The following is a 72,089-nucleotide window of genomic DNA, read 5'->3' on the forward strand; positions in this document are numbered from 1 at the left end:
CTCAATAAAAGATCCTGGCAGCATCTACTATAAAGCAGAAATATCTCTGTGGATATATTGTATGCTCCCAAGCACTTACTACAGGGCTTTGCACATAGTAAGCGCTCAGTAAATATGGTTGAATCTTACTGATAACATGAGATTGCGACAGAGGAACAACAAAGACTTGAGATATCACAGTAGAGCCAAATTTTGGTTGGATTATAGTATTGTAAACTGTAAAGAGAAAAAGGAGCCACTACTAGTATAGAAGAATGGTATATTTGGGGAGTGACGGTATTTGGGGAGAAAACATGGTCTTTGAAGACATGTTTGAAGATGCTAACCTACTCACTGTATGTCAATCTCATCTATTGCCACTGAACTCTCACTAGCCATTGCCTGTATCTGGCAATGCTCTCCCTCTTCATACCTGACAGATAGATGACCTCTCTCCCCACCTTCAAAGCCTTATTAAAAGCACATCTCCTCCAAGAGGTCTTTCCAGACTACGCCCTCATTTCTACTTCTCCAACTCCTCTCTGTGTCACTCGCACTTGGATTTACATCTTTTATTCACCCCCTCCCTCAGTCTTCCCAAAACTTATTACAGTGCTGTGCAAACAGTAAGTGCTTAATAAATACCATTGGTAGATCAAGTGATTGATTAATTAGAAGACAACTCTCCTGACTCCAAAGCCTTTCTACAGGCCATATTGATTCTCCCTGTTTGTCATTACCTATCACCATTGGATAAAAGCAGGGATGTAATTAGGCCCAGGCCTGTTCAATTTAGTCTCTTTAGCCATGATTGAAGATAATAATAATAATAATGTTGGTATTTGTTAAGCGCTTACTATGTGCCTAGCATTGTTCTAAGCGCTGGGGTAGATACAGGGTAATCAGGTCCCTTGCAGGGATCACAGTCTTAATCCCCATTTTCCAGATGAGGTAACTGAGGCACAGAGAAGTTAAGTGACTCGCCCAAAGTCACACAGCTGACAAGCTGCAGAGCCAGGATTAGAACCCATGACCTCTGACTCCTAGGCCCATGCTCTTTCCACTGAGCCACAATGCTTGAAGATGCATCAAGAAATTTGGTTGTAGGTTTTAGAATGTTTCTGTCTCTCTGCAACCAAGCAAGGGATCGATCAATCATATTCATTGAGTGCTGACTGTGTGCAGAGCACTGTACCAAGCACTTGGGAGAGTACAGTATAACAGAGTTGGTAGACATCATTCAAAATCCTAGATACAATCATTCAGTGATTGCTCTATATAGATGAACCATGCCCCCAAGCCCCCTAAGATTGTAAATCATTTCGCAAGATCAGCCAGAGATATGGACTGACAATATGATATGTCTAAAGAAAACTGAGGTATGTATGTATTTGTGACAGAGAGATCATATGCACAATGAAATATATATACTGACAACATATAAACAACAAATTTTGTTTACCAAGGCAGCATATTAAACAAGCACCACTATGAAGCAGTGTCTCTGTGGGCAGAGAATCTCTCTGCTGACTGTTGTATTCTCCCAAGCTCTTAGTACAGTGCTCTGCACAAAGTAAGTGCTCAATATATACCATTAATTGATTGATGTGGATCTTAATTTTTATAAGTATAAGCATTCTAGAACCTTATGCCAATTCATTGTAAGATCCAACTTCCCCAAATCCAGAAATTTTCAAAAAAATACTATAAGATGATAAATCAAACTCTGTGTGTGTATACATAAGAAGACTCTGGAGGAAAAATAAGAAAATAATGGTGCCAGGCTAATTCCATTTGTTTTCATGTTTACATGTTGAACTCTTAAATTTAAAGTTGCCTTAATCTGAGGCTGTCTCATTGGTGAACAACACTCTAGGTGGCATCTTTTCTAAATATGAAGGATTCTTTATGTAATAATGAATGTATCTTTATTTAATCTGAGGCTAAGGCAGTATTTATTTTAAAAACAGAGTGACCAAGGAGGAGAGGAAAACATCTCAAAAAAAGCCCCTGATGATCTCCCAAATTGTTGTAGGAATTCTAGTGAAACGATTCAGAAATATGTGCAATGAATCACTGGTGCTTCAACCTGGTCCTTTCCCTGCCTAAAGCACTTGCCGTTTCTAAACTCCACCACCACCTTCAAGACAGCCACACGACTTTATAATTTGCCAGTTTGTTAATTCTCTTAGAGGAGTAACAGCATGGTCTAGTGGGTAGGGCAAGGGCCAAGAGTCAGTGGGACCTGAGTTCTAAGCTTGGCTTTGCCACTTGTCTGCTGTGTGGCCTTGGGCAAATCACTTAATATCTCTGTGCCTCAGTTACCTCATCTGTAAAATGGGGATTATGACCCTGAGCCCTGTGTAACATTGGGACTGTGTCCAACCTGATTGGTTCATATCTACCCCAGCACTGAACACAGTGCCTGGCACGAAGTAAGCATTTATACAAGTTCTATTTTAAAAAAAAAATAAAAGTAACCCACAGTAATAAAGATTTTTCTAAACATCATTTGTAATGAATACCATTTCATCTTTTAAGCTTCATTAAAAGATAAAGCCTAGATAAACACTTTGTATTGGGGCTGTTTATTGTATTGTACTTTCTAAGTGTTTAGTAGAGTGCTCTGCACACAGTAAGTGCTCAATAAATATGACTGAATGCATGATTTTTTTTCTCTCCAAAACCCCTCCAAAGTGTTTAGGCCCAAACAAAGAGATGTACAGCAAAATTATTGCTAGGCACTCGGAAGAAATATTTTTAGCTGAATTACTTGAAGGCAATCCATAAGTTACTTCAGTCAACATCTTCACCATCAGTAACAGAATTTATTGAGCACTGAACAATGTTCTTGGAGAACATTAATAGAAGTAAATGTCACAGCCTCTCTCTTTGAGGAGCTTACAATCTACAGTGTGTGGATTGGATTAAAAGCGCATAGTATGACATATCCAGTCGTGATTTTGCTTGACTAATATCCCACAGTGATTATTTCACAAATTCTCATAAATAGAATAATATCAAAATGGATTCAGTTATTTGTGAAATCTTGGATGTTTTAAATATCAATCTGTGTTGAGTACTTCTGAAGGACATTACAGCAGGCCCTTATTTAGGAATAAAAATGTTCTGGAACTAAACACTGGAACACTGAGTAATTGCAGTTTGTTTTATATAATTCCCTTTAAAGGGACAGTGAATCTCGGTTCTCATCTTTGTTTGAAGGGCTGTTTACAATGTTGACTGAAGTGCTTTTTCATGAAGGAGGATTTATATTAATTTTGAATACACTGCAATTAAGTCCTCTTTTTATTCATTAAATCAAATATTCTTCTTTTCATGATAGAAATCTTTTTCTTTGGGGGAAATTACACGGGTGAATCTAGAAAGATGTAGCAACTGCTGGACTACATATTTTTCCAGACAGCTAAAAATCTCCCAGGATGATCACCAAAGAAAGAGCTTCCATGATCCTCACATGACCCCTTGATGCCAACAGCTGGGCTGAATTCCAGTTTTCCTTGAGGAAAAAAAAGCACACACACACAAAAAAGCATAGGAACAAAATGAACCCAGCCTACCTTTCTTTCTGAACTGGAATAAAGGGTAAATTTATGCTTTGGGACAATGAGACTTTAACTGGAAAATCACAAACTTACCAAAGGTATCTTCTTATCTTTATTTTAAAATAGAAAGGACTGAAAGCAGAGAAACAGCATGGTCTAGTGGAAAGAATATGGGCCTGGGAGTCATAGGTCCTGGATTCTAATCCTAGTTCTTCCCTTTGCCAGCTATACAATTTTAGGCAAGTCACCCAACTTCTCTGTAGCTCAGTTTCTTCATTTGTTAAAAGGAGATTCAATACCTGTTCTTCCTCCTCCTTCATACTGTGAACCCCACATAGAACAGTATCTGTATCAGACCTGATTGTTTTGCATTTTCCCCAGTGCCTAGTACAGTGCCTAGCACACAGTAAACACTTGACAAATGCCAGTTTGTGTAATTGTTTTACGATTAAGCTAACAGTTATGCACTATGTCTCGAGTTTTCCAAATGGTTTCATTTTTTACTTGAATTGCATAAAATAGAGGTTTTTTGGAAGAATTATATCCCATATTCATCCATTCATTCATTTATTCATTCAATCATATTTATTAAGCACTTACTGTGTTCAGAGCACTGTACTAAGTGCTTGGAAAAGAACAATTCAACAATAAACAGTGACAATCTCTGCTCTCAAGATCACAGTCTAAAGGAGGAGGGGAAACAGTCACCAATATAAATAAATAAAATTACAGATACATGCATAAGTGCTGTGGGGCTGGAGGGATCCAGTCAGGGCAGCAGAAGGGAGTGTGAGATGAGGAAAAGTGGGGCTTAGTCTGGGAAGGCCTCTGGGAGAAGATGTGCCTTTAATAAGGCTTTGAAAGGGGGAAGAGTAATTGTCAGATTTGAGGAAAGTCATTTCAGGCTAGAGGCAGAACATGGGGCAGATGTTGGCAGTGAGACAGGTGAGATCAAGGCACAGTGAGAAGGTTAGTGCCAGAGGAGCAAAGTGTGCAGGCTAGGTTGTAGAAGGAGAGAAGCAAGCGGATATAGGAGGGGGCAAGGTGATGGAGAGCTTTGAAGCCAATGGTGAGGAGTTTTTGTTTAATAAGGAGGTGGATAGGCAACCACTGGAAATTTTTGAGTAGGGGGTGACATGTCCTGAACATTTCTGTAGAATGCAAATGCACAGAGAGTATAAAATTTTGTGTGAATGTAGAATACAATGATTATACTGAAGCATGATCCATGTGTAGTTCCTATTTACTTTGCAGAGGGAAATGTATGAGGCTGAAATGCTTGGAAAAGACGAAGCCCCGTTTGGAATCTTCATTCTAAATTCTCACTATTTTCTCAGCCTTTCCGATTATCCTCAACAAACTCTTACAATATCCCTGTCATTAGTAACCTTAAACCTTAAAGGATCAGAAATAGAATACTCAGCTTTTCACTTCGGATCAGCGATTGAAGTCAGATATGAGTGATTCAGTGCCTTTCTGGCAGCTGTTAGGAGGCCCAGAAAGGAGAGACAAAAGAACAGGTGCCCACAGGTGCTGCCCAGTGCCCCAATCTCCATGGCCAAGGCCTCCCAGGGAGAAAGCAAGTCAACATCGGTTTGATGGATTCTGTCATACGGTGAGTGCTGTGAGGCCCATTCCAGATGATGGAAGAGGAGGGTGAGTTTCCAGCTCTTTTTATTTGGGAAGAGATGAAAGTGGTTTTTGAGCTCATGCAGAGGAGTTGAGCATGTGTCCCTGCTCATTCCCCTAATCAACCCTTGACTTGCACAGAATGGGTATTTCAGCCTGTGGTGCTGTCAGCTCTAGGTTCCCCCCGTTTACTCCACCTTCAGAGCACCAGAGTCCCAAGGCCACCTAGTGAAGCACAGGCATAGCTTGAGCCTCAGCTGGTGAGTGGAAGACTGTGAAATACCACATGCTTTTCAGAAAGCTGAGAATAAGCTGCTCAGATAGGGCTGAGAGGAAGGTCTCCTATTTTCTGCACATTCACTTTGTCTTTAAAATGCATCTCCAGTCTATACTACACTCTGCTGCCTATCTTCTTAAAACAGCAATTGACATACATCTTTCGTCTCTTCAAAAGCCTTTGATGATTGTCCATGTCCCTTTGTACAAAGCAGGAACGCCTGATCATCATGTTCCAGGCTCTTCTCCAGGTTTCTTTATATATTTATTTTCTTCTTCCACTCTGTCGTATCTCACACTCTTCAATCCTATAAATCTTCACCTTTTTTAAGTACTCCTCTTTGACAATCCCACCCCCGACTGCTTGCTTTTACAATTTGCTCTACCTGGAATTCCCTACTTTTTCAAAACTACCATTCCACAGCTCTCTTCACCATGACAATTCTTCTGAAAATCCATGTAGCATAGGAAGCTTATCCTAATGGATTTCTGTCACTTCCAAGTACCTTAGCCAAGAACCATTCTTCGTTTATATTTGCACCCACACTCAGCACATCTATATATTTTGACCACCTTTAATGATATGTATATGCTCCAGTCTTCAGAACTTTTTATATAGTGCTATTTAGGTTGTTGTTATAACCTGTTTTCCCTAACAATGATAACAATAATGACATTTATTACATTCTGGGATACCCATTAATCAGGTTGGACACAGTCCCTGTCCCAAAAGGGGCTTACAATCTAAGAAGGGGTGAGAACATGTATTTAATCCCCATTTTACAGTTGAAGAAACTGAGGCACAGAGAAGGTAAATAACTTGCCCAAGGTCACACAGCAAGAAGTTGGCAGAGTCGGAATTGAAACCCACATCCTCTATGTCCCAGGCCTTTGCTTTTAATAATAATAATAATGTTGGTATTTGTTAAGCGCTTACTATGTGCCGAGCACTGTCCTAAGCGCTGGGGTAGACACAGGGGAATCGGGATGTCCCACGTGGGGCTCACAGTCTTAATCCCCATTTTACAGATGAGGTAGCTGAGGCCCAGAGAAGTGAAGTGACTTGCCCACAGTCACACAGCTGACAAGTGGCAGAGCTGGGATTCGAACTCATGACCTCTGACTCCAAAGCCCGTGCTCTTTCCACCGAGCCACGCTGCTTTTACCTCAGAGCCTCAGCAAATGTCTGAAAGCTAGTCCACAAATGAACAGAGAACTATAACACCTGAAAGAGCTTACCAGTTTCATTAGGTGTGCTGATTACTCTTTCTTTTGGACACTTCCACTTCTTCTGTCTCCACTTATTTAATCAGAAGTTCCATTTAAATATGATACCTATGTCAAAAACTCCAGTTCTCCTCTAAAATATGAGGTACACTATAGCAAAATCCTAGATCAGAAGAAACTTATGGTACTTGCTAAATGTTTTCTGTGTGCTATAGTACTCACATGTTGTGTAACTATACACATGCAAACAAACTGCTTCTTGGAACACAGCAACATAGTGTCTTCAAACAGGCTTCCAAAGTTCTTCTATTCCCTAATGACATTCTAGCCAAAACACATTATGGCAAAGCTGAGTGTAGGAGGATTAGTGAAAAATATGTATTTGGAAAGTAGAACATATATCATTTGATGTTTTTTTCTGTCCTCCATGCACAAATAACTTCCTAGAATTAGGATTCATTCTAACTGCAAGTGTGCCATTTGTTATCCTTTCAATATGTGCCAAACACTCTCCTAAGCACTGAGGTAGGTACAAACTAATCAGATCAGACACAGTCCCTGTTGCATGGGGGTGCTCCCAGTCTTAGTAGGAGGTTAAAATAAAATCAATCAGTTTGGGTTGTCATTTCAAAAGTGGACCAATTGGCCAAGAATAGATAAAAGCTTTTGAAACTGACTAAATATTGTTTACATTTGCCAGAATCCTACACACACACACACTGGTGACAAGTTGCTACGTAGTGAGTAACAGTTTGGATTTGCAGGGCTAAATGGTGCTTTCAATCCCAAACAAGCCTACTCCTAGGATGAAATGTGTGATATTGAGTGAATCTGAGCCATTTTCGTCTCAGCTCAGATCACAAAACCCCATTGCCCTTATAAATCACAAACATTTCTTTGGTTTAATCTAAAATGGAAAGCATATCGAGATGGGTGGTACAAAGAGCATAACTTCATTGGTTCTGGTGAAGAGAGAACATATTTCTGGTACTTGAAGATCTGTCATTGTTCCATTGAGTTCTAATTCATCAAAGCCCTAGTTATGTGATGACCCCGTTATTCTGCCAACAGTTAAATGGTGTATACTGCATCTCAAGTTGCATTAGCCTGTTTGAGATAGTTCTATAGTTTGACAGAAATATCTCTTGTAGAGAGTTGCCAAAATAAAAATTCCTTGCTGGAAACTTTTTTCCAGAGGGTGTGCAATTTCCCAGAGGAGCAAACTGAGTATTTGCAGCATATGTTCTTAGGATGGGGAAAAAATAATTAATACGCTTCTGTGTATTTTAAAATGCACAACTTAGAGGGTGGTTGAATGTGGAATCCAGTCTATTTCCTCACAATCTTTCTGACTCCAAATGATCAAACTAAATCCTAATAAGTCTGTCCCATTAATTAATCACATATTTAACAATGCACATGGTTTTGGTTTGCCTGAATTAGTGAAAAAAACTGTCAGTGAAAAATGGCTTTCCATTTCATTGAAATAATTCTCAGTCCCAAGAGAATTTTAGCTACAAAGAAATATTCTAAAAACTGCAACAAAGAATACATATAATTGAAAAGTAAGTTGCTAAAAGTTATACAGGAACTCTGTGTGAGGTGAATTTCACTCACTGCAAAACACATCCAAGTCTTGATTAAAAAAAAAAAAGATCTCAAGACTCTATGAACTTGCACTTGACAAATCCATTTGTGCTGAGCTGGCGTACCTGAAAACATTTCCTTCATCCTCTCATTCAGTCCACATCGCCCTACTTCTCAGGAATCTCCAGTAGTTGCCCATCCACTTCCATGTCAAAGAGAAACTCTTTACTAATGGCCTTAGAGCACTCAATCAATTTGCTCCCTCCTACTTTACCCCTCTGATTTCCTACTACAGTCCATCCCACACACCTTATTCTTCTGATACCAGCTTTCTCAGTGTGACTTAATCTTATCTCTCTCACCACTGACCCCTTTCCCTCATCCTTCCTCTGACATGAAACTCCCTTCCTCTACAAATAGGATAAACTACCACTCTCCCCACCTTCAAGGCCTCGTTAAAAATCACATCTTCAATTATTAAGCCCTATTAAGCCCTCTCTGCCCCTACTTCCTCTCCTTTCTTTGTTGCCTATGCATTGATATCTTGCTTGGATCCCACAGTTCAATCTTTTTCCTCCTTTGTTCTCTTATCCTATCTGATCCTACAAACTTGTAATTGGACTACCATCCCTAATAGAAAAACATCTGAAACACTCTAGGAAACTGTTGGGGCAAAAGCACAAAGTAAACAGTCAATAAATACCACTGATTATTGAGTCAAAGTATGTTATTTATGTGTCCTAATGTGTCTAATCTGATCATTATATACCTATCCCAGCACTTAGTGTTTGGAGTATAGTAAGTGCAAAACCAATACCACAATTATTATGTATGTGTATAATCCTTAGTTCTATTTTTAAAGGGTTACTGGAAGTACAACAGTCCATCAATACAAATAAAGTAGTGTTTTTAATTAAAGTAGGGGGGAGTACTATTGTCCTAACATCTGGTACTGGGTTGAGGGAGGGAAATTATTTCTTTATTCCAGAGCCCAAGTGGAGAGGAAAGCAGTCTCCGGGAATTGATCTCCACATTCATCTTTCTTTCCCATCCACAATTTCTGAGAAGGAGAAGAGAATGTACATGTTTCCAGTAAGGAAACATACACCCATTCCTGCCCTTACAAAATGATTTCTTATCTTTTTGTTACTTGTTAAATGCTTACTATCTGCCATGCAATGTACTAAGCAGTGGGATAGATATAAGAAAATCGAGTTGGACATAGTCGCTGTCCCACATGGGGCTCACAGTCTAAGAAGGAGGGAGTAAAATTTAATCCCCACTTTACAGATTAGGATAGCGAGGCACAGAAAAGTTAAAAGACCACCCCAAGGTCACACAGCATAGAAGAGATGGAGTCAGGATTAGAACACAGGCCTTCTAACTCTTAGGCCTGTATACTTTCCACTTGACCGCACTGCTTCCATGTGTACAGCAGTTGGAGCATGGAGGGGAGGAGGGTGGAGGTGAAATGATTTCATCCTCTATTTAAAACAACTGTAAGACTTTATACCTACCACACCCAATCACAGGAATGATACTTTCTTGGAGTGAATTCATATGAGGTAGCATTTCCAAGTGAGGTAATCAAAAAAAAAAAAATCAGCATTTCACAGTCACCAAAATTTGACTTAGGATTTTAACTTAAACTATATTTGATGAATGTTTAGATTCATGTTCCAACCACATTAAGAGTTGGGAAAAAAATTTGTCAGCTTTCTTGAGGAGCTTGGTGCAAAAGTGCATCAAATGACTGTTGTCATGGACTTGCAAATCAAATAATCTAATTTTGCTGCCATATTCAATTTTTTGGGATTGGTAGAAGCTAACAAGGTAAGCAGGAATTTTCTTTAATGATATAGAATGTCTTAGGCTTAAACCATAATCCTAGAAAATCAGGATGCATCAGTTAAACATTTCTCTTGCCTTATGCCAGCAATTGTCAATGGTAAATTTAATAATGATGATAATAACTGTGGTGTTAAAGAGTTTACTATTTACCAAGCACTGTTCTAAGTACTAGGGTAGATGCAAAATATTCAGGTGATACATACTTCCTATCACACAGCGGTGAAGGAGAACATTTATTTATCCATCAATCAATGGTATTTATTGAACAGTTACTGTGTGTAGAGCACTGTATGTAGTTCTTGGGAGATTACACAACTGAGTTGGTGGAAATGTTTCGTGTCAGAAAGGAGCTATTTAATTCCCATTTTACAGATGAGGAATTAGAGGCACAGAGAAGTCAGTTGACTTGCTCAAGGTTTTCCAGCAGGAAAATGACAGGATTAGAACCCAGATACCCTGACCCCCAGGCCTGTGCATTTTCCACTAAGATCAGGTTGCTCATAGTCTTCACTTCAATTAACAGCAGCAACATTTATTCAATATCTACTAGAGAGTACTGTTCAAGGTACTTTGGAGCATGGCAGAGCGGCAAAACATACGATCTCTACCTTTAATGAGTTGACATTCTGAGACAAACACAGATTTGTAAAGTAACATACATGAAAGAGTTAAGATCCTATCTGCACATTGAGTGCTTACTGTGTTCAGAGCACTGTACCAAGTACTTGGAAGAGTACAGTAAAGCAATATAACAGAAGCATTCCCTGCCCACAACACGCTTACAGTTGAAAGGATGATCTTATAGTCTAAATGTCATTAATTAAAGAGATAGTCACATACTTTTTAAGGTAGCTGATGGAATAACCTGAAATCAACTGGGAAATGTTTTCTAGAGAAGGTGGCTTTTTTAGGAGTGTCTTCAAGGATGGGAGACATGAGGTTCAACAGATTTCAGTGGGAAGGGAATGCGTGTGAGTGACTGTGGATTTGCTAAAAAGAAGCTCACCAACACTATATGCCTTTTGGGGTTTAATTTGCACCTGATGAACTTCCCTTAGCCTGCTAAGAAAAGATAGTTTTGTCAACTTTGAGGTGAAACTACACCCACAGGCTTTGAGTCTAGAATGGGAGACATTTATTAAATAAATCCCTATTTACTTTTGTGAATACCAGGATAATTTGGTGTACATGAAAACTTTTTACACAGACTAACATCTCTTAGCCTCTTAAATAAAAGGCCATTTGATAAAATGGTTTGGCATAAAGTTGTGTTCTCATGCTCTTAAGTACTACAGACTTGGGGACCCTTTGGAAAGCCCTGAGTATTGTATATGGGATGCCTTAAAATGAAGCGTTAATAAATTTGGCTTTCCCAGGTTTCCATTTCTAGCATACTACATGAAGGTCGCCATGGTAATTAATACAAACAACACTACCAGAGTTTCACATAAGCTTGCAATCTGTTGAAGTGGAAGGGCTTTCCCAACATTATTCTGCTGCTCCTTTGTTGCATCCTCAAACAGGTTTGAAAAGAAGTGAAATCAAACAAATATGGTCCCAAATGAACAGCTTCTCGACAGAAGTGGTGAACATGAATCAAATAAATTGACTCCAGCACTAATTTCAACTTTATTACATCATCAACTATCACCTGAGGTAAACTTCTAAAGGAAAGACCATCTACGAATGGACATCTCCTACTGTAATGCATTTTAATGTCTGGCTCCACTGGTAGACTGTAAATTATTGAGGACAGAGATCATATCTACTTACTCTACTGAGCACTTCTAAGTACTTAGCATGGTGCTCCATTCACATTAGACGTTCAACAAATACTACTGATTGAGTGATTGAATCCCAGAGACTGGATCTATTGATAGCATCAAAAGCTTTAACCAAGTGATTTTAGATGTTGTAAGCATTTTTTCCTTCATTCAATATTATGTTCCTTGGCATGCTAAGAAACAGACAGTAGATGCAAATAGCATGTTGGCATGCTTTATTTGTTCGTTCACCACTGCCCACTTTGTTCAGTTGGGTTCTGCTACCTACTTGGTTTTCTCTGGCTCAGTTTCTTCAAGTGTCTCACCTTCCTGGAAAACAGGGTGAGCTAGTGGTACAAACATGCCCCTGGGAATTAGAGGACCTAGGTTCTAATCCTGACTGCCACTGGCTTGCTGTGTGACCTTGGGCAAGTCACTTCACTCTCTGTGCTTCACTTTCCTCAACTGTAAAATGGGGATTCAATACCTGTTCTCCTTCCTACTTAGACTGTGAGCCTCATGTGGGACAGGGACTGTGTCCAAACTGATTAAATAGTTTCTATTAAGACCAGTGCTCGACACATAGTAAGTCCTTAACAAATACCATAGTCATCATCCCCAATTTCTCGACCAGCTGAACAGTAGGGAAAATAAGGTGTAGGCAGAAAACCTTTTCCAACCAGTCCAAACCAGGGAAGGCAAGGAGGACTGTACTGATAGAGAGTTCCTTCCTTCTGTGATGGAATGGTCTGGACTGGTGACCTGGGTCTGGCTGGATCAGGAATGACCCAGATACAGTCTCGAGGTTCACAGGTTACTACTAGCCAATGTTAGTGGTATATCAAAGTGGGGGTCAATCAAGCTAATTATCAGGATGTTGTTGAAGCCTCCTGCCAAGGATGACAGGCGAGCCTCAGTCTTCAGACTCAAAAGCCCAGTTAATTAGAAATTGATATGGTGATTGGGGTGTCCATGGCACCCCTCTTTCTCCCTGCCAGTTGAGTTCCTGATGAGGCACTGAGGGCGATGAGGCAAACAACAGAGTGCACCCTGGGATGTTTACATGCGAGATCAATTTGTAGCTAAAGTGACTGCAGAGGAATGCCAGAGCCGTGCTGTAACACATAACCCAGCAGACTGGTGCCTTGGCAGCCAGTATCATCTTCATTTCCCTCAGAACTATATGTACACAGGCTCTCAATATCATGGTTCTTTTGGGACAACATACCCACTTCTAATATGCTGCAATAAATCTCATCTGCAGGCCATAGGGCTGTCGTGTCACTGGGAGATTCTGATGGATCATAGACTTGGGGTGTCCAACCGCCAGATCGGGTGAATCAATCCTGTGATAAATTCCCAAAGTCTCCCTGGACACTGTGATCTGCTCCTTCACTTTTCCTCTTGAAGCAAGGAATAACAGGAGGAAATCAGGAGGAAATCTAGAAATCTTGGTGCAGTAGATCAAACCCTGAAGATTCCTCAGTGCTTCCGACAATGTCAGCAGGATTTGTAACCTAATCTTCAGATCTTGAGGTTCTCAGCATTCAATGAATACGGGAGAGAGTTTAAGACTGAATACTCCTAAATCATATATATTTATAGAACTTGTAAATGCAGTGACTTGGCACACTAGAGGAGTGAATGCTGTAGAGCAGGAGGATGTTTGGGGGGAGGGAAAAACCAAAGATTAAAGGGAGAGAAGGAAACAAAGGCTGCATTCTGCCTTTACAAATCAGTTAAGCTAGGCGAGAAACTATTAATGAATAACAACCATTGAATTGTTCCCACAAATGCAAATAACAGAGAAACTAGTCTATAGTTTGCTTTCATGAAAAGGGTACTCATTTGCTCCGCCTAGAACCACCTCTGAAGACTAGGGAAACAGGGAAACCCTTGGGTAGCCAATCTGTACACATCACAGAGAGCTATTTTAGGAAGCAGGAAGAAATGAGGAAGGGAAAGCTGATCATGATGAGATAGCGTGGCCTAGTGGGAAAAGCCCGGGAGTGAGAGTCAGGAGAATGTGGTTCTAATCCCTGCTCCACCACTTGTCAGCTGTGTGATCTTGGACAAGTCACTTATCTTCTCTGTGTTTCCATATCCTCACCTTTAAAATGTGGTTTCAATACTTACTGTCTCTCCTACTTAAAGTGTAAACCCCATGTAAGACGGGGACTATGTCTGACCTAATTATCTTGTTTCTACTCCAGTGCTTGGCACATAGTAAGTGCTTAACAAATATCGAAAGTATTATTATTTGGCAGAGAAATGTATCAAAGGAAGCCTACATTTGAGATCTAGATTACTCAAATAAGTGTGTTGGACTAGAAGCCTGAGAATGGTGAGTTCAAATCTTTATAGGGTTTGAGAGTTTTGAGAGTACCAACATCATTGTATTGTACCTTCCCAACCACTAGTACAGTGCTATTCACAGAGAAAACATTCAATAATTCCCAATGATTGATTTATCAAGCAAGCCAATCACTGTGTTTGGTATAATAACTGGGTAGACTTCTAGTAACTAATTGGAATAATTGATACATAGATCCAACACATCATTAAAAAATCACATAAAAACATAAGCATTTAGTCATAACACAGCAATTAATATTGTTCAGCCTTAACCTATATCAGCGTGAGGTGAAATTAAAACAGGATCATTAAGAGTCTACCTAATTCTGGGGACCCTTCATACATTGACTAAATTTCCCAATTAGTCATTTAATTGGTGTTCATAAATATTCTCTAATTCCTATTGCTTAATTGACCTTTTAATGTTTTTCTCATATCTAAACTCTGGACCTTATCTGTAGTAGATTCTTCTTTTTCCAGAGAGCTCCCTTCAGGAGCTATAGAAACATTAACTTTGATAATTCAGTGGCTGAGCTTATGGTGCAAGGTTAGATTTTGGAAAATGTATTTTCAGAAGAAAATTCAGTTTTTGTTCTGACTTGACATGGCTCCCACCCAAGCTAACAGAATTAAGAATTTTTCCATATGGACAAATTGGACAGAATGGTACATTAGTTGCAGACTATATGTCTGTCTGTCTCTCCCATTAAATAGTAACCTTTCCAATGGTAGGGATGGTGTCTTTAACGTTTTAAAAAACTCTCAAGTGCCTAATTTAAACCAAATAACCCTATAGACCAAATAAATGAAGGAAGGAAGGAAGGATGAACAAAGTTTTCACTGAATTTTGACTTCAGTACATTTACCAGTTAGGCAGATTACACTTCAGATTTTTCCATCCTCCCTTCACTTCACAGTCTCCTTTATCCTATTGAAAGTGTGGAACATCTCAGGACAACCTCAGGAGAGCAGGCAGACAGATGATGGTGGAGGAGCTCTTACAGGTTTCCCCCCAATTTGAGAGAGACCAGATCTATTATGAAGTTAATCCATTCTGCTTCTTTCCAGTAGCAAATATAGAGTTACAACAAGAGTTATTACACATAAAATCCAAAAGGCTCTCCTGTTCTCTGCTGGGCCCTGCCAAGGAGAGCAAAAAGAAATCTAAATTTTGAATTCCTAGTCAAAATAAATACAAGTGACACCCTCAACCAACATTTGTCAGTCAGGCACATCCAAGACCAATTAGGAACTACATCCAAGTTTATAGACTCGTAGAGAAAAGAATAAGATCTTTTAAAAAAAGCACAGGTGGGACCTCACACACCCAGAATTCGGCCTTCTTTCCTTCCTGATAAGGATTTATTTTCCATCAACTTGAAAATGAGCCTTATACACTGTTAAGAAGCTGTTGTGTGCAATTGATATTTCTTATGGTACTTGTTAAACACTTATATGTCAGATAACACTTGTTTTCCCTGACCAGATTCCACAGAAGGATATCTTTCATTTTCATTTCTCCAATTCAACAATTCTGGGTTTACTTCAAAAGTGGGGATTTATGTTCTGTCACTGAAGCTTTCTCAGAATTTTTCTGTCCCATTCCAATCACCTCAGAATCTTGCTGCTGTTTCTGAGAATGAATGTACTGAGCAACCTTCCTTACAACTAATCTAATTTAATTCAGGGTCAGTTTTCCCTTGAACCCATTCCTAAACTTCAAAAGCAGCTAGATCTCTCTGTCAGTGTCATCTCATTTCACCTCGATCCTCAAGGCCTCACATATGGAGCTATACTGCACTGTTTATACCCCTTATGAGCTCAAGCCAACAGGATGTTTGTCACAGCAAGCCTTTACTTTCTGCTAGGTTCGTGATAGCTTGGTTTGTGCACTGACTCTGAATGTGTCTATTATCCTCCACTCATAATAGCCAGCCCAAAGAAGCTGTTAAAGTTCAAACTCTCATGCCCGAAGGAAATTTAAACTTTTGCGAGCTTGGGATCAGTGGAAATAGAGAAAATGAAACAGTTTTTAATGAGATCACATGCAATCGTTTTATATTGACAGTGAATTTTCAGGGTTGCAAAAACGAGACATGAATAGGACGGGACTCTGAGCGAAGAATATCAAAGAGAGGGTAATACGGAACAAGACTGTATTTAGTCTGATCTGACTGCACTGTATCAATCCCTGTGCTTAGTAAAGTGTCTCCTCTGTAAAATGGGGTTTAAGAGTGTGAGCCTCATGTGGGACAGGGACTGTGTCCAACTTGATTAACTTGTATCTACCCCAGCTTTTAAAACAGTGCTTGGCACACAGTAAACACTTAACAAGTATTAGTATTTTTGTTCCTCTTTGTTCCAAGCCATTGCAAGGGATTATCCAGTTTTGTGTTCTTGTCCAAAGCCAGATTGAAATTTCCTGTCTCCATAAGTGACATATCAACTGGAAGTTTCAAGTTCTGTTTTAGGGCCACCTACTTCTTTCTCAAAAGAAACCCTTATGTTCCCATACATTCTCTTTAATTTTAAACGCCCTCTATTTTAATGACCCCATACCATAGCCAATTCACAGGCATTTTATTGGGAACAGGAACGAAGAAAAAGCTTGCTGCTTCAACTCTGGACCTGTAATACAAAATAGGAAATATCAGACTGAACAGAAGACAGAGCTCTTACTATCCACATATATGATCAGGCTTCAGACTTCTCTGAGAACCATGGCTTTTGATATGGCAATTTCACTGTGAGGTGATCTCCATGACATTAAGCTTGAACTTCATTAATAATGATGCTGATGAAAATAATGATAATAATGATAAATAGCAATAACTGTGGTATTGGTTAAGCCTTAATTGAATATGTGCTGGTGTAGGTAAAAGATAATCACATAATTCACAATCAGCATCAAAGCATTGTGGTCTAGTGGAAAGAGCATGGGCCTGGGAATCAGAAGGAGCTGGGTTGTAATCCTGACTGTCACTTGTCTGCTATGTGATCTTAGGCAAGTCACTTTGCTTCTCCGTGCCTCAGTTCAATATTCTGTAAAATGGGGATTAAGACTGTGAGGTAGTCAGGGTTAGAGGGTTCTTGATGATGTGGAGGAGAGCCTGTGTGGGATCCCAGGGAGGTACCGGGGTAGTCAGGTAGAGAAGAACACTACAGGCCCTGGGAGCAGTGCCTGGGGAGCCAGCAATAGTCTGGTGGAGAGTCACGCAAATCAAAGGTCCAGCTGGATTTAGGTCTATGTTACTGGTGGTGCATAAATAACATGATGGGAGCAGGGAGATGCAACACGGGTTGGCAGGCACTGGGAGTCATTTGGTGGAGAGAAAAGCAATGGAAGAAACGTCCTAAATGAACTTTGTTTCAGATGAAAATTATATAGATTCGTGCTACTGGAAAATACTCTCTTCACCTTACTCCATTTTTCCCCTGATTTTATTTTTATGTAGCTTCTCCAGACAGATTCACAGACGACCATAGACAAAGCCTTTACACTTAGATATTTTAAAAAATGCTCCCCATCTATCTTTATTAGTTGGGTTGTAAGGATGGAATGGGAGATGGCATTCCCTGAAAAGCGTTTTATATTTCCTCCTTTAAAAGCAAGGGATGCGTATAATTTCTCCTTACTGGTTTGAGTGGGGAACCTATGGGTATTGAACCTGTGCTTTAAGGTAGATCAGAGCCGTTCATTTGTAGTGCGGCACAAAGCAGAGATCAAGTACAGTCGTTCTAGTATAACATAACCCATGAAACTAAGCTAAGTGAACCTGATATACCCTGAGCTCTCTTCTCTCGCATTAGCATGTGGGTCATCAATCTCCAATTCAAATTCAAGCCCAGCAGTAGAATTCCCCCCTTCCCTATGCATCACACCCAACAAATGCCTTAGACTTTGTTTGCACATCAAGTACAACATACAATCACTCGGAAGCTGTTGAAAGGACTGAAATAATGTGTTTCATTGGGCTTTAATTACAGATCAAATCTAAATTAGCATTATTCCACCCTGAGCAGCTTGAAAGAATACATAACCTTTACCGCAAGTGGATCCTTGTTTATTCAACAGAGAGATGGTTTGGTAATTACCCACCTGGTTTCCTAATTGTCTCCCCAGGGTCTGTTAACCCAGGCTTACTTTATCTGTTTGTTTAGTCAGTGTATTGTCTACTCACATTTTTTCCATCAGTTGTAGATATACTTCTACTCTTAATAGTAGTGTAGATATATGATTTACATCCTCATTAAATTGCAAGCTGCTTGAGAGTGGAGACCTTGTTTTCTATTTTTATCATAAGCTCCTCAAGCATAGTACAGTGCTCAGTACCCAGTAAATACTCAAGAAATACATATGATGGTGACAGTTACTATTAATGACATCAACCTGAGGAACCAATCAATCATTCAACCACATTTATGAAGATTAACTTTGTGCAGATCACTATAGTAAGTGCTTGGGAGAGTGCAATATAAGGCTATTACAGAGTTGGTAGACACAATCCCTGTCCAGGAACTCCATTGAAATAAAATAAGGTATGAGAGTTCTGTGATCAATCTGTAATTCTGATTAGAAATACTTAGACAATCTCATGATTATGTTGAATAATCAGTAATGATTGTAGTATTTGTTAAACACTTACTATGTGCCAAGCATCCTTCTAAGCGCTAGGTTAAATACAAGGTTATCAATCCAAGTTATCAAGTCCCTGTCACACCTCACACAAGTGGCTTACAGTTTAGGTAAGAGGGAGTAGAATTTAATTCCCATTTTACGGATGAGGAAACTGAGGCAAGAGAAACTAAGTGATCTGCCCAAGGTCAAAAGCAGAGCAGGTACTAGAACCCAGGTCCTCTGACTACCAGGCTCCTGCTTCTGTGTGTCTTCCAGTTTAGGATATAAAATCAACTACTTCAATATATGTATGGCTCCCCTGCCCATTGGCTTCTCATAGTTCCCAGCACTGTTGCTCTGGACTGAGGTGGATAATAATTATGGTACTTGTTAAGCACTTACTATGTGCCATGCACTATTCTAAGCACTGGGGTAGATACAAGTTAATCAGATTGGACATAGTCCCTGTCAAACAATGGGCTCACACTCTTAATCCCTTTTTTTTTTTAAGATGAGGTAACTGAGGCACAGCAAAGTGACTTCCCCAAGGTCACACAGCATACAAGTGGTGGAGCAGGAATTAGAATCCATGACGTCCTGACTACCAGGCCCGTGCTCTATCCACTACACAATGCTGCTTCTCATAGATCATGGGCCTGGGAGTCAGAAAGCCTTGGGTTATAATCCTGGCTCTGCCACTTGCCTGCTGTGTGACCTTGGGGAAGTCACTTCTCTGTGGGATTAAGACTGTGAGCCTCACGTGGGACAACATGATTACCCTGTATCTACCTCAGTGCTTAGAACAGTGCTCTGCACATGGTAAGCGCTTAACAAATTCCAACATTATTATTATGAAGTAACAGAAGCAAAGGGAGGTGAAGTGATTTGCCAAAGGTCATATGGCTGACAAGTGGTAGAGTCAGGATTAGAACCCTGGGCCTTCTGACTTCCAGCCCATTCTTTATCCCTTAGACCAGGTTACTTCTTCCTTGCATTTGATATAGTTCTCTGCATGCAGTAAGCGCTCAAAAATATGATTGATTGATTTCATTCCAGGACCTCCGTATGAACCAAACTGTGGTGAAATCTGCCTACCTTCTAGTTCACCTTACACAATTTAGCAGCAATTATTTTTTTCCAACTAGATTGCAGAGTTTCAGGGTTTGCTTTTAGCACAGAGAACTGACACATAAAGGAGTGGGCATTTTCTAGCTTCACCTTTTGAGAAATTGTTTTCTTAGCCCTTGAAGCGTGTCAGTGGAAATGACCGGGCACTGTTTCCTCCCGCTGATATACAGTGGACACCTGACCTGGGTTCCTGGGAATGATGAGTGCAACCCTATCTCATGGGAAAGGGGGAATACAACTATCGCAGATGACTTATCTTCCATGCTTGTCTGAGTCAGGGCATCCCTAGAACAGAAAGGCCAGTGAATGGAGCAGCAAGGCGGAGATCCATTTCCAGAGATAAAGTTACGGGAAAACAACCCTCTAAAGGAGATAGCACTGAGCTGTCTCCTATTGTTTACTGGAAAATATAAAACACTAGCCCGAAGGACTCCGGGGCCTTGCAATAGATCCCTTGACAAACAAAGACATCTATGCTTTTCCCAGGTGCCCTAAGTTCTATATGCAATAACATGAGGATTAGAAAAGGAAACTTGCTTTGAATGTACTGGACTTCATTAGAAGACTGCACAGAACTAGCATTTGTGGAATGATGGTGCCATAGAGTGTGAAACCACATTAAATCACTCCATCAATGATATTTATTGAGTGCATACTGTGTGCAGAATACTGTGCTAAGTGTTCAAGTGAGTACAATGAAACAGAATTGGTAGACATGTTCCCTGCCCAAAGATATATGGAGCATGTAGAAAAAAGTGTCAATTTTGCCTGCAATAAACAGAAGCATTAACAATAAACGCTAAGTGCTTTCCTAGGTCATCATTACTAGTCTCCTGATCTGGGGGACTTGGACTTTTGTGCTTAGCAGGGCTCTGTACAACTCAAGAAAATAGCGTCCTTCATTGGAATGGAGTTAGGCTAGCCATTGACAGCATCCCAAAACACCAAACAGCAAGTCGTTTGAGTTGCTGCATGTGCTCTGTGTGCTGAGTATTTTTCTGGAGGGAACCTGAATTTTTCACTTGCTCTAGACACTTTATGTTCACCTTCCAGGTCCCCGTAACCATGAGCACAATTTATGAGTCACAAACCCAGGGGCAGGACCTGAGGTGGAGGGAGATTGGGATTCTTAAAACAATAATAATAATAAAAACAAACAAGCAGGCATCCAGGACCATATCCATACCAGAAAGTCAACAGACCGGCTGAAAGCCAACCTTCCATAATCATAATGATGGTCCTATTTGTTAAGCACTTACTATGTACCAAGCACTGTACTCAGAACTGGGGTAGATACAAGGTAATCTGGTAGGACACCGCCTTTGTCCCACACAGGGCTCACGGTCTAAGTGGAAGTTGCATGGCCTAGTGGATAGAGCACAGGACTGGTAGTCAGAGGGACCTGGGTTCTATTTCCAGCTCTGCCACTTGTGTGTTGTGTAACCTTGTGTAAGTCACTTCACTTCCCGGTGTCTCAGCTGGAGATTAATTTTTATTATTATTAATTATTATTATCATTATTATATTTAAGTGCTTACTATGTGCCAGGCACTGTACTAAGTTCTGCGGTGGATATAAACAAATTAGGTTGGACACAGTCCCTGTCCCATGTGGGACTCATTGTTTCAAACCCAGCACCACGTGGGACCCAGACTGTGTCTAACCTAATTAACTCTTATCAACCCAGGGTTTAGAACAGTGCCTGGCGTATAGTAAGCAATCAACAAATACCACTGAAAAAAATGGGAGGAAGAAGAACAAGTATTGAATACCCATTTTACAGATGAGAAAAAGTAGGACAATTGTTAAATGATTTGCCCAGGGTCTCACAACAGAATGATGGAGTCAGGATTAGAACCCAGGTCTTTGGACTCCTAGATTTGTGCTCTTCCACCAAGACCAGTATAAAACCAGACATATGTCCAACCTAAAAGGAGCCCTGTTTCTCTGTTCACAGAGAAAAACAATTCATGGAATTCTTAAAAAGAGGAGTCTTTTCCATTATTTAAAAATAAGAACATGAAAACATTTGATTCCTCTCCAGGTGAAATTCACATTGTAACTCACTCTAAGAAAAGTCTCTTCACTCAGTCTTTGGACAGGGGAAATCTGTGAATTCAAACAGATTTACATCTAGACCAACTTTTCTTTTTGCAAATGCTAATGTGTAGCTTGCTGATAGCATCCAAAAGAGACTTAGCCTTGGTTACTAATGTCTCAAGTTTCATTAATCTGGGACTTAATTTTAGTCCTTTGGGTACAAAAAATACCCATTTGGTTTAAAGCAGCTTGTTAATTCTGTGGAAGATGCAGCCCCAATTATAATCAAAGGCAGCAAGGCAATCAGCTTTTCTGGAAGAAAAAAGTGAAATCATCTCTCTTTAAATAAAATAGAGCAATGTCAAAGCTAATTAAATCATAAAACATGGCAGGGCATGAATGATTATACAATAATTTACATCCAGTTCTGTAATTCAGCCCAAGGTTGGGCCAAGTTAATGATCTGAAGGAATAACTCAGTTTAAAATGAATATACTGCCCCCCAACTCCCCACCAAATATTGATATAAATGATAAAATATTATCATACCCCCACCCTTTTAAATTGTCATTCTATTTCAAATAAATGGGGTAAGAAAACAATAAACCCTGACCTTGGACAAGTCACTTCACTTTTGCATAGCTCAATTATCCTGTCTGTAAAATGGGGATTAAGACTGAGTCCCATGTGAGACAGGGACTGTGTCCAACCTGATTATCTTGTATCTACCCCAGTGCTTAGAACAGTGTTTGACACATAGGAAATACTTAAATAAGATCATCATTTCATTTTCAACAAACTATTTTGAGGCAAGGAAGTATCAGAAGCAGGAGTTTCAATTAAAAGTCCTCATTTCTTCCCATTTTTTTTTTTGGAATATGACTAACATTTTTCACAAAAACAGAATGCCCAAATCTGGAAAGACATTATGGAATACATTTTGATGACTGTGTATAGCATTTCAAAGATAGACTAAAATGTAGTTCTCTGCACTTAACCATTTTCTGATCCCTAATAACAGGCTAACACACACACACACACACACACACACACTATACGAGAACATGTTATGAAGTTGTCTTCAACTTCTAGCCTGCAAATATTTCCTAGCTTAACTATTATCACAGTAACTACCAGTTGTGTATGGTTGTACCTTCAAATATATCCCATAAACCTAGGTGCACTGGAAGGAAGAAGACTCAGAGGGAAGTTTGAAGTTTGCAAAATCATTAAGCATGTGAATAAGGTGGAAAACAAAATTGTACTATTTTTAGTGCAAAGGTGATGCAGAAGGGAGAGGGAGTAGGGAGAGGGAGTAGGGGAAATCAGGTCTAGTTGGGGATAGACTTTTGGTGGAGATGTGCTTTTAATAAGGTTTTGAAGGTTGTGAGAGAGTGATGGTTTTCAGGTATGAAGGGGGAGTAAATTCCAGTCCAGCGTTAGGACTTGAATGAGTGGTCGGGGTGAGATAAACAAGGTTGAGTTACAATTAGTAGGTTAGCTTTAGAGGACCAAAGTGAGGGTTTTGGACTGTAGTGAGGAATTAGCAAGTTTTCCAGCCTAACTTTTGTACAGATTGAATAATTCCGCTCTTGAGGGTAGACTCTAGCGTCTTCTCCACATTTTGTGACCTCAATAGCTTCTTAGGAACATGAGGAAGATTTCTACCCATGTTCTAGCTGTATCTAGTGTATCCCCATTAAACTGCCCATTACTCACCCAGAAAGATGCTGGGTGATAATAATAATAATGATAATAATATTTGTGATATTTGTTAAGTGCTTACTATGTGCCATGGAACTGTCCTAAATGTTGAAGTGGATACAAGCAAATCAGGTTGGACACAGTCTCTGTCCACTTGGGGCTGACAGTCTCAATCCCCATTTTGCAGATGAGGTAACTGAGGACCAGAGAAGCGAAGGGACTTGCCCAAGGTCACACACCAGATAAGTAGTGAAGTCAGGATTAGAACCCACGACCTTCTGACTTCCAGGCCAATGATCTATTCACTAGGCCATACTCTGAGAGTTTTAAGGGTTACTGTGGACAAATTACCCATCAGCCTAGCTGCAGTGGTGAAACTTTTTCCTAACTTTCTGGATAAAAACGTGCAATGGATTTATGACCTGACCTTAGACATCTAGAGAACTGATATGAGACTGATGTGGTGGCTTTAGTACCTGCACCTTCAAAATCAACTTTCCAAATTATTCTGGTCCCTCCGCTCTGATTCCAGTTAGAACTCAGATTTACAAAAGAAACAGAAAATGGAGGAGTGGGGTACCGAGCTAAAACAGCTTCTAAGAGCAAATTTTAGGTACATCCTTAGTGTCTGAAGCAATACACCCGTCACCAGTTGCCATGTTGTCTTAATTAAAAATCAAAGAAAATGGAAATATTTTTTGACATGCTCTATCTTTAAAGCAATGCCATGAAGAAAAGACATACATGTTCTTAAATCTGCATTTGGCAAAAGTAAATTGTTAATAGAGTTAGTTCCCTAACATAATGGACAAGGCTTTTGACTAAGTAACAACAAGAATTCAGTGTCAGTTACCAATACCTCCTTTATATTAGCAGCATATGTTCAGACCTACCTAATTAAAAAGGTAACATTTCCAGATCCCACAGATGTGACTTCAATAACCATAACCCTCCTAATCTATCAATCTCAAAAGAAAATGCAGATCAGTAAAAAGTGAAATTGCAGAATTTAAATACTATGAACAAACGTCAAAGTAACTTGCCAGGCTAATGACTTTTTGAATTGTTGTTCAAAGGATGCATTTACAGTAATAATGATAATAATAATAATGTTGGTATTTGTTAAGCACTTACTATATGCAGAGCACTGTTCTAAGCGCTGGGGTAGATACAGGGTAATCAGGTTGTCCCACGTGAGGCTCACAATTAATCCCCATTTTACAGATGAGGTAACTGAGTCACAGAGAAGTTAAGTGACTTGCCCACAGTCACACAGCTGACAAGTGGCAGAGCCGGTAGTCAAACCCATGACCTCTGACTCCAAAGCCCAGGCTCTTTCCACTAAGCCAAGAATAGTGACAGTATGCATATGAAAAGCATAATAAATTGTAGGAAAATTTTTTATGCATTGTCTATTTTGAACACCTTCATAAATCTACAAATTACTAGAAAAAAGGATGACTTCAATCCTTTATCAGCAATGTTTGTAACAAAAATAGAAGGCCCTTCACTATTGGATACCATTTTTTCCTGGTATTTGTTAAGTGCGGACTATATGTCAACAACTTTTCCAAGTGCTGGGGTAGATACAAGTTAATTAGGTTGGACACAGTTCCTGATCTACATGGGATTAGCAGTCCCATGTATATATACATTTTCCATTAATGGTATTTGTTAAGCATTTGCTATGTTCCAGGCTCTGTACTAAATTTTGGGGTAGATACAATGTAATCAGTTTGGACACAATCCATATTCCACATGGTCTCACAGTCTTAATCCCGGTTTTACAGATGAGGTAACTGAGGCACAGAGAAGTGAAGTGGCTGTCCCAGTGTCATACAGCACACAAGTGGTAGAGCCCAGATTAAAACACAGGTCCTTTGATTCCCGGGCCTTTGTTCATTCCACTAGGCCACTCCGGTTCTTTTGTTCTCTTCTGCTTCTTCATTTCATTCAATCATATTTACAGAGTGCTTATTGTGTGCAATGCACAGTCCCAAAAGTTTGGGAGAGTACAGTATATCAGTAGACTCATTCCCTGTTCACACCAAGTTTACGGTCTAGAGGGGGAGACATTAATATCCATAAATAAATTACAGATATAATAAATTACAGATATTCACAAGAGCTGTTTTTTTCTGACTCTTTCAGCTGTTTACTTACGATTCTCTTTACCCGTAATAGTGGAGTCAGGGAATATCCTCAGATCGCTAAGCGGAGGGTTCTATAACCCTTCTCAGATCATTTTTGACTTGGAGGTGTCAACACAGATTCCCCCTGCTGAGAGTTTTATCAATCTCCATCCTCCTGGAATTGAGTCTCAATGTATAATAGAATCCTGGTCCAGTTCCAGGAACGACTCAATGTAGGGGGTATGGGAGGAGAACATAGGCTCCCTGGTACTTTGAAATCAAAGTAGGGATGCCCCTCTGTCTCTGCCATTTTCTTCACAATTCAGAGCAATGAAACCTCAGGGAAGGAGCCAATTTTTTCTCACTGCTCTAGGGTAGTTCAGAGTTATGAAAGAGATCAGGTTTCCCAGAGTCTTTAGAGGAAAAAGCTTAGGTTCCCAGTGTAGCAGAGTTCATGACCCTAATCCAAAAATCCAGTATCCTCCCTAGTTTCTAGGAGGCCCCTTCCTATTCATGGATTATCAAGAACATAAAAGGTTCACTGACTCCCATTGTCAGCAACCCATGCTCCCTTGTGATTCGAAGTTAATGGACTTTTAACAGGGTTTTGCCCTATATGTACAGCTCAGCTGCCTGATACAGCTGGTCCAATATAAATTCCTCAAAATAATTCATGCAAGTACACCTTAGTTCTCCGAAAACACGAGGGTTGCTTTTTGGCAAAATCCAACATTAATGAAAACATGCTTATAAAGCTCACCTGTGTTTGATGCTGCACACATGAACCCTAGACAGGCTTTACAAATCTGAAGAAGCATTTCCTAGCCAAAATGCTTAGTGAAAACACACATTATGGCAAAAGTGAACATATTTCAGTAAATACTGTGAGGAGATGTAAGCACTCCAGAGTGTGTTGGCTATATTGCAGATATCTCCATAAGTCAGCATTGGGATGGAAAACATTTCAGGAGGATGTAGGTGTGGTAGGAAATGATTAAATAAGACACATATTTTCCTTCTGACTCACATTAGCCAAAAGGAGACACCCTGTTGCTCAAAGTAAATAGATTCTTTCCCTCCTAGTGTAGCCAACAACACTATGACTGTGGTTCTCACTTGGAAAATGTTTTAAACCGAAACCAAATTCCAAGCAAATTGCTAGCTACAATGGCAGAGTGAGGTACTATGACTAAGCAGGTCTACATTGTGAGGAAGAAAAAGATGAGCTAAACCAGCCAGGTAATAGAAACCGGGGGGCATGGCCCTCTCTCCCAATTGGTCCTTTTAGATAAATCATTTTCGGGAAGCCCAGCTGGAAATTCTTCCACTACCTATCAGACTTTCTTTTGAGAAGGAACCTCGGGGAGGGATTTGTTGTGGGGATTCTCATAGTGGCTCCAGGACAATCACCCAGAATACGCACCTGCAGGATTGCACTCTCCTCAGCAGAATTTGTCCCTGCGGTAAATAAGAAAACAAAAGAAAGCAGCATGGCCTGCTGGAATGAGCACAGGCCCGGAAGTTAGAGGATCTGGGTTCTAAATCTTTACCATTTTCCTGCTGTGTTACCTTGGGGAAGTCACTTAATTTCTGTGCCTCAGTTTCCTCATCTGTAAAATGGGAATTAAATCCTACTTCCTCCTACTTAGACTGTGAGCCTTATGTGGGACAGGGACTGTGTCCAACCTGACATGGGTTCGAATCCCGGCTCTGCCACTTGTCAGCTGTGTGACTGTGGGCAAGTCACTTAACTTCTCTGTGCCTCAGTTACCTCATCTGTAAAATGGGGACTGTGAGCCTCACGTGGGTCAACCTGATTACCCTGTATCTACCCCAGTGTTTAGAACAGTGCTTTGCACATAGTAAGCGCTTAACAAATACCAACATTATTATTAATATTATCTACCCTATCAGCACAGTGCTTGGCACATAGTAAGTGCTAAACAAGTACCGTAATTATTATTGTTACAATAGATTTGCTATACATGTTCCTGTTTTTAGTTCTTCCAACTACTAGCTTCAAGTCTCAATGTCATTGACTCTTCCATTCATTTCCTAATAATTTCCTATAAGTTATACTTATAGTGGCATTTGTTAAGCACTTACACTGACTCTAGCATGGTAGTAGATGTGATACAATCAGATCTCAATACCTATACCATATGGAGCTACCAATCTATAGTTTCTCCTCATTTTACAGATGAGGAAACTAAAGCATAGAGAAATTGTGACTTACCCAAGGTCACACTACTGGCAAGTACTGGGACTGGGATCAGAAATTGCCTTTCCAGCTCCTTCCACTAGGCCACACTGCTTCGGTCTTTACAGAACATGGCTGTCACAGAGTTTTCTAGTGCATATGTTGCACAATTAGCTCTTTCATGTCAGGAGCACTGACTAAGAGATATTATCATTTATAATCTTGTGAAGTTTGAAATTTTTATTGTGTCAATACATTTTTGGAAATGCCTATTATTTAATTTACTTGACACATTTTAATTAAAATATGGTCAAGAACTTCCCTATTAATATATAATTCAGTACCCATGGCACTCTCTGTACTTTTGCTCTGCCCTAAAATCCACAAGGAGAGTGTGGACATTATAAAAAGTATTCCATGAATGAGAAAAATAGAACAACTACATTAAAACAAAGAGTAAACGTGGTAGAATACTTGACACTTTCTGTTCATCACCTCCATCAGAAAGCTGTTGCCTAATAATCATATCTGTAGTTGAAAATGGGATTAGGACCAGAAAAAGAAATGACTCCCATTTTACATTTTAATTATTCCTAATGAAATAAATAATTCTCTATTGATTCCTGGCCCTATTTATTTCCAGGTTAACTTTACTAGGAAGGTTTATAAAAGACCTTAGAGTCCCAAGGCTTGGGAGAAGAGGGATAGATATTATTGAGGGCCTCCCCATTATTGAGGCCCTATTCATTAAATAGTATTTATCAAGTGCTTACTGTGTGCAGAGCACTGTATCAAGTGCTTGAAAAGTACAATACAACAATAAACAGACACATTCTCTGCACATAGTGACCTTACATTTATGCTTGCTTTGTGTATTCTTAGACAAGTATGCCTCTACCACCATACTAACACCATTTCAGTGTGGAACCAAAACCAAAAGGGAGTTAATTCATGAAGGAAATAAGGGCTCTCCCCCCCCCCAAAAAAAAAATTAGGAAGCTAAAATTTATAGGAATGACCCAGTATGTCTTGTAAAGGCTTTTCAATTTTGTGTTCTTTACTTCTATTTCCTTAGCCTTCTCCTACCTATTAGAAGACCCTTTGTCCTTTTACCTACTGCTTTTAGAAATGGTCATGGAGATAAAAATAAAGGAATCAGTCAGTGGAATTTAATGTAGTATAGTGTAATTTCATGGTAAATGCAAGAGTATAATAATGGTATTTACTGAGCTCTTACTGTGTGCAGAACACTGTACTAAGTTCTTGGAAGAGTTAAGTGCAACAGAGTTTATAGACATGTTCCCTGTCCAGAAGGAGCTTAGAATTTAGAGGGAGCTTAAGACACATGCTTCCTGGCCTTCAAGAGTTCACAATCCAGTGGGGGAGACAAATAGACAAGAATGAATTACCAAGAATGTGAGGAAGAGAAACACCATGGATTTAGCAGGAAGTGTTGCACATAAATGAAGATGAAATACCTAATTATATATTGAATGTATAAGTAATATAATAAAAATGGTATAAATTAAATGCTTACTATATGCCAAGCACTAGGGTAAATAGAGTACAATTAGATCAGATTCAATCTTTGTCCTGCATCAGGTTCACAGTCTAAGAGAAGGAGAGAGCAAATCTTGTATTCCCATTTTATATAGGAAACTGAGGCACAGAGCAGTTAAGTGATTGTCCAAGATCACCCAGCAGGGAAGTGGCAGCACAGGGATTAGAACCCAGGTCTTCTGACTACCAAGCCCATGCTCTTTCCTCGAGACAAGTTTTATTTTTTGCATAATGCATTCATTCCCACAGCCCTCAGACATTACCTATTTCATTTTTGTCCTCAAAACAACCCCATGAAGTAGGGAGAAAGACTAGAATTACTATCTTCATTTTGTGCATGAGAAAACTGAGGTACAGAGAGGTTACGTGATTTGTCCAAGATCATACAACAGCCTGGTGACAGAGCATGGACCTGAACATGGATCCTCCAGTTTCTGGACTGGTATTTTTCCATTGCATTATACAGTAATTAATAACCTATTGGGAAATGAAGGGATTCAGAGTCAGCATTTCTAAATTCTATGTCCAGCTCTTCCCCTGGCCGGCTGTGTGACCTTGTTCATGTCACTTAACCTTACTATATCTCATAGAGATGTTGAGAGGATAAAATGAGGTAATTAATGTGAAAGTGGCTTGCAAAGATTAAAGCTCCCTACAAAGATCAAGCTATTATGATTATTAAAATTGATTGATAAGAGCCAAAGGAGGATGTTTGGTTGATAAAAATATAAATCTAAAGTTCCTATATTGGATTAATTTTCTCAAATTAGACAAGGGCTTGTTTTCTTCTTTCTTTTCCTGAATTGCCCAAAGGCAGATATTGAAACCAGATTTAAATACATATAGTTTAGGATGACTAAGAAGTGTGGCTTTCTCAGAAATCTGCCCATCTAAATCAAACCTGGCTTCTAATCCTGACTCCACCTCTTGCCTGCTCTGTGACCATGGACAAGTCACTTTAACTTCTCTGTGCCTCAGTCACCTCATCTATAAAATGGAGATTAAGACTGTGAGGTCTATTTGGGAGAGGGACTATGTCCAGCCTGATTAACTTGTATCTAACCCAGTGGTTAATATAGAGTCTGGTGTATAGTAAATGCTTAACAAATAGTATTTAAAAACAAACAAACAACAACAACAAGAAAACCTGAAAACACAGAGAGATAAAAACTCATTGACTCTTGCTAATGTAATTATTATAACAAGAAACAAAACTTCCAACATCCCCTTACACTCAGTTTACATTTGGGGCAGTTTGCTTTATTTCTGACCTATTCTATAGATGCCAAATTATAATCAAGAACAAGCATGCATGCTTTTACTGGCTTGGTATACCTTGTAATACATTCTCATTCTATAATAAAACAAAATTTTCTGAATCAGCACAGATGATTACATTCAATGATTATTTGTACTTTCCTATTTTAAACCTGCATTAAATGCTATAGTTTGTGAGTCATGCCTAAATCATTTGAGTCTCACCAGCTGAAGTCTGGCTCTGTCCCTTTTCACAGTGGAATCACAAGAATTGATGGGACAAAAGCATTTTCTGAAAAAATTATTCAAAATCTAGTCTCCTTCTTTAAGTTTCAGTCAGCATATTTCCCTCTGTCATTGTTGCCTCACCTGTAAAATGGGGATTAAGATTGTAAACTCTATGAGGGACATGGACTGCATCTAACCTGATTAACTTGTATCTGCCCCAGGGCTTAGTACAGTGCCTAACAAATACTTAAATACAATAAACAAAATATAATTAAACAGCAAAAAAATACCATAAGCAATCCTGCACCAACATACCTGAGCCAACATCCCCTAAGTACTTGAATACTTACCCCAACCCCTACCCCCTAAACAAGTTCTTATACTTTGATACTTCCTCACCTATAATTTATTTTATTGTCTGTCCAGGCCTGTCAGTCAAAGGACGTGGGTTCTAACCCCAGCTCCTCCCGTTGTCTGCTGACTGACCTTGAATAAATGACTTGACTTTATTTCAGATTCTTCCTCTGTAAAGTGGGAATTCAATACCTGTCAATCTTATTTATTGATCCCTTATGGTGTGCAGAGCACTGTACTAATCGCTTGGGAGAGTACACTACAACAAAAGCAGAAACATTCCCTGCTCACAATGAGCTGAGGACAGTAAATCAAATTTGGCACGTTTTGGAGAGGGTTTATACAATCCATTCTAGGAGTTTGGACAGGAATTTTGAGAGGGGGTTGGGGGGCTGTGAGCCCTATGTGGAACAGGGACTGTGTCTAAACTGATTATCTTGTATCTACTACATTGCTTAGTATAGTGCTTGGCCCATAGCAAGCATTAAATTAAATATCACAATTATTAAATATCACTGATTGATTGATTGATTGATTGATGGGGGAGAACACTGGCAGAGTCCAAGGCAGGGGAGTGAGCTAATGGGTTGGAGAAGGACAGTCCAGAATGAAGTTTTGAGATACATTTAGCTTGAGAGAAGCAAAGTGTGTGAAGCATCCTCGCTGACTGATCTGGAGGATAGCAGGGAAGAAATCAGAAACATAAGACAGAGTTAGCTGGTGAAACATGCATAAATGGCTGCTGCCGGTATATATGACATAGATGGGATACACAAGCTCAGAGAAATGTCTCCATAGGGGATTCCACATTGAGTGGGAGAAAGTCCATTCCCTCTCAACGCACAACTGTGCTTCTCAGTCCCCTAAAGCCAGACCTGTGAGGTTAGCCATCTTTAAGTCATCTATTACTCTACTGTGTCATCAGGGCCTTTGGTATTCCTTAGGTTTTTGATCAGGTACCGCCCTTTTTATTTTTATATATTTCTCAGTCCCAATTGAATGAGATTTTTTTGTAGCAAAATTACCTGCTGAAGGAGAGAAGTTTAAGCCTGAGCAGAGATAACAAGGATAATTGTGGTATTTGTTAAGTACTATATGTTGAGGTAGATACAGTGACAATCAGATTAGATGCAGTCCCTATTCTGCATAGGTTTCATAGTCCAAGTAGGAAGGACAACAGGCCTTTAATCCCTATTTTATATCTGAGAAAACTGAGGCAACAGAGAAATTAATGGACTTGCCCAAGGTCACACAGCAGATAAGTGGTGGAGCTGGAATTAGAACCCAGGTCTTCTGCTCCTTAGGCCAAGGCTTTTTTCTCAGAGCCACATGGCTTCTCTGGAAAGTATGAAATCAGGAGGGGAAGGAGGAGAGGTGAAGAAGTGTGTGTAGGACCCAGGTGTTTCCAGCATGGTCTTGATACTTAGAGGAAGAACCCAGAAGAGCTAGCTGTCCATCCAAACCCTAGGAAATGTGTCTGGAACATCCTCACGTCATTCACTTCCTATGCTGGACCTCCAGGTCAGCACGGACTAGGTTCCCCAAACATTAATCATAATGAATTTGGGGATTAGGGATTCTGCTGAGCCTCAAGAGGGACAGAATGCAACGAGCCCCTTGTGGAGAAGCAATCCTTGCTGACTGATTCCTGTCTGTCCCAGCGGCTCAGCACTGGCCGGGTTTGCCTCAGTGAGAATGAGATCTGGCTCAGAGGAGGCCACACGCCTTCAACAGACAGCAATCTATCTCAGTGAGTGGAGCTGGCCTGGACTCTGTTTGAGACACATGGAAGAATGTCCCACACACATACAAGAAGAAGATAAACTCTACTTTGGGGATTTCTCTGCTCTAAGAAGTAGCGTATTACTGGCCAAGGGAAACAAATAAACAAAACATCCCTTTTTTGTGATTTTTTTTATGATGCAACTAGAAAACATGCTAATTTTCAATTCCCCCTATAGTAATTGTAGCAGCTGTATACCTGGTCATCTTTTTACAGCCCCTCATATCTATAAATTTTCTTGGAAAGACTTCTAGACTGCAATGTGGAGGCTAATTGTACATACAAATGCCTAATTCTGACTCATTTTCTTTATTCAACTGCTCTGGGGGTAAGAGTAGAATTAACCTTTGGCCTTCCAGATGTCAAAATAACCAGAACTACTATTTTAATAATTCTAAATAATTTCCATAATGATGTGCATAACAAAATATATACTGGAGATGAAAGAGCTAAGTGGCCAGCATCAGCTTTGACTGAATAGATTTCCTTAGTACAGATTCCTAATGTCATTTTGAATGTTTCTTAACTAACACTGAAATCGAAGACCCATCACTATAAATTATGCTCGTACTGCATGTTTTGGTTGAGGTTAACCTAACCTGGAGCAGGAATTGATGTTCTCTCCTCTTCCTTTCTTGTCTGTGATTCCTCAAAGTTCCCGAAGCACCCCCACCTTTTAGAAACTTTGGAGATTTCAGGTAGGGTATTCAAAAGAATACATAATGTCTATTTTTCCTGAATATCACACTGTTCACTAAAGCAAAAGAAAAGACATCCCTTCCTGGAAGTCCAGTGAATTTGAGCTTTTTTATGATACTTGCTAAAAGCTTACTATGTCTCAAACATTGTTCTGAGCACTGGGTAGATAAAAGTTAATCAGGCCAAATTTAGTCCCTGACCTTCATGTGCCTCACAATCTAAGTAGGAGGGAGAACAAACAGTAAATTTCTATTTTGCAGTTGTGGAAACTGAGACACAGATACATTAGTGATTTGCCAAAGTTCATACAGCAGGCAAATGGCAGATCTGGGATTAGAACCCAGGTCCTCTGGCTCCCGGGCCTAAGCTTTATCCATTAGGCACCGCTGCATCCCAAACTTTGCAGAAAATGCAAAGTTTCTTTTCTGAAGCAAATGAGTTTGGGGAGAAAGATTGGTAAGCCTTTTTGGATCCCAGTTCATTCTTCTGAAACAACATTTTGATGAGTTGAGGACAAGTGAATCAGAAACATGTGGATTCAATTTTTCCTCCAAATACACAGGGGGTTCTTGCATATGGGGTCAAACACTTGGAGGAACGCTTGACAGATTCTTTGAAAAGTGTTTTGGACTTCAGCTCCGGCTGGGTCCGCCCATTCCTTTAGGAGACCAGCTGGTGTGATACGTCATTGAAGGAAAGAGAAAAAAAGGTCAGCACAGCTGTGTCTGCATGATTGTAATGTCAGAGGCTGGGCTTCTATCGACGAGGTCATCTGTGGTACAGTGCAAATGTCTTCCATGTTTATCAGTAAAGGGATTTGAACCCCAGTAGCAAGGATATAAACATTTATAGGAAAGAGGAGCATTTGCGGAATGTGGCTTAACCATTTTGAGTGGGCATGTTTGAAATAATACAAGGAAGTTTTCCATCTCCATGGCAATCATGCTTTTATGCCTCTTGGGCCTGGAATAAGAACTCAACCTCCCACCATGAAATGAATTGGCAGTGAGGGTGAGAAAAGAAAAATCTTCCCATATTAGTGATGGATTGAATATCAGAAGTCTGTAGGCTTCTTTGAACTTAGGAAGATGGAAGATCCAGAAGCCCCTAGTTTAGAATGAGGATTTTCAATCAACCTACCACCATGAAAGTCATTGCAAGGGCCCAGGAAGGGAGCAAGGCTGCCAAATTGGATATCTTTCTTTGCCCTCTAAATCTGCCCAGTCAAGTCTCGTTCTGAATTCATTGGTTGATTTAGTCAGAAATAACCTCATCTTAATACCTTGTCTGTCAAGAAGCAATTAATTCCCTGAGAGTTGTTTCAGGGCCATTGGAGAGGGTGTTAGGAGAAACATCTAAATCTGCTGCAATAGGAAAGTCTGTTACAGTGATGATATTGTTTTTGTGCATGTTGACTGTTATTTTGATATAGAATCCACCCATCATCATTCAAAAGAACCAAAGTCCATATGCATTACTCTTATTTGGTCATGCCAATGGCCCACCTAGCCAACTAGTTTGTTTCCAAATGTGGTGTTGGACTTTCTTGTTATTTACCCAGGAATACAGGGATTAGGTGGAATGACTCTAAATGGTTAGGTTTAGGCTTTGAGAATCCTCTTTAAATCATGTGATATGCAACCAGTTACAAAAATACCCTCTCCCCAGCCCCTACACTTTAACCCAGTGACAACGCTGCTAAAAGCCCTAGACTCTACTGAATTTGGAATAGAACTCTGGTCTTTGGTGGCCAGCTCAGGGATTTTTGTGAAAGAGTCACACCTCTCCTGCATGTATGATCGACAGGCATTTTCCAGTTACTTCAAAGATTCCCTTCTACTTATCAGTGGAGCCAGAGAACTGGCTGCGGAACCTCTTTAAAAGCCACCCTCAGAATTTATACCAAACCTCTCCTTATCAGCTCTCAGATTTTTAATAGCGCAAACATAGGAGCCTAAAAGTAAGCCCTTCACCCAGGCCCAACTCAGATGATCTCGGACACTGCCTCTTCCCCACAAACTCTAATGGGCCTAATGGATGAGAATTGCTGTGAACCCAAGACCATATTCGCTCAGAGACATGAAAAACCGCCTTCAGTTTTGCATCAACCAGAAAAGTGAGTATGGGACATATGCAGTTGTATTTTTTTACTTATTTATGGCATTGTTATACTCTTCCTCTGTGCCAGGGACTGTTCTAAACTCTGGGGTAGATACAAGGTAATCAGGTTGGAGACAGTCCTGTGCTACATGGGACTCATAGTCTTAATCCCTATTTTACAGATGAGGTAACTGAGGCCCAGAGAAGTGAAGTGACTCTCCCAAGGTCACACAACAGACAAATGGCAGAGCCAGAATTAGTACCCAGGTCCTTCTGACGCTCCTACCAAGGCTCTATCCATTAGGCCACACTGCTTCTCTGGTCTTAGAGAGAAATGTCTCAAGCAGTCTCTTAAATTCAAACATAGGCACCATTAAGGTATTATCTAACCCCTCCATTTAGTCAGATGAGGAGGAATGGACATAATTATTGAATCCTTACTTTGTGCAATCAATCAATCAATCATTGGTATTTATCGAGGGCTTACTCTGTGCAGAGCACTGTACTAAGTGCTTGGGAAAGTACTTTTTCCTGGGTCGCTGTCCCTTCTGCATCCTTTATGCACCTGGATCTGTGGCCTTTGAACATTTGATATCCCTCCGAACCCCATCCTTGTGTACATATACAGTTCTTGTGTACCTATTTTTAATTATATGTTATTAATTATTCATATAAATGTCTGTTTTCCCCTCTAGACTTTAAGGTCGTCATGGGACAGGGAATGTGTCTCCTAATTCTATTGTACTGTACTCTCCCAAGCACTTACTACAGTGCTCTGCACCTAGTAAGTGCTCAATAAATACCACTGATTGAATGCATGATTCACCCTTCTCTAGATGGTAAGCGCTTTGTGGACAGCAAATGTGTCTACCTACTTTGTTATACTGTAGTCTCCCAAGAGCTTACTACAGTGTTCTGCACATAGTAAAGCATTCAATAATTACCTTTGATTGATTGATTGCTCTGCATACCCTAAGAACTCAATAAATAACATTGATTGATGGACTGATTGATTGGTTGAAAAGCCACTTATTGCCTTGTCAGCATTTTGAGATCAACAACTTCATTTCATAGAATGACTGCAAACACCTTACGAATTAGTCGTTCAAGGGAATATTTACCTGTCAACTTCCCTGTCAAGGTGCCGTTCAGAGGTCTACTGGGTGGTAACTTGTTCCTTCTTGATTTTCAACTCCTCCAGCAGATTTCTTTGACTCACTGTCTTTTCCCCACTTCTCTGGACAAGTTGGCATCTTTTCTGTGACCTAGATACTTTCTCTTAGGAAATTCATTTACTTTCAGGTCTATAACTTATGCCTTTACATTTTAGCATACAATTACAACATAACGTGTTGTGTCCTTCCAAGTGCTTAGTAGAATATTCTGAATACAGAAAGGGCTCATTAACAGAACCATACATTGATGTCACATGGCATGACATGAGGCAGAATCATGCTGATCTTTGTGTTCTGTGACATTATGACATGTGTCACATGAGGGGCAATACATTGAACGTGAGAAGCAGCATGGCCTAGTCGAAAGAGCACAAGCTTGGGAGTCAGAAAGACCTAGTTTATAAGCCCAGCTCTGCCACTCGTCTGCTGTGCAACCTTGGACAAGTCATTTTACTTCTCTATCCCTCAGTCGCCTAATCTGCAAATGGGAATTAAGACTGTGGGCCTATGCGGGACAGAGATTGTGTCCATTCCAATTGTCCTGTACCTACCCCGGTGTTTAGTACAATGCCTTCTACATAAAAGTACTTAATGAATATCATTAAAGAAACAACAACTCTTACCACACCTGAGTGTAAACTAACAGTTGATGGTGGCCCTATCAGTATTATGTCCCAGCTAGAAATGTCACGCATAATCAATCGATTAATTGAATTTATTGAGAGGGCTTACTGTGTTGCCCTCTACTAAGTGCTTAAGGGGGCACAATATAACAGAGTTGGTAGATGCATTCTCTGTCCACACAAAGGCTGTAATTATTTTTGGAGTTCCAATAAATTTCAATTTTTCACCAAACCAGTCCATGCCATGAATAACTAAATAGTACTTAATAAGTTGTGTTATCAAACAATTTCCCCTGTGATTTATTTACATTATCAAACTGGAAAATAATACCCAGGAAAATAAATTATCCACAAGTAAAAGCTTCATTTTTTTTTTTTTTTACTTTCAAACTTTCAGTAGAACAGAGTAGTCTTCCCATCATGCAGTTGGATCATTCTTCCTTAATATTCCTGAAATGGGCTGTTGGACAATGTTCACTCTTTAGTCACTCTCAATAACAAGGAGAACACTTAACATTCTCAAGCACTGACTTTCTCAAACTTGACTTTTTTTTTGATAAACTCTGTTGAAGCAAAGAGCTGCCAACTTCTTTACACCTGAATGGATACTTGCCACAGCTCTCCCTCTCTCATTCTTGCTTTGTCCAGTTATAATACTTAGGATGCAAGTATTTAGACAAACTTTGGGCAAATAGTGTATATTTCAGTGTAGAACTGTGCCACTAGATTTAGGATTCTTCAGTTTGAGCATGAGGGCACAGCTATTTCCTTTTGCCAAAATGAACTGATGCAGCATTACTAAATTTGTTTTGTTTTTTCCGCGGGAACTAGTGAAGTTCTGTGCTTAGGCTGAAATGTGATCATGCTTTTTTTCATAAACACTTATTGAGGATTTTAAAACATTAGAGGAACTACAAATTAGTTACATAAGAGACAAAATTGTATGGTAATTTAATGACAGCCATATGTAGTAGACTTGCAGAGGGGAATGTTACCATATGATGAATCCAAAATTAAATGACCAATCAACTATGTGAATCCTGGAATTTATGGGAAAGGGGACTTTAAAATATGGACAGCAAATGGACCTCCTGAGGCTTCTTTCCTCCAGTTACCCACTGTAAATTAGGCAAATGATAACCTTGCCCTCCAAAGAGTTGTGTTTATCTCCTTCAAAACTTTCATGAGGAGTCTTCCTAAAATCCAGTCAAACACAGTGTTTGCAATGGAAGATGCACAACTATTCTACTAATGTAAACCTTGGACCTTAATCAATTCATTCATTCATTCAATCGTATTTATTGAGCGCTTACTGTGTGCAGAGCACTGTATCAATCACTTGGAAAGTACAATTCATCAACAGATAGAGACAACCCCTACCCAACAACTGGCTCACAGTTTAGAAGGAGGAGACAGACAACAAAGCAAAACAAAACAAGTAGTCAGGCATCAATACCATCAAAATAGATAAATAGAACCATAGATAAATACACATCATTAATAAAATAAATAGAGCAATAAATGTGTACAAATATCCAAGTGCTGTGGGGAGATGAAGGGGGTAGAGCAGAGGGAGGGAGTAGGGGCAATGGGGAGGGGCAATTAATCAATGGATGATATTTAATGAGCATTTAATTATGTGCAGAACATTCTATTTGGTGCTTGGGAGAGTATAATACAGGAGAGTTGGTAGACAGCTTCCCTGCCTACAAGGAGCTTATTCATTCATTCAGTCGGTCATATTTATTGAGCATTTACTGTGTGCAGAAGACTGTAGTGCTTAGTACAGTACAGTAAACATTCTAGAGGGAGAGACAGTACAACAGTAAACATTCTAGAGGGAGAGACAGACATTCAAATCAATTCATCTGTCACTAGTGAAGCCAGAATAATATAACTAACAGCTCTGGAAAAAAAATAAAGGCACAGATAATAGTAATCGTTGTCATTTTGACTTGTAAGCTTACCTGTCACTCTGAACAGCATGAGGGTTTGACATTCATTTTTCTTAGGATAGGAATCAATGCTCATTTTACTAAAAAGGGCTTTCCCAGCATAATCATAACAGTTTCGCACCCTTGACAGCCAGCTGAAAGTGGGAGACAGAAATAGCATGACTAATTGAAAGGCAGATAACTCTAACACCTAATTTCAACTAGGAGTGTCTAGCTGACCCTTGTCTGGCAACCTTTTCACTAGAACTACTAACAAATAGCTTGAATTTCATCTCCCTCTTTAGTTTCTCCTGTCTACCTCAAAATAAATTTGAAGTGAGTGGCCCCAAGGGCAAACAGCCTAGATAATTCACCGAGTAAGAGGTAAATCTACCTCCTTTTTTCCATCAACTCTTCTTTACTTAGGTCCTTTTTTCACCAATGCCTTCTACAGTCTCATTTGAACAAATATTTCTAAAATATGGGAATTACAAAGGTTCAAAGGCATGGGCTAAGAAAATCTACTATTTGGAGAATACATAAATTGTGGTGAGCGAGAGTGACTCCATCTTGTATTATTTGACCCCAAGAGCAACAAGGCCAAAGGACAATTTAGAGGAGAAACTGTATTATCTTTCTGAGGAGTTTTGAGGACCTGAATTGTTGGAGAGGAACCAAATTGTTTTGCAGTGGGCTTAAGGAGGGGCTAATTTGCTCTGCTGGGCAGGGAAAAGATTGCTGGATGGAGCTATGCCCATGGGAGAATAAGCCTGGTGGAAGGGGTCGCCGTCCCCTCCGGCTTACCCGGTAAGCAAGCAATCCTGACCAGTCCCTTCTGCTACAGTCTCTTCCTGACCCCGAGAACAATGGATAAAAAGTCGAAAGAACTGGTCCTCTTCACCTGGCATGGAACCATCTAAGCCATGCACGAAGATGCCTATAGCTGCCACAACCAAGCACCTAAGACTTGAACCAAATGGGCTGCGGACAGTCAGACTCCTTAAACCTCCTCCAGCGTGGGATCATCTTCACTAAGATTTGGAGGAAACCAGTTGGATTGGTAACTACAGGTATTGTACTTCATGTGCATGTGTGTGTATGCCTGCGTACGTATGTGCCTAACCTCTGTTTTAGTATAAAATACAGCTTTCTCCTGTAAAAGCGGTGTTTGGTTTTAGTTTTGGAACATGTCATTTGAACACCAAAATTAAAAAGGGAGTCAAATCTCTAATTAAGGGCTCATAGGTCAAGTGCTTGATATTGTTGGGGAGCGATCCCCGGGGGTGATCGTGACATAAATATCCATGTATATTATACATAAAGATGTATCCATATTTATTCCCAAATACTATATAAGGATCTTATGATATGATATGTACATTTGATCCCTATTCCAAAAAAAAAATTCTTTAAATTTTTCCAGATGATTTCCTTTATCCATAATTAGTAACTACTTTATCTAAATCAGTTGAAGACTCTGGAAATGTCTTTTAAATATTTTGAGGACAAAGCTAGCACTGCAAATGTAGTGTTTTCCATTCCCTTCTTTCCTTCTTGAATTAATGTTCTCATTAGAGAGCATTTTGAAAAGACTCCACAGAATATCAATATAACATTTTTCTACCTGATTAATCAACCATATTTTAAAGGATTATTCCTTGTAATGGGAATTCATTTAATGAAAAAGATGTCATGAAGCAACTCAAAAAATGAATGTCCTTTGAGATTATATATAAAGTTCAACTTCATGAGTTTTTTATAAGATGGAGAAAAAGAGTTAAAAATATATTTTTTTTTAAACTGGGCTGTTCCCCTGACTCTAAAATTCCAGTTGCAATCTGTTTCAGCTGGCTTGAAACGTTGCCAAATTCATACTCATCAAGATAGCACAGGCAGTCTTTCTTGTATACTCTGCACAATGTCCAAAGTACAGCAAGCACAAAATATGATCAAAACATCTACATTGCAAGAAAATTATGGAATTTCAATATGAACCTTGAGTAGGCACAAATAAAGAGAGGCAAAGTATGCAAGCATCTGACTTCATTTCATTCCAATCCTCCCTTGGTTGGGCAGGGAGGGTGTTTCCATAGTTGGAGTTGAAAGCAGGAGAGATGAGAATGAGGCACAGGGTGTATTTTAACTGGAGAGGAATGAAGAGTGTGAGCTGGCTTGTCATGAGAGAAGAGAAAGGATACATGGTGGTGAAAGAGCTGATTGAGATTTGTGAAGTCAGAGGTTTTGAGGATTTGAAGGAGGGGGATGTGTGCAGAATGACATTTTAGAAAAAGCACCTGTGCAACAAAGTATGGATGAGAGTGGGTAGAGACTCGAAGCAAGAAGATCAGTGAGAAGAGAGAGACAGTAGTTGAACAAGGCTATGGCAAAGGTCTGGATCAATCAATCAATCATATTAATTGATTGATTGACCAGGTTGCTGACTGCTTGTGTGGAAAGGAAAGGAGGATATAGTCAATTATGTAGAAGAAAATCTTGACAGGATTTAAAGATAGACTGAATTTAAGAGTTGAAAGGGAGGGACTAGTGAAAGATAAATGGTGGACTTTAGCAGCAATATACCCGTTTCCTTGGCACAGGGAGAACACTTTACTCAGTAGAAAAGCCAAGCTCAAGTAACAGGAGACCTTATAAATGTTACCTTCAGCCACATGTCTTTTCTAGGTAGGTTTTCCTTAGTGAGCTAAAACTTTAGAATTATTTACTTAGACCCTCACTGAAATTCAGGAAAAGGAAATTTTAAAACATTTAATTCAAGATTAGATTTCTCAGATCTAGAATGAATGAGAAGGCAAGGTAGGAACTGACACTTGGAGAATATTTCACATCGCATACTCTTGTTATAATTTCCCATTCAACCTAAAAAAAAAACTTTGAAAGGATCCCCAAAACTGTTGAGTTGTCTTCTGGTCCATGACTCTTTACTCATAGAGGTCAGACTGGCAGCATAAAAGGGTAATAATTCACCTGTATCTTACTTATGATGACTAGAATATGACTAGCATTCAGTGTATACCATTTTGATAATGCACCTACATTTTGCTCATTCTTGCTTGCTTTTTTTTTCCTTAGCCATTCTTACTAAGATAGCTTACAAAATGGCTGAGAGTACGGTATGGTCCTCATTATGGGCAGAGAATATGTATAACAATCCTGTTGTACTTCCCCAAATGCTTAGTATTAGTACTCTTCATATAATAAGTAATCAATAAATACTATCAATGATGGAGATACTAGTGGTAGCATCTCCAATTCTGTCATCTCAATGATATTCTAATCTATGATCAAAGACTGGCCCTATTTCTCATTCAATAATATCTCCACTGGGTAGGGAGAGGGGCTGTGGATGGCTCAGAACAAACCATCACAGCTTTAGAGTTGTCTTTCACATTGGATAGAACTGATGATAGAATTCACATATCAGTGCATGTGAGACTGCAGTGACCCTTGAAAAATCCTCACTATACTCACAAATAGGCTGATACTTGTTGGGTTGCAATGTAAAGTGTTATCAGAGCCTGGAACTGTTTTCTCTTTTTCTTTCTTAAAGCTCTTTCTCAAAAAGAGTCATTTCTTTCTTTTTTTGTTTAATTATTTACAGTATTTCTAAAATGCTTACTATGTGCCAGGCACTCTACTAATTGCTGGGATAGATACAAACTAATCAGTTTGGAGACAGTCCACGTACTGATTGGGGCCCACTGTCTTAATCCAGATTTTACAGATGAGGTAGCTGAGGTACAGATCATTTATCACCTGGCACATAGTTCAGTGTCTGGCACATAGTAATCACTGAACAAATACCATTAAAAAAAAGCAAAACATGGTGGAGTCATCCATTAGAAATCTCTCTGTTGAGCTGTCCCAGGAGCTGTGAGCATCAAAAGATTTTCCATGCCAACCTAGTCCAGACAGGGCAGAAACAATGAGGGGCCAAGGGGCAGCAGGATGAGGACAGGGCAGGAGGAGTGGAAGTGGGAGGCAGTAGAATTCCCAGATATAATTTCATGTATGCTTGGGCCAATCGTAAATGACACAAAAATTTGTGTTGTGAACCTGAATTCATCACTAGTTCAAATTATCTATCATTGGGACATAAATAATATTAGATACTCTTTTGTAGCCAACCAGTAGGCAGTGTCGGCTCAGACTCCACTTATTTTTTCAAACTTCCATGTAGTTCCTGAAAATCTCTCAATCAATCGAAAGAATTTATTGAGCCTTCACTGTAGGCAGAACACTTTATTAAGCACTTGGAAGACTATGATAAAAAAGAGTTGGTAAACCATTGCCTGCACATGAGGACCTGGCAGTCTGGAGAGGGAGACAAGCATCAAAATAAACTTACATATTTGTACGTAAGTGTCATGGGGCTTAACGTGGGGTGAATGTCTGGTACCTAAATGGCACAGATTCAAAAGTGAAGGTGATGCAGAATGGAGAGGGAATAGAGGAAATGAGGCCCTAGTGGGAAGAAAGTCATTTCCATTCCAAACCTGGAATGGATGTCAGCGGGAGATGGACAGTTTAAACTGGACTCCCTGCTGATACAGGCACTGCTCATCAAAGGCTGGACTCACTTCACTCAGGATACATTCTTCAGATTTCCTTTTTTCTCTCACTAATAATTTAGGTTTATATTACCAGGCCAAATACAGATACTGTTCTCCATCAATCATGATCACTAAGCAACATAATCCACCTATAAATGGGCCAACCTTCATGATTATAGATGATACTTTTCCACAGGATTCTAACCTATAGATATCAACTGAATAGTTGATCTTCCCCAAATATTATTATTTCTATCTGAGGCTGTAGAAAATGTCCAGGGAACAAAAGGGAAAGTTTCAGCTGGGTAAATACTCATAGTTTTCTCCACTTCTATCACCACCTGTGGCTCAGTGGAGAACTTAAGAGTAATTTTACAATAAATTCCTTTGGCTAATGTTACATAATTTAAGCTAAGGCATCACTGTCTGAGATATTTGCTTAGATGTAACTGAAGTATGGGGCCTCAGAGGTTCGGATGAAAACAAGACTTCCAGAGATGATATTTCTGAATTTTGCCTCCTAAAATTCTGATTTTGATTTGAAATGTCCTTTACCAAAGCAAGTTATCAGAACTTGTGATATCAGAGTGTAATGAATGTACACTGCTTCAATCATATTGTGCAAGGAATGAAATTGACTTCTTAATGGGATCCGTTTTTTCTTGTCTTATGCTGTCCAGTCATCTCCGACCCCTACCTACTCCATGGACACTTCTCTGCCAGAACACCCTATCTCCATCTTGGATCATTCTGGTAGTGTGTCCATAGAGTTTTCTTGGTAGAAATACAGAAGTGGTTTACCACTGCCATTTCCTGTGTGGTAAAATTGAGTCTCCAGCCTCAACTCTCTTCCCTACCGTTGCTGCCCAGCACAGGTGAGTTTTGACTTGTCGCAGATTGCCTTCCACTAGCTAGCCACTGCCCAAGCTAAGAATAGAATGGTATGTCTCTGCTTTACTCTCCTTCCTGTAGCTAACACTGGTAGAGTAGTGGAAACTCTCCAAGTGCAATCCTGAATGGGGAATGGGAATCTGTAGCCCATTTGAATGAAAGAAAAAAAAGTTACATATTGGGGAAGCATTGTGGCCTGAGGGAAAGAGCACAGGGATGGGACACAGGAGACCTGGGTTCTAATTCCAGCTCTGCCACTTGTCTGCTGGCATCAGGGGCCATGACTGACTGAAGGAGAGGCGCTGAAACAGAAGTGAAGTTATGGAGGGGGTAGGGGCTGAAACAGAGAGGCAGGTTGGACTTAGGTCAGCCACAGGGCACAAAGAGAAGATCAGTAGTGGAGACATTATCAGGGGCCTTGACAGATCCATGTAAATGTCTGTCTCCTCTAATAATAATAAAGATGTTGGCATTTGTTAAGTGCTTACTATTTGCCAAGCGCTGTTCTAAGCGCTGGGATAGATACAAGATGATCAGGTTGTCCCATGTAGGGCTCATAGTTTTCATCCCCATTTTATAGGTGAGGTAACTGAAGCACAGAGAAGTTAAGTGACTTGCCCAAGGTCACACAGCTGACAAGCGGCGGAGCTGGGCTTAGAACCCATGACCTCTGACTCCCAAGCCTGGGATCTTTCCAGTGAGCCACGCTAGACAGTAAGCATTTTATGGACAGGGAATGTGAGTACAACTGTACAGTACTCTCCCAAGCACTTAGTACAGTGCTCTGCACATAGTAAGTGTTCAAAAAATACCATTGATCAACTTGAAGTAGGAGCATTGACTATTGCTCTGTCAAGGAAAGGGGAAGGAGCAGGAATGGAAGGCAAGACAAGGGCAAAGACAGCTGGATGTTGCTTGGAAATTTCTAGAGCAACTACCCACAAAAGTAGTACCTGACCCTTCTTCAGCTGATGCATCAAGAAATCTGTTCTTGCTGAAACTAATATATGGTGATGAAAAAGAGTGTTTCAATATGTATTTTATTTAAAATTAAGAAAAGTCTATCCTAATAAACAACCAGAGCAGAAAGAAAATTATCTCTCTTCCCAGATTGTCATAGGCATGTGAGCATGGACCAATGAGCTTTGATCCTGTTGCCATGGTAGCCAGCTGCATGATAATTAAGTAAACCCTCCAGGTACATAAAGAGCAGAATTATTTATATAAGTACTGGCTCAAAAGAAAGGTAGTGTGGCCTATTGGATACAGCACAGGCCTGGGAGTCAGAAGGACGAGTCCTAATCCTGCCTCTGCCACTTGTCTGCTATGTGACCTTGGGCAAGTCACTTCACTTCTCTGTGCCTCAGTTACCTCATCTGTAAAATGGGGAATAAGATTGGGAATCCCATGTGGGACAGGGACTGTGTCCAAAACTGATTAGTTTGTATCTACTACAGAGCTTAGTACAGTGCCTGGCACATAGTAAGCACTTAACAAATACTATTAAGAAAAGGGAGCAGAGGAGGAGCTGGAGAAAGAGACTAAGAAGGAGTGCCAGAAAGGTAGGAAGACAATGAGGAAAGGACAATGTCTGAGAAACCAGGGTTAGATAGTGTTTCCGAGAGAAGGGGATAGACCACAGTTTTAAAGGGGGCTGAGAAATCCCAGAGGATTAGAACAGTGTAGAATCCATTAGATTTGATGAGGTGGAGGTAAATGGTGGCCTTCGAATAGAAAGGTTCAGTGGAGAGAAGAGGAGGTAATCCAGATTATAGAAGGTTGAGGAGGGAATAGGAGAGGAAGATGTGGAGGTAGTGGGTATGGATACTAACAACCCATTGCACAAATTTGGGCAAGAAACGTAGGAGGGAGATGAGGGATAGCTGAACAGTGCAGAGGAATAATGAGAGGTTTGTTTTAAAATGAGAGATAGGAAAGATTGGAATTGGAGGTGAAAGATCTACTGGAGAGTGAATTGAAGACGGTGGTCAGGGATGGAAGTAGTATGAACGTAACTGTTTTAATAAAATGCAAAGAGATGGGGTTGGAAAAATGTGGGCAGCAGGTGGGAGATCGCCTCTTGGCTGTCATTTGGAAAGGATGAAAGAGTGGATCAATCAATTGTATTTATTGAGTGCCTTCTGTGTACTAAGCACTTGATGTTTGATTGAGTTGACTCAAACCTGTAGATATTACATAGCATATATCTTTTATTTCTCATTTAACTCTTTTTAAAGATAAGTTGCTGCAGGTTTAAGTTTGTTACTGGCATACCAATATCAGAAGAAAACAGGTTAGCACCAGTGTTGAACTTTGGAAGATGTGAAAACAGAACATCTTTAAATGATCTATTGCTATTCAATTTTGTCTCTCTTTCACAATTAATAAATGCTTTCCTGGTGGTATTCTGGGTTTAATCAGTATTCCTACATTCACCTATGGAAAATGGACAATCAGAAGAGGTGGGCTGGGACGGGATGGGGTCGGGTGACAGGCAGGAGCACCAGCTGAAGGAAATACATTTTTTATACTAAAAACCTAAAAAAGAATTTTAATAAGGTCTCTAAACATGTAAATATAGCTAACATTTCACTGCGTTTCAAGAGAATGGATTAGTGCAGAATAAATCGATATTTAATGAATGTTAAAGATACCCCATACTTTTGAAAGAAATAGTAATAATGTATATAAAATATCCAACAGATAGCAATTTCCTAAACTGTTGAGCAAATTCAATTTACAACATATGTTTCTAATTCACATTTGGCATACAATTATCCTGCAATAATTTTTGTGTTGAGAACAGTCACTTTATTTGAAAAGACACTTTCAGAATATTCCGTACATGTCAAGTGATTGTTATAATATATTGAAAATCTTCTGACAAACTTCAATCACATATTTATTTGAATAGTCATTCATTCAGTGATGTTTTATTTTCTATTTAAATACAAATTAAATGCATATATGTGGTACATGTATATAAACAAAAATTGTGCTCCAAGTGTGACAAATTCTGTACATCCCTCATCATGCTTAACACATGTGAATATAACAGCTACCCTAGCTCTAAAAGCATTTTGATGAATTTAGGATATGATGGTTTCAACTACAATAGGATTCTTTTTAAAGTATGATTTTTCTAAATAGACTATGCAGGTAATAGAACGTAATTGTTAAATGCAGTTACAAAAAGCATCATATTATTTCTAAACTTTTTCTTTTTTTTTCTGCACTTAAGAGCAGAGTCCTTTTAGGAGTCTTGAGTGTCAGACAGACCAATCTGCTACAGACAGACCAATCTGCTATGTGGCAATCAGATTTATTTGAGTAGAGGATTCAGGAAAGTCAGGATGCTAAGAAGCAGATTTCAAAAACGAACCAGTTGCTGCAAATAGCAATCACAAATGCACAACAAAGGACAAACTTTACATGCATGTAGATGGGATTGGCCATTGTACATTAATTTTTTAGAAGACACCCTTATACAGTATAAATATTGTACAAAAGAAGAACAATGTGCTAATTTAAATGTCACTGTGAAATGGCTTTATAACACTCACATATAGATACGTTCATCCAATTAAATCTGAATATACCTAGGTAGGTGTATGCAAACCTCAAAACAAAGAGATGGTTGCTTCTGATCATATGCTAGCATTATTAGGCCAATAGAGAATGAAAAATAGGTTTATTTACATGAAGAGAAAAGACACAGACAGATAAATTAGGTCTTTGCTCCTAGAAGGAGGTGGGGCTTTTTTTTTGTTGTTGTTTTTGAATGGCATTCGTAAAGCACTTACTATTTGTCATGCACTGTTCTCAGCACTGGGTAGGTAAAATGTCAATCAGGTCAGGTACAGTCCCTGTCCCACATGGGTTCACAGTGGTAATAGGTGGGAGAATAGGTATGGAATCCCCATTTTGCAGATGAGGAAACTGAGGCACAGATAAGTTAAGTGACTTCCCCAAGTTCACTCAGCAGGCGAGCAGTGGAGTCAGGATTAGGACCCAGGTCCTCTGGCTCCCAAACCCATACTTTATCCACTAGACCACCCTGCTTCTCTGGAAAGAAAGAAAGACCTACACTCATCCTCCTTTTTTGTGTGTGTTTCTACTGGGCTCGTAGACCTGGCGGAAAAAAAACCACCTCCACCAGAATCATTTGGAACATTCCAGAATCCCCCAGAATCATTGGGAACATTCTGAGGAAAAGTTGCCCCCTCTCTGTCCCCGTCACTACCGTGCCATTATTAGGAATGGTTCAACAACCTTAAGGGGCAGAGCTACGTTGTCATGAGAATAGAGAGAAGGGAAGTCAAATACTTGGGAACTTCCTTCACTGAGAGTGTCCTACCTGTCTTGTTGTCCTGAGAACCAGCCTGAAGAGATAGTCATGTAATAAATGATGTCTCTTTACCTACGTTATACCTGGGGAAGAAAGGTATCCACAATTTATAATTATGTGGTCCTTATCTTAATTTAGACTAAACCCTGTTTCCCCATCTTTTCCCCGAGCAAAATCTTCAGGATACATTTGGCATGTGCCATCCAATTCCTATTAATCAAGACCTTATCTTGACTATTACCATCTCTAAACCTTATGAGCTTTAAATATTCCTTTAAAAATCTTGACTTTTATATTTTCTGTTGCGATCTTTTCCCAATTTTGATCAGTATCTGCTTTTGATCAGTATCTTTTTCAAAGTCTGGTTTAGTCAGGGATGCTGGGACTTGCACAGCATTTTCAACTACAGCCGGATGGAAATTTCAGCCTTGGATAATACTGAAAATATGGTGTTCAGAAATGTTAGCCCTAGTTCGGTATAAACATCTCACTGGCTTTAACTTGGAACTCCCAGAGAAAAAACTGCAGTGGAGTCTGAAAACGTCTGTGTTCTGGTTACAAATAAGGAATAAGGGATTTGGTATTCTTCTTATGAAGTACCCTCCTTTTCTCTCCTCGCCCCACCTCCAATTCTTAACATAATAAGAGCAGCTATGCAAGTTCAGCAGAAAAACTCAAAGTGATTGAGAAGCTCTATTTATCCATTATTACACCGGGATCATAATAGACACTAGATCATCTAAAATATAAAATGATTTGAGATCCTTGGAGCAGTGTGACTTGTGTAATCACACATTAATTTTCCCATGATAAATGGGCTAATTAAGAGGCATTATGAATAATAATTTTAATGAGAGGGATTATTCACAAACGTTCATTTAAAAAATACCAACATTAAATTTGGAGCTTTTATCTGCCATCCTACAGTTAAAACACGAATACCATATATTTACACCATATATTTATCTCCAGGGAAATAATAATAATAATGATGTTATTCATTATGTACTTGCTATGTGCCATGCCCTGGAATAGATGCAAGATACTAAGGTTGGACACAATGCTTGTCCCATGTGGGGCACACAGTCTATGTGGGAAGGAGAACGGGTATTGAATCCACATTTTACTTCTCTTTACTGAGGAAAAGAGAAGTTAAATGACTTGTTCAAGGTCAAGCAGCAAACAAGTGACAGAGCAAGATTAAGACCCAGGACTTACCTTCGATTTCCAGGTTCGTGCTTTCACCATTAGGTCACACTGTTTCCCGAGTACTTACCCATTGATGATTTTATCTTCCCACTATCCCCTTATATTAAATAGGGAGTGGCAAGAATAATATCACCAATTAACATATGGGGAAACTGAAGGCCACACAGCTTATGTGACTGTCTCAAGGTCTCACAGTGAGAAGCTGAAGTGGAACAAAAATCTACTTTTTGACATCCAACCTGTGTTTGTCCATTTATATCCTTTAGTAATTGTATATGTGACAGTGTAGTATAGTATAGTATTATATATAGCCAAACAAGTAGCTAGTCTCAAACTGGTGGATCAAGCAATCAATCAGCAGTATTTATTTAACACTTTCTGTGTGCAGAGCACTGTATTAAGCATTTAGTAGAGAACAAGTAGACATGATCCCTGGCTTCAAGGAGTTTACAATCTAGCAATGGGATCCAACAACAGCAAGTCTCCCCAGCATGTGAGGGAGATGACAGTCATTAGGATGTATAACTAAGACTTAGCTCAACCCACAGGATAATCATTGATTAATTGCTTGAAAAGGTAAAAGTAACTCAGCCCCAAGTATTAAAAAGGTAGAGGAATGATTGGTAGATTAACTGGGACACACCAGGGAAGAGCCATTCAACCTTTTGGCAACATATTGAAATGATATCGTGCTTTCCCGATGCACAGCTTGTCCTCAAAAATCAATCGAACAGTGATATTTATTGATCATTTAATTTATTCAGGAGACTGCAATAAGTGCTTTGGAGAGTTCAGGAAGTACAAAGTAGCATGGCCTAGTAGATGGAGAAGGGGCCTGGAAGTCAGAAGGGCCTGGTTTCTAACCCCAACTCTACCACTTGTCTGCTATGTGATCCTGGGTAAGTCACCTAACTTTTCTATGCCTCAGTTACTTCATCTGGAAAATGGAGATTAAGACCACGAGGCCCATGTGGGATATGGTCTGTATGCATTTCTGATTAGTTTGTATCAACTCCAGTGCTTAGTATAGTTCCTGGCACTTGGTAAGCACTTAATAAATGACATTTTAAAAAAAAGTACCAGACAATAGAGTTGGTAAATATGATTTCTTACTTCAAGGACCTTGCAGGTAAGGGAGAATTTGCAATCTAGGGGTAAAGACTGCTCATAGTCCCTTGAAAACCACCCATCTATCCGAGCAGAATCCAGGGTCAGTATTGCAACACCCTCTGCACCAGGGAGGAAGATTAAAACTGCCGCAATCCTAAGGGAGGGGGAGGTGAAAGCACTGGGTAAAATAAGTCTCTAGGGACCTTGCTACATGAAAGAATTAACGAGACAAGTGATTGCTTCATGTACCTCAACACATGTTCCCTTCACAGTAAAACAAGTGAATTTGCAAATAACTTCCAGACCCACTCAATTCCTTGAATGTTCATCTGTACTGCTCCATTCCAACAGAGTCGCTCACCAGCTGCTCATTAAAAGGCAGCCAAGCTGGGAGTGCAGAATTGTTTCTAAGCTAAAGCAGGCCTCTTCACCTTGGGCACCTAGAAATGAATTCTGCGATGTGTTAATGCTTGGAAAGAGCTTCACATGAGGCCAGGGGGCTCAGCGTGACCTGGCTTCTTCCCTAATCTATTGAATCATCTGCTCTGATGGGTTTGGAAGCAGGTTGACTCATTTCCTCCCTTCAAGAGAATTTATCCTCAGGACATTATGGGTTTGTTTTTCTGAACCCAAACCCAGTAGTTTTTCTGAACCCAAAGTGTTTATCTAGGGGACCCCTGACCCACTTTCTCTGTTCCAGACTCACTGAAACTCCTGTTTACAGACACCATTACTGACAAGTGAGGGCTTAAAGATTTTTTAATACTACCATTCTGTTCCACATACTTTGCCCCACTCTACAGTGCACCCTGGGGGACAATTGCTTCACTCACTGCCTACCTAGAGACCACCCTGGCAAAGGGAAAGTAGGACAGGTTACCACCTGAGACAGCCACATCCCCTTGCTCCAGAACACTCTGACCTACCACTCCAGGTAGCGGCCATTCTGAAGGGTCTCACTCTCTGGAAGAGGTAGGAGATTGTCAGGACTCAGAGTCCTTGCAGTTGGGTAGGTGGCAAGGGTGACCCAGATCATGATGGGAGGGAGAAAGATAAAAGTGAAACATCCACTCCTTATAAATGACTCCTCCAGACCAATGGAGACACTATTGGGTGAGTTCCTCCAGGTACTTATATCTCTCTAGGTATGACTGTGGACACCATGAATTCCAGAATGCATTGCCCTCCTAAGAGAGTTCTTCAATGGTGCCCTGTGTGATCCAGGTGCCACCATTTTGAAAATCACTGTGTTCTTTTTTCTTCCCTCTACAAACTCAGTGAACACTTTACCGTTTGTTTGGAAAAAGTGAATTATTGATTTTGAGGCTTTCTGCTTCTATTGTATCATTTCAAATGGAACATAACTAGGCTTAATGTGGTGCCATATGGACCAGATCTAAGCTTCAGAATCTGTGGCTCCCACAGACTGAACTAAGCCTTTACAGAACTCCAGCCTGCATCAAGAAAATGGAAAAATGTTATTCTCTTTCCAAGAGACCAGTTTGCCCCTGAAGTATATCCCAAATAGGTGCATAATGAATGGTGTCACATTATCAAAAATCTCTACTCATTTAATAATGTTTTTAACACTTTTATTTTTAGTAAGGCAATAGAAATATGCAAATCCACATTTTATTTTTATGACAGTTTTTAATTAGTTCACAACTTACCACAAAAATTACAGTTTACTTTGATTCATCAGTGCTATATTTTTGACTTTTTATCCCACATAAAATCTTTAGAAACTCCCTTAAGAAGTAAAAAGGCATCATGAATCAGAAACATAGCACCTTCCCCTTCCAATCTGCTTTAAACCAGAAATCTTCCAAATAAAATTAGAATTTAGCTATGATGACTGTTAAAAATGCTGTTCTAAATATTTGAAAACACTTCCTTTAAATTGCAGCCTTCCCCAAAATATTGATGTCATGTTTTATTATAAGAATACAAATTTTAAGTGATTAATACACCCATTTCTATAACAGAAAGAGTTGGATTATCAAGGGCCTCACAGACCCCGTGATTATGGAGTGGGGTTTTAGTTTTCACCCAGTAATGCCCATTTGACCCTACCACAGTGGCCGACATTTGAGGCATTTTGAAGGTGAAGCACACAATAGACCTTCCCAAAATAACCACCAGAGATGCAAAACATTAGACAGAGCATGATTCTAATTCTACACCAGCTCTGGCAGCTAATTTGCCAGGTTTTGCATGGAAGTGGGGCCCCCTCCAATTAAACTGTCTCCAGGTCTGTTGGAGAAGCAAGTGGAGAGAGAGATCATAGGGAGGAAAAAGAGAGGGGCAGAGATGTTCCAGGAACTTTTGCTGGGTCCTGTCTGAGACAGGGCAGTACCCAAGCCACTTTCTTTCATTCTCAGTGTGATAGGGACCCTCCCCAGTCCTGCTCTCCTTGTGGACCACCCAATCAAATGCCCTTTCAGCCACAGGATGCTCAGCAGAAATATATGCCAAAATCTGAAGTTTCCCCAGCTGCCTTCTGTCTCAGCCACCTCTCTGTCAAGAAGGGTACAGGCTACGGGATGATGTCACTGCATCACATTTCAGTTGAAATCATTTGCCTCATGGGTCATGTGAAGCCACTTGCAAAATGATCCAGTCCCTGGCCCCAGATTCAGCTTCAATTGACAGGGTCCAGGATGAATGAGTTGTGTCCTTATATAACCTCCACATCAAGGAAAACTCATGCCATCAAAATCAACTCAGTTTCCTCATCTGTAAATGGGGATTATACAGTAGCTTTTTCTTCCCCATTAGATTGTAAGGCCCATGTGGAACAGGGATTGACTGTATAGTTGTATTCACTACTCCAGCATTTGGCAAGTTCTTGGCATATAGTAAACACTTAATACATACCACAGTTATTATTATTATTATTAGGTCAGCATCATTAACATCATTTTCCTATTCGCTTATACCACCCTCTCTCCTGTTATCCTCAATCTTTTGGGGTTTTTTTCTAAACTCGGGTCAAAATTCATAAAAATGGAACATAAATGTTTTCTATGGTTTTTACAGTGGGAAGATGCTATGAAGAGTGCAGGTTGAACAATGCTCCTATTGAACCATTTCATCATGGAGAAAGATTGGGTGATTCCAAGTTTAATGTGAGTCACCCTGTTTCAAGTGAATTTAAACTCAAAGGTGAGTCATTCTTCATTTACAACCTATGTTCCCCAAAGGCCAGGACCTATAAGAACAGACACTAGATTTCCTTGTTCTATTTTCCTCTCTTAATGTAGAGTCAGGACCTTGCTTAATTCTTATCCTTCCAAATCCCTCCCTCTCAGTAGCTCTGCTCAACTTCAACTCTTTTAGAAAAACAGTATGAATCCATCCTCCTCATGGACTCAGTGAAATCCAAATTCCAAAAGAAATGGAGAATATTCCTGAATTGTTTTCTAGGATATAATGAGAAAATAAGTTTTAAGGGGAAATATTTTTCAGGCAAGTTGCATGACATTTCATTTCTATTCATTCCCTTGATTGGGAGATGCTATATGAAGAGTTGTAACCAACTTCATCAGGAATTCCCCACTGTCAAATACATTTTTGGGTATTTTTGTATAAAATAATACCAATGATTGTTATCTTCCAAAAATCACCATCAAAGGAAGTTTCTGAAAATAGAATGTGGTCTAATTCAAATGAACAACAAGATAATAGATGTCCACAGTCACCTCAAGAAAAATAGCCATGTTGTTTCTAATCATCCAATCACTGGGCTTTTGCACCTTCTCTCACTTCTGTCAATGAATAGATCTTTAACCTGACCCCAGACCAGTGGGAACAGGATAAATATATTTAGATATTTGGTCACATGGCCTGCAGGGTCTGTATCCTGTCAGGGATCTTCCTGGAAAGCTAGTTTACTGTGTTTTGACTGCAGGGGGTTGGGGCAAGCATCTGGACCCAATTATCATCCCGGGAAGGAGGGGCTTGAATGGGCAGAGGCAGCAGCAGCCAGCTGGGTAGCTGATACTTACTCAATGTTTAACATTGTTCCCATATCTCCATATTTTATCAGAGAGGCTGAGGTGGTTCTTAGCCCTCATTCATGTGCACAGTTGAAGTTGCTCAACCTCATCATCCCACCTTCTAGATGAGGAAATTGAGTCCAGGAAGAGTTAAATGCCATGCTGGGGCAGCAAGAGACCTAAGAGGAAGCCTTCCTACTTGTGGGAACAATGGAGACACTGTTGCACATTAGTCAGTCAAGGGTAAGCCTATCAATTCTTAAGAAAGCTGTAGGGGTAGGCAGAAAGGAAGGAAGGAGGTGGAGTGGGGAGATGTAAAATTAATTATAGCAATAATCTGCAAGGGATTTTTTTTAATTTTGAAATTCAAATTTGGTGATGTGGATAAAAACAAAAATGTGAAATTAAAGGAAGTGAACTGAAATTCAAAGTGCCTAAAGAGAGTGTAGAGTATGTGAAGAGACAACTCACTTTATCCTACTCTAATTTATTTTTATGCATCATTATAATAGATGGGTTCTCTTCTGATCAATCAATCAGTATTATTTATTGAATGTTTCATTTTAAATCACTAAATGATCATGCAGCCTTCCAGGTAACTAATGAGAGGTACAAATTAATAGCTTTCCCTTTTGCAGAATGTCATGAAGATAAGGTTTATCAGGTAATTTCTGTTTCTAAACCAGAGAAGGTAGCAAACTGTTTGGGTTTGATCTCTGGTAGAAATTCTTAGGCTGACTGGTAGGAAGAGAGAGATGGATTCAGGTAGGTTAATAGAGAGACCTGGGCTATGTGTAACTACATGACAACGTTGAAGGTTGTAATAATAATACTGATATTTGTTAAGCGCTTGTTATGTGCTAGGTACTGTTCTAAAAGGCAGTCAGGTCTGAGGCCCAGAGAAGTGAAGTGATTTGCCCAAGGTCATAGAGCAGACAAGTAGCAGAGCTAGGATTAGAATCCATGTCCTTCTGACTACCACGCCCATGGTCTATCCACTAGGCCTCACTGGAACGTTTCTTTAAGGAACCTTGAATGGTAAATCAAAATCACCCTAACTACATTTGGGACTCTGAAAGTAAATTTCAGGAGAGATATTTTTCAGGAAAAACCAATGTTTATTTTAGAATAAAGCCAACCTGGAATCCAAGAAAGATCTGAGTTTGGGAAATTTGTCTTCCATCTCAGTAAAACTCTCTCATTTTCTTTCCACTCTCTACCCTTTTTCTTCTTTCTTTATAATCTTTTTATAAGGCTATCAAGCAAATCTCTGGGTAAAGGAATCTTCCTTCTCTTCCACCCAGCACCCAAACTATTCCTTTCTGCTTCCAGGGTATAGTGTTCCTGAAGTGCTATCACCATTTTTTTAATTGACTTATGAACATAGCTGAAATATTTATGTGAATTATCATCAAATGACTGAGATGCCAGTCAAAGTAGGGGGCTGATATGGCCACCCTAGAGCCCATAGTCATTCTCAATGAAGAATTCATTCAGTAGTATTTATTGAGCGCTTACTATGTGCAGAGCACTGTACTAAGCGCTTGGGATGAACAAGTCGGCAACAGATAGAGACAGTCCCTGCCGTTTGACGGGCTTACAGTCTAATCAGGGGAGACGGACAGACAAGAACAATGGCAATAAATAGAGTCAAGGGGAAGAACATCTCGTAAAAACAATGGCAACTAAATAGAATCAAGGCGATGTACAATTCATTAACAAAATAAATAGGGTAATGAAAATAATGAAGAATGATTGCATTATATTAGCAATAACATTTATAAAGTCCTTATGTACAAAACCCTGGTAAAGAATACAGAGATGAAAATTGGTCATGATTCCTAGCCTTCAATGGGATCATAATTTAGTATTACAAGGGAGAGAAGAATGGTGATAGATATATAATGAGAGATGAAGCAGTAAAATCCCTAAATAATTATGAAAGACATGAGGCAAAATAAAGTTTTTTTTCAAAGTAGGGTGCTTTGGTTATGGGAGCAGAGTGGCTGGCTTGTTAGAACTCGTAGTCCATCGGTTATAAGCACAGTAATTTTCAAAGTTGTGGTGGGGGCTACAGTCTTTGCTAGCCTCTTCGAGAAGGAGCATGGCCTCATGGATAAATCATGGGCCAGACAGTCAGAAGGATCTAGGTTCTAATCCTAGTTTTGCCAAAAGTCTACTGGGTGACCTTGGGCAAGTTGCTTAACTCTTCTGTACTTCAGTTTCCCTCATCTGCAAATTGGGGATTGAAACAGTGGGCCCCATGTGGGATGGGGACTGTGTCAAACCCTATTTGCTTGTACTCACCCTAACACCTAGAACAGTGTCTGGCACATAGTAAGTGCTTAACAAATACCACAGTCATCACTGTTATTTTGTGGAGGCTGTGCACTGCTGCTGCTTATGTCCTACCCATCACAATGGAGCAAGGCAGGAAGGGAACATAGTCCAGGGATGATGCAAATGGATCCAACCAGGGTTATCAGTTGCCCTGCAGTTGGGAATTCTGAATAATAATAATGTTGGTATTTGTTAAGCGCTTACTATGTGCAGAGCACTGTTCTAAGCGCTAGGCAGGGTCATCAGGTTGTCCCACATGAGGCTCACAGTCTTAATCCCCATTTTACAGATGAGGTAACTGAGGCACAGAGAAGTTAAGTGACTTGCCCATACGACACTGTGGTTGTTATAAGGAAGAATGTGTAAGCTCATTCAATCAGTTAACACAGTTCCAAAGCAAACAACAACATCCAGAAACATTCATTTCCATTTGAAAGCAACAGAAATGCATGTTTTTGTCATTTGTTTCACTCCAACTTGAAAGAATGAATTGTTATTATATTAAGCATTTACTATGGGTCAAAGCTTCTTCTAAGTGATGAAGTAGATACAAGGTAATCAGGTTGGACACAGTTCCTACCCCACATGGGGCTCACAGTCTAAGTAGAAGGGAGAGCCATTATTGAATCCCCTTTTTACTGTTGAGGAAATTGAGTCACAGATAAATTAAGTGACTAGGCCAGGGTCTCACAAAAGACAATTGGCAGAGCTGGGAATAGTCCTCTGATTCCCAGGTCCGTGTTCTTTCCACTGGCTATTCTGCTTCTCAGCATAACATCAGGAAGCAAACAATGCTGACTGAAAATCAGAGATTCTAAAGCATTGACAATCTTCAGTGAAACTTCCCCAAAATTGAAGTAGAAGTGCATTCAGTGGCCCTAATAAGCTTCACCATCAAATGGGTTATGACCATTTAGATATATGAATCCCAGGAGAGTGATTCATTTTGAATACACCCCCTGAGAATCATAATTTCCTGTACTGGGTTAGCCTTCTCAGAAATTCTGACAAATTGGAAATGTAGGCACTGCCTTTATCCAGGATGAGTGTTGGGGAAATTTTTTGGCAGTGATAAAACACTGCCTCCATTTAGGTCCTTCATAAAGGCCACCACCTATTCCCTAAAGGGCTGAGGACTCAGAGTCAAGACCAGGCCTCCTGGAAAACTATGTAGATGACTGAAGTATGATAAATAGCCATAAAATTCTACACTTCAGTAATGTAAAAAAAAAAAAAATTGGCCCCAGTAGAATAAGGTGGGTTAGGTGGGAAATCTACCCATCTGTCCTCCCCTGTCAGTGGCTTTTGCTGCTATTGGTTTTGCAAAATATAATAATAATAATAATGTTGGTATTTGTTAAGCGCTTACTATGTGCAGAGCAGTGTTCTAAGGACTGGGGTAAACACAGGGGAATCAGGTTGTCCCATGTGGGGCTCACAGTCTTAATCCCCATTTTACAGATGAGGGAACTGAGGTACAGAGAAGTTAAGTGACTTGCCCACAGTCACACAGCTGACAAGTGGCAGAGCTGGGATTCAAACTCATGAGCCCTGACTCCAAAGCCCCTGCTCTTTCCACTGCGCCACGCTGCTTCTCACTTTTGTGTCTCACTTTTCCAATATGGTAAAACCCCAAGTATTTTCAACTTTCAGAGCCCTTGTGAAACAACCTGACAGAAGTATTCTATTATTTTTCAATTTATGGATTCACTTTTCAAGAGAGTTTATCATGCTAAAATCTTAACCAAACAAGCAATCACAGGTGTAGTGCCATCAAAATTGTGTTTGCTAGATTTCATAAGGAGCATTAGAAATGGTATGGATATCTAATCTGCTAAATTGTAAATTCTTTAAGAGCAGGGATAGTGTTAACTAATTCCGTTGTAGCCTTCCAAATGCTTAATGGGCGGTGTAGAGTAAGTGTTTAGTAAATGTTATTGATTGATTGATAACATGGTCTTTGGATGAATTATAGTTTTGCATCCCATCAGTGTTCTATAATCAATGAGAAGATTAAATTAACTCTATTGGATGGTTTTCAGGGCTGCATTTACCCAAGTAGCATTTCCTAAAAGTGGAAAAAGTCCAGTTAACAGAGTCTCAAATTCATAGGAAATACAGATGATTTCATATGCCTTTCACATGCATGAGAACAAATTCACTGTTCAGAATCTCTTCAACAGTTATTATTCCTTCATCAAATGGCTTGGAACCTTATTTTGTCATTGAGTTTCCTGTCAGGATGACAGATAAGCCATGGTCCTGAGACTTCTGAAGTAGGAATCTATGTGGAGAAATTGATGACACTGCTAAAAGGCTCACCCATTGCTACTCATGTTTTTGTTCCTGCCAGTCATATTTCTAACAGAGCAAGGAATGCCATGAGCAAGTAGGAGGCCTAGGATACATCACATTGAGAAGCATTAGAGAAGCAGCGTGGTTCAGTGGAAAGAGATCGGGTTTAGGAGTCAGAGGTCATGGGTTCTAATCCCAGCTCCGCCACCTATGAGCTGTGTGACTATGGACAAGCCACTTAACTTCTCAGTGCCTCAATTACCTCATCTGTAAAATGGGGAGTAAGACTGTGAGCCTCATGTGGGATAACCTTATCACCCTAACTTTACCCCAGTGCTTAGAACAGTGCTTGGCACATAGTAAGCACTTAACAAATACCAACATTATTATTAAGTGCAGGTGCTGTTTGCACTGTGAAGTGTACGTTAGCCAGTTACAGCCAGAGCTGGGACTCAAATTCTGATCTTTTGATTCCCAGGGCAGTGTTCATTCCAATCAATAAATTGTTTTATTAAGTACTTACTATGTGCAGAGCACTGTACTAATCGCTTGAGAGAGTACACTATAACAGAGTTGGTAGACATCACTGGTAGGTTAGACTTAGAGTATCTGGGATAGGGTCAGAATTAGAAGGCTTGAAAACATTTTTATGATAAATCAGTCCATTTCTTAGATCAATCATTAACCTTCTATTTTAGGGTGTGTATTTTCTTGGATTACATCAGCATCTATCTTTGCTGTGGGCTTGAAGGTGATGCTAGCAATGATGAGATATTAATCACTGTGAGCCTATGTGGCAGATAAAATTGCTGTGAAACTAGCAATCTCTCCCACCTGATAACTGTTAGATGTGCTGCACACCTTTTGTTCTTTTCCACTATGTAACTCAAATGTGCTTCAGAATATGTGATTCAACCATACTATAGAAAAAGGTTGCATAAACCCAATAAAGGGGCTTGCTTTCTAAGTGATTTTTTTGAAAGCTCAGCCATGGACCAGGGAATATGCTAGGACACTTCTCAGCTTGATAAATTAATCCTGTTCATTTATTTAAGTGTAATATCAATACCCTGTCTGGGACTATAGCACAATCTTGTGTCTACAGAAGCAAAATGCAGAGTGGAGGTTGACTGTGAAGTGGATTGGGGAAAGAATTGCAACAATGTAAACCTCCTATCGGCATTTCACCTCCAATGTTTGATTTGCCTCAACTCTTCAGATGAGTGCTCTGACCGATTTGCTTTTCCATGGGGAGACAGATGTTAACCTGAGGAAGGTAGATATTGTAGCTGTGTTGGTCAGAATCCAGGAGGAGAAGTGGTTTAACCTTCGAAAGATGCAATGTGGCCTAGGGGTAAGCAGCAACGTGGTCTATTGGAAAGAGCAGGTATCTGGAAGTCAGAGTACCTGGATTCTAATCCCAATTCTGCCTCCTGCCTGATGTGTGATCTTGGTTAAGTCACTTAACTTCTCTGCAGCTCAGTTCCCTCACCTGCAAAATGGGAATTCAATATGTGTTCTCCCTCCTACTTAGACTGTGGGCTCCATTTGATACCCTATTGCTCATATCTACGCCAGCATTTAGTACAGGGTTCTAATCCTGGCTCCACCATATATCTGCCGTATGAACTTGGGCAAGACACTTCACTTCTCTGTGCCTCAACTACCTCATTTGTAAAATGGGGTTTGGGACTATGAGCCCCATGTGGGACAGGGACTGTGTCCAACCCAATTTGTTTGTATCCACCCCAGCATTTAATGCAGTGTTTGACATATAGTAAGCCCTTTAACAAATACTGCAATTATTATTATTACTGTTATTACAGTGTTTGGGACATAGTTAACCCTTTACAAATACCACTATTATTACTGTTACTTTATGATGATGATGGTAATCATTGCTTTCAGGACCATCAGTATGGAGTGAATGGCAGAGGTAAAGAGGTTTCTGTTACCAGTAGCAACTCTTTTCCCAATCGGTGCACTTTTTTAGTTCTTCCTGCTGCCCCAGTAGTATGGCCTGGTTGGGGAATGGGAGATGGTGAGTGAGAGGGTGGATGTGGATTGCAGCTCAGAACACCCTCTCCCAGTGACAACCAGTCCAGAAGCTACAGAGATGGAAAACATTATGATTTGCAGGCATGATTGGGCCTGAGGGGAATATAGATTCATGCCCACAATTTCCCAGCTCTGTAAATATGTGCAGAATTTCCTGTGATAAGCACTCTTCAGGGAAGGACATATGGAAATGAGCTGTTTCTATTCCATTGGGAAGCAGTGGGGCCTAGCGAGAAAAAGCTTGGGCCTGCGATTATGAGGACCTGGGCTCTAATACCTGCTCTATCACTTGGCTGCTTAACACTTAACTAAGCCTAATTTCCTAAACAGTAAAATGGGGATTCAATACTTGTTCTCCCTCCTGCTAAGACTGCGAGCCCTATGTGGGCCAGGGGATGTGACCAACCTGATTAGCTGGTATCTATCCACTGCTTATGGATACATTGCAGTACACATTGTTAGCACTTAGCTAATAATAATTATTAATTATTAATAATTAATAATGATTTAACCTCTCTTTCCTCCCCACCTGCTTGGTGGAACTAGAGGGAATATGTTTCTGCTAACTGTGTCTTTCTCTGGGTTGTATGAATGATGCTGCTTTGTGTCAGTCCAGTTCTGTATGGTTGATTTACTGCAATTGACTAGATGTGCACTCCTGTATTGGAAAGTGCTACCTCTGCACTAGGAAAAATGTTATAGCCATTCAGGATGGGAGGTAATTTTATCAACTATATTTGACAGTGTAATAGGGAGAGGCAATTATGTGCTAATTGATAACAATTTGAAGATTGGGAAAAATTTTCTTTGTTCCTATAGTTAAGGTTCTCTTGAATTTGGAAAACATCAGGGCACCTCTCTTTCGTCTTTCTTGCTGACTTTAGCTCAGCTGTGTCTGAGCCAGGTTACAATAACAACAATACCTTAGTTTTTGTACTGCTCTTTTATTCCCAAAGTGCTCTCACATTACTTATCTCATTCTTGACCTCCCACTAACCCTGAAAGGTAGGTAGAAAGGCAGATATTATTATCCCCGTTCTGTAAATGAGGAGACCAAGGTGCAGATAAGTTAAGTGACCTGCTCAAGGTCACACAGCAGGCTGGTGGCAGAACTTGGGTTCAAACTGGGATCCTTCGGCTTCTGATCCAGTATCCTTCCACTATGTCACACTGCTTTCCATAGAGACACCAAGGGAGGCACCACTGACTCCTCAGGCTTCCAAACCATATTTATTTGGAATCTGGAGATTCAGAGAAATGGTGTCTTCGCAGATACTTGCCCCTGAGTGAAGGACAGTATACTATACAACACTGTATTAAGAGCTTGGAAGAGTATGACAAAATTTAATAGTCATGATCCCTGCCCTCAAGAACCTTACAATCCAGTAGGGGAGACAGGTACTTGAATCAGTTACAGATAGGAGGAAGTCATGGTGTATATAATGGGGTGAAGCAGCATGGCGTAGTGGATGGAGTTTGGGCCTGGGAGTCAGAAGTTCATGGGTTTTAACCCTGGCTCTGCCACTTGTCTACTGTGTGTCCTTGGGCAAATCATTTCATTTCTCTGTTCCTAAGTTCCTTCATTTGTAAAATGGGGATTAAGACGGCAGGCCCCATGTGGGACAAGGGACTGTGTCCAACCTGATTTGCTTGGATCCATTTCAATAGTATTTATTGAGTGCTTACTATGTGCAGAGCACTGTACTAAGCGCTTGGAATGAACAAGTTGGCAACAGATAGACGGTCCCTGCCGTTTGACGAGCTTAAAGTCTAATTTTGCCTGGTGCATAGCAAACTCTTAAATACCACAGTGATTACTGTTGTTATTATTATTATTACAAGTATCATGTGGGAAGTGGGCATTGTGAGCAATTATTTAGTGTTGCAGAAGTGCTGAGGAGGCAGTTGGGGTTGAGGGAATAGGGTGGAAAATGAAAGCTTTATCAGGGAAGTCTTCCTGGAGGAGATGCAATTTCCAAAGGGCTTTGAACATGGGGAGAAGAGTGGTGTGAGTGGATTGAAAGTCGGTGGACATCTTACCTAGGCAATACAAGTGCTTTGGGCTCCCATTGCTCATTAGAAGTACAGTCACTTGGGTGGATTCCATGAGCCCCAGATTCAGTATATGGTGGGCAGCTATGAGAGGCAGTGAATATCCCCAGAGAGACTGGGGGTTTCAGTCCTAACCTGGCCTTTTTCTTGTTTCAGATGTTGGGAATGATTTGGGAAACTCCTCTCAGGACTGATTCCAGACCTGAGAGTACCTTTCAATAAGCACTCCTTAAATATCAATGATTCATTCATTTTAGCCTCCCTTTTGCTTCAGTATCCCAAGTCTTGAGCCAGGCAACTCGAAGTGTTCCCAGGAGCAATTAGCAGGGAGCACTTAGAGGAGACCTGATTGTGAAATGAGGCAACTCCTGGGACTCCCAAAATACTGCTGTGCTGGTGGAGGCATGCTGACAGCAGGGTCAGTACATTTGGCTCTGAGCAGGCCTAAGCCGGGAGGGGCAGGAGAAGGCAAAATCTTTCTCCTCAACTTAAGCAACCTTTTAAAGTCCCCTATTCTCCCTGCCATCTCCATATCTCTCCTTATGTCAACCAAAACCAACCCATGTCCAAATGAGGGGACTGGGTTGGTTTTGCTCCAGTCACTGGGGAGAAGGTCCAAAGTAAAGAAATCAGTTTAGCAAAAGGAGAGACAGGGATTCTGTCCCATCAGCTAGGGAGCCATTCCCAAAACCTCAGACATAGTCCCTACTGATTCTGGGATTCCCAGTGTATGGGGTTATCTCACTTTGTGTGACTTCTTCAGGGCTCCCATCATGGACTCCAGCTGTTGCTGACCCAGCCCACATTCATAGGGATTTATTTTAAGTTGAAGAGTCCCTAGAACAGCTGGACAAGTGGGAGGAATCATGGCATCCCATTGGCTAGTGTTCTTGGAGCTATCCCAGGACTGTTTTAGTATTATCAGTGCCCTTTCCATCCCCGAGACATTCTGCCTAGTTTTACTCTAGAGCTGGGGAGCTGTTTTACTTCAACCAAAGGGAGCCAGACATTGCTTATTTTCCATGAATGAGCTAAATGTCTCTTTCTTTTCAAAACCTTTCATTGCTCCTCTCTGTTGGATGTGCCTCCTTGCAGATCACAGTCTCTCTTCCTGGTCTCTGATGTCAGAGAGCAGGCTTGAGAAGATTTTCAAATATCTCTTATCTAGGAGACACCACACTTCTATGCATTCATCTCCTAATGGAGTGAATTGGGAAATCTTCCTCCTGACTTCAGTTGGATACATCCAAAACAGCATACGCTGAGTGAAACCTCAATTATCTATGGAAATCTGTGGGTGGAGTTGGGGGATGGGGATGGATAAATGAAATTTGGATCGTGAGAAAGTTCTGTCTGGTCTACTTATGGTACCTGATATGATCAGGCATCCTTCACAGGCAGGATAGTCGTGAAATTTAGATCCTAGTCTCACTACCTGAAAAACTGCTCTAAAAGCCAAAACAACAAGGTAGGGAATGGTCGTACCTAATCCTGCTGCATGTGTGCAACCCACACTGGGAAAATAATTCTGGTGAATACAAATTGTATATGCTTAGGTGAACTTCTATATGTGGGAGTTTGTATGATTATTTAGTAGCAATGGTATTTGCTAAGCACTTTTCTAAGCACTGAAGTCAAAAGAGTATCCACAAATCAGACCTAGGTCCTGTCCCATGAGGGCTCACAGTACAAAAGGGGATGGAGGAGAGATTTTTAATCCCCATTTTACAAATGAGGAAACTGAGGCCCAGAGAAGTTAAGTGAGATGCCCAAAGTCACTCAGTAGGCTAGTGGCAGAGCTGCTTTTAGAACCCAGGTCCTTTGGATTCCTGGCTCCATGCTCTTCCCATTAAGCAACATTGCTTCGTACCGTATTTGTAAGATATATATTTATATAGTTGTGCATATTCTGAATGGATGTTTTCGTTTCTGTTCCTACTTACTGCATGTTCTGTCTATTTTCCCATTCCTCTACATTTCTCTGCCTATCTCTTTTTGTTTTCTTCATTTCTGTCTTCCACATACACATTTGCCTACTTCTTAGAGACTTCCTCCCTGGGCATCCTGTTCTGCTGCATTTTCATCTCCAGGAACACAGTTCACCTGGCACATAGTAAGCACTTAACAAATACCTTTGAAAAGAAAAAAAAAACTACTCAGAACTACTGCCAAACAGCTTTAATGGCTCAAGACCTTACCTTTTTCCCCTCTTTCCAGATTCTCTCCCTTGATTATGCTGATGTGAAGTGAAAATAACTTTCTAGCCCTCACAAATGTTAGATATGTTGCATGTTTGAAACCTTTTTAATATCTCACAAATATGTAGGATTTAGCATATCTAAATATGCAATTCATATTTAGAATCTTTTGATGTCTATTTGTTAAACAGTATCTAAGCCCAAAGAGATGTCAGAGGTTAAAGGTGAGTTGCACTTGTATCAAAAATACGTATTTAGAGGTGGTTTGAAAGCCAGAAGCATTAATCACTCGACTCTGAATGTTCCTGCAGCAGCCAAGCGGAAAGCACCTGCTGGGCTGATGCAAGGATCAAGGTCATCCCAGCAGCCAGCGTGATTGGATGGAATGATGCTGGCCACATTAGCCCAGCAGATGTCTCCGATATTTAGTACAAGTCTCAACAGAACACTGGAAGGAATTTGAAATGGCAATGCCCTCAGGTATTAAACTAAGCATTTATTGGAAAAGCAGGTCTTCCTCCCTTCCTAGTCTGCAGCGGACTCACAGCCTACTTTTTCTTTGGTGTCCATCAGAGACAGCTTCTTGTGGTGGAAAGAGCCAGACTTGAGCTGAGACTTGCCTAAATGAAAGGCATCTGCAACTACTGGGGAAACCTGGAATTCTACATTGCCTAATCCCAGAGAATGAAATCAAAGATGGTACCCATAAGACCAGTATGGCACATGGTCTTTCCACAGGGCACAAGCCTTGAGCACATGCAGAGTGGACCTGTGTGAGTTGTAATCAAGTCGGACCCAGTCTCTATACCACACAGTGATTGCTGTCTAAAATTGGGGTGGGGGGAAACAACAGGAATTTTATCTAGATTTTATAAATGAAGAAACTGAGGCCCATTGGTTCCATGAAGGTGAAGACATTGAAGATGCCTGGTAGTCTTACATTGAGGTCTTATGGGAAGCTGTCTGGCCCAGTGGAAAGAACATGGGCCTGGGAGTTAGAGGATCTGGGTTCTAATTGTTGCTCTTCCATGAATCTACTATGTGACCTTAGACAAGTCACTTAACTTCTCTGTGTCCCAGTTTCCTTACTTACAAAGTGGGGATTCAATACATGTTCTCCCTCCTATTTAGACTGTGAACCCCGCATATGGGATTTAATTATCTTTTATGTACCTCTGCACTTAGAACAGTGCTTGACATATAGACTTATTATTACTACTAATAAACCTCCTCCATTATCTAGGTGGTTTAAAGTATATAAGGGACTGCACAGCCATAAGGGGACAGAGCTGGGGAAGAGGGAAATAGGGCATTTGGTGAATCTTGCTACTCTCCTTCCCAGGCCCATCTCTCTGTCCTCATCCAGGAAGCACACCCACAAAACAGACAAGGCTCCTTTGGAGTCTGGGTGGTGGCTGCTTCAATACTTCTTCTCCTCCTCTCCTCCTCCTCTCTATCTGGGTGGGTGGAAGCTGTATGTGGGTACCAACAGTGGTGATGGTGGTGGTGAAACAGTAACAGTGCAGTGACAGCAGCATCCTTCCCACATTTGGCAGGAGGACAGGACTGGGTGTTTGACCAGGATGGGAAAGGATGCTTACATTGCTTTTTCAGGAAAATTATCTCAGTCTCTATGTCCCACTATGATCTCACCGTTACTGGGACCAGTGTGATATTAATAAAGATTTGTTGAAGCTCTCTCTCTCTCTCTCTTTATGGCTCTCTCTTTCTCTCCCTCTTATGCCCTCCTCTTATCTGGAACTCCTGCCCCTTCATAGCTGACAGACCACCACTTTTCCCATCTTCAAAGCCCTAGTGAAATCATATCTTCCCATGGAAGCCTTCCCTATCTAACCTCTTATCTCCCCACTCTGTCTGTCTAAGCACTTGTGTTCACACTTTCTAGCACTCTGATATTCACCCCATCCATCCCTGGAACACTTATGTACCTGTCTTTATATTGCTGCTTTCCACATCTGTAATGTATTTCATCTGCCTCTTACAATATGACCAGATTGTAAACTCCTTGTGAGAAGGAGTTGTTTCTACCATGCAATTCCCCCAAATCCCTATTTCAATGTTCTGTATCCATTAGGCATGCAATACTTATCACTAATTTTTTAATAGATAAATCAATCAGAGAAGCAGCATGGCTTAGTGAAAAGAGCCAGGGCTGTGAGTCAGAAGGTCCTGCATTCTAATCCCGGCCCCACCAGTTGTCCCCTGTGTGACTTTGGGCAGGTCCACTTCACTTCTATGTGCCTCTGTTCCCTCATCTGTAAAATGGGGATGAAGACTGTGAGCCCCATGTGGGGCAACCTGACTACCTTGTATCTACTGCAGCGCTTAGAACAGTACTTGGCACATAGTAAGTGCTTAAGAAGTACCATTATTATTATTATAGATTGATCTAATCAACCAGTGATTTTACGAGCTCGTAAGGGATTCTAAAACTTGGAGCAGGCAGGTGGAGAGAACGGGATGGTGTTTTCAGGGTGTACCGGGGGAGTAAGGCAAGGGGAATTTCTTCCCTTACTGTTCTGTACACCTCAATCCTCCACTTCAGAAATTCACCACGCAGTGCATTCATTCTGTGTTTTTTCCCCTTCTCTCTCTCTGCACCCCTCTACTACCCCTCAGGGTAGTTTGGTGTGAGATCTCCTTGAGGAAATCTCTGTGTTGTTTCCATTGTGCCACACTGCTAAATGGTTCATTTACAGGATGTGTGAATGACACACTTATGGGAGGCAGCAGTTTGCCTCATGAGTTTGCCGCATAGTCCACAACCACCTGAGAACACACCAAAGGTTGAGCTGTTTCACTCCCCTCCCTGGAACTGTATTTTACAAGAAACACGGGACCCTGAGAGATGACATTTATGATGCTGTATAACTTTTTAATTAAAATGTTGTTTAAAGTGGATAGAAACTGTTGGCCGGACTATTCAAATAGACATTATGAATTCATTATGGGGATTTTCAGAGCAGTCCAAACTACTGTAGATTGTCCCTTGCCTGTAAGTATTCTTTGAGGGCACTGAAAGCCTAACAGTGAGTCCAATACAGTCCATTGTTCTGGCTTTAGGCAATTTGGAAATAATAAGCACATATCTTTTCCTTCTCCTCTTCAAGGCAGAATAAAATATCAGGTATGTTTGTTGATGGTATCATTCAAACCTTTTCTCTAAGCCAGCTGTTTGGTTGTGGTAGGTTATGGTTTGGAGTGAACTATGACACTGAGTGAAGTCAATTGTTCCATAGATCCACATATAAATGTACCCTCCAAAACACATATATAAGCATGAGAATGTCATCTTGCAGCTCATTTTCTGAGTCACCCCATTTCTGGAAGAAAAATATCAACTGGAAAAGTCTAACTGGAGTTAAGGCCAATATACAGTATTAGCTTCTATAAGAAGAGTCTAATTCTCTATAAGAAAATTATCATGTTAAAGTGCATTCCAAGATCAACAGAATAAGTTGTATAATAGACATATTTGTCAATGCAGAATATAGTTCTTTGGTGCAATGAAGTGTAATACTGATACAGTGAAATAATAATATATAATATAAACGAATACATGGAATAATAATATAGTCACTATGGAAGCATTCATTGTACTAGAGTTAATAGATGTGTGACAACATTTAAAGTAAATATTAATGTGAGATGAAAGGATGTTGTACAATAAGAGCACTGTTTCAGCTAGATGAATCCATGGAAGTGATTTCATGTGTGGGTCTTTCACTGGAGAAGACATTATGGACTGGATAAATGATGCTTTCTGAATAAGTCAACTGCTATGTGACAGTTATTTATGGTTAATTCAAATTAGATGTCTTAAATTCATTTAGGTTCAGTGAACTTTACCAATGTCATCATATATGTGTGTTTACTGCTAAAATTGTGCCTTTGGGTTACTTTTAATGAAAAATATAAAAAATCCTGGGCATAAATAATATCACTGCTTGGCAACATTGATTTTGCTTATATGTAATGATATTTTTTCAACATTTTAAATAAATAATTATCACTGGACCACATGTGGGCTTTATGGTATTCAGTAGATGCTATGTATACTGTAGGTTGATTGCCATCTAGTCTGTATGCAGAAGTTAGGCCATGTACAGTGAAGTGTTTAAATGTGTGATGCTGCTTTGATATATATAGTAAGAAATGATACAAACGTGTGAGGAACAATTTAAGTTCTTGGAAGGACCCTGAATGTAAATGATTGGCCTCTGAAAATATTTTGTTATCATGATGAAGCATGTGAATACTCATAGTGAAAATCTGGACCATATTACTCTATAATGGTTTCTATTATATTTCCCCTTGTAGCCTATTAATTGTAACCATGAGTTGAAATCTATTAGAGATTAAGTGAACTTTCATCATTTATGCTGGTGGAATAAATTGGTCATTGCATCAGAGCCTCATTGCAAATGCAATATATAAAGATATATAGAAATAACAGCTCATTAAAATAGAGCTGCTCCCACACTATGCCTTAGTTTCCTAAGTGAAAATAATGAAACATTGGAAAATGATGGTTATCAGCGATGAGTTCAGGATAGGAGGCTTTTTTAGCGGAAGGGGTCAACCGGGAGCTGTGGATGAGCCTTGGTCCTGAGATATGAAACAATTTTGTGTGTGTGTGTGTGTGTGTGTGCTATCAGGGATTTGTACGGCTCAAGTCATGAATGGTGTAGTGGATAGAGCACAGGCCTGGGAGTCAGAAAGTCATGGGTTCTAATTCTGACTCCACCACATGGCTGCTGTGTGACCTTGGGTAAGTCACTTCCTTGGCTTAGTGGAAAGGACCCAGGCCTGGGAGTCAGAAGGTCATAGGTTCTAATCCCAGCTTTCCCACATGTCTGTTGTGTGATCTTGGGCAAGTCACTTCACTTCCCTGTGCCTCAGTTACCTCATCTGTAAAATGGAGATTAAGACTGTGAGCCCCACAATAATAATGTTGGTATTCGTTAAGCGCTTACCATGTGCAGAGCACTGTTCTAAGCGCTGGAAGAGATACAAGGTAGTCAGGTTGTCCCACGTGGGACTCACAATCTTAATCCCCATTTTATTGATGAGGTTACTCAGGCACAGAGAAGTTAAGTGACTTGCCCACAGTCACAGAGCTGACGAGTGGCAGAGGCAGGATTCGAACCCATGACCTCTGACTCCCAAGCCTGGGCTCTTTCCACTGAGCCATGCTACTTCCCACTTGGGACAACCTGATAAACTTGTA

The 72,089-nt window shown here is 40.1% G+C and overlaps 1 long non-coding RNA gene across 1 annotated transcript; it reads right to left on the bottom strand.

Moving 5' to 3' along the window:
* Window positions 1-16,754: 16,754 nt before the first annotated feature.
* On the bottom strand, window positions 16,755-37,410 carry LOC120638787. The gene is made up of 2 exons (XR_005660730.1): window positions 37,158-37,410; window positions 16,755-16,861 (listed from the first exon to the last, which is right to left on the bottom strand). It is a non-coding gene; the product is annotated as an uncharacterized LOC120638787 (long non-coding RNA).
* Window positions 37,411-72,089: the final 34,679 nt, after the last annotated feature.

This window comes from Ornithorhynchus anatinus, chromosome 13 (genome assembly GCF_004115215.2).
Source record: "Ornithorhynchus anatinus isolate Pmale09 chromosome 13, mOrnAna1.pri.v4, whole genome shotgun sequence".
NCBI lineage: Eukaryota > Metazoa > Chordata > Mammalia > Monotremata > Ornithorhynchidae > Ornithorhynchus > Ornithorhynchus anatinus.